Consider the following 72,089-nt stretch of genomic DNA (forward strand, 5'->3'; position numbering starts at 1 on the left):
AAAATGAAATATCATTTTTAAGGTGTGTGTACTTTTTACCACACTGTCTAATACACATAAAAAATTCAGTTTTTTAGTTTTTGGAGCAATTATTATTAATCAACGCAAACAGTCAATTAATGTAGTTTGAATACTGAAATCATTTTAATTAGTCCTTTTTAACAAATATTTAAACAGTTTTATTTATTTTTTAATGAAATAAACAAAGTATATCGAGAATATTAGTATCTGTACTCTTTAAAAATTTGGTACACCTTTAAAAATAATCTAAAATGTCAGTCTTCCATGGATATATTGATAAATGAATTTAAAATTACAAGAAAATGCATTTTCTACGGAAACTTGAAGCTATAGGAAAAAATGTATATAATACAATTTAATAGACAATTAAATTGTGCATCTGATTCTCATAAAATATACAGGGTGTTCCATTTAAATTAAACAAGTTATTGCCGTTTAAAGCTAGTAATTATTTAAAATAAAATTTTAGACACTCTGTATAAGGTAGTATAATTTTTATTATTACAACACAATAACTGATCAATAAATAAACTTCAGTAAATATTTAGTATTAAAAACTGTGATACCCTTGGAGAAATGAAGCCTTAAAATTTTGACTGCAATTTCACAAAATTGAAAATATTTCCCAAACGGTAAGGTTTAAGTGTAATAAACCTTTATCAAATTTACCTTTATTTTAATCGTAGAAACTAAAAATGTAATAATATACATATGTTCCATTTAAAAAAATACAACTTTGATATTTATTATTTATTTGGGACACTCTGCATCTTGTAAAAACATTTTTAAATTGTAACTCTAATAGTCCTTCAACGAACCCAAAACTTACAATTTGTAAAAATTTAATCGTTTAGCTACAATACTCCGTGTCGTATGTGGTGAACAACCCTGTATATAAAGGTATTATTTAATATTTCAAGAACGACAGCTCCGACCGAAAATCTATTTAGGCAACTGAGTTAACGAGGGTGTTTCTCGTTAATAAACGAGAAACACCCTGTATATATAGTTTAAATTAACTTTTAATTACATATACAGGGTGTTCCAGAAATAAGTGCAATTATTTTAAGGGGTGGGAGATCTCGATAAAAGAAACATACTTTCTCTTTATCGTTTTTCAAAGTTACCTTATATTGAAAATTTCCAAAAAATGATTTTTTGCTAAAATTTTGAGAACCACTGGATCTTTTCTAGATTCTCTTTCTTGTAAATTTAATCTAATACCTATGTTGTTGCCATATTATCCAGAAATTAGGGTTTTTAACTAAAAACAAAAAAAAAATTCTTAAACATTTTTCAAAAAATTTCGTATTTTCAAATTTTTTTTTCCGCGAAAAAAACCTCATAGGCGTGTTTCTGAGGTTGAACTACACTACCACTTAATATACTTGCACTTATTTCTGGGACACCCTGTATATCGGCTAAACATCTTTTGATATATTTGGGGGGTCCTAAAACTTACATAAATTTACCGCGTTTTTACAAGAATCAATTCATATAAATATATGATTCATTAAAATTGATTATATATAGTAAACAAACTGGTTATTGTATGAATAATATAGAAAAGAATAAACATAATAGCTAGAATTAATAAATAAATGTAGATATATACGTAGATATAGAGGAGATTGAAAAAATACATGTGGGATGTAATTGCCAACATTGTTATTTAGTCAATTTTTTTTCTTCTACAGTAATTAGATGTGGGTAATTCTAATATATAAATAATATGTATATTAATAATAAATGAAGTATGAGAATTTACATCTCTCTTGGGACTAAAAAAATGAATTAGGTGTTATTTTGAAAGGTTTATGTAGGTATTTTTTTTCAGAATCAAACACTGAAAATATTTGCACTTATTTGAAATGCAACCTGTATATTTTAATTTTAACGGGTAGGTAAATAGGCAATTATAGTTATAGTATATAAAATGAATAACTTTGAATTTTGACCGTTATTTTTTACCAACATGGCAAATATAAAAGCCCTCTATCCAAAAATTTACTGATATTCTTTAAAATGAGTGCCTGAACGAATCAGATAGGTAACTCTTTTTACTTTCGTGAAATAGAAAAGAAAAATAATAAAACAGGTGACAGTTCTTCCTCTTCTTACAAGAATCAACGCAAAATGTCATAATTGACAAAAGTAAAATGTCATCAGCCTTTGACATTTCTAAATATCAGACCAATGCCGTCTCTAATAGAACAGCCTCGGAGCGAGATTTATGACGTCACGCTAATTAGATACCACGGATTAATAAATATCTTGTAGAATTCACGGAAAACATAATTATTCCTCGTATTTTTAGTTTGTATTTTAAAAATGATATAGTTTACATGAAATATACATAATATACAGTTAATAAATACAATATATTTATATACCTATTTATAGTAATAAATAACTTTGGCAAATAACCTATGAACCATACAAATGCATCAAATGTTTTACAATATACAAATAATGAATCGGTACATAAGGTAATAGGTAAAATGTAAAATATATTTTAAATTTTGGGGTTTGAAAATCGATCTAATTTAACAAAAAACTTTCAATATCTACTAATAGTGATGTATTATTATTTGCATTCACAAAATTTATATGTATATTTTGCAAGCATCAATGTTCGAAAAATTATATTTGCAAATAATACAATATCATAGAAAAAAAGGCGTCAGCGATTTTAAATTTTTTGATTTTCTTGGGATTTAGGTTCGGGAAAAACGCTGATTAAGTTTTCATTTGGTTTTTCATTATTTTTTTGGTTTAAAAAAAACGTTATAGTTAACGTTTATAGCCTTCATCAGTGTTGTGTCATATGAAAAAAATAGTGTCGAATATAATCCAAAAAATTACATATACAAGGAATAATTATGTTTTCCATGTATTCTACAACATAATTAATCCGTAGTATCTAACTAGCGTGACGTCATAAATCTCGATCCGAGGCTGTTCTATTAGAGACGGCATTGCATCAGCATGGCCGCAAGTTGCTAACCTAATAAAATTAACACTAGAAAAGCCCGCGGGAACTGTCAAATTCAAAGTTATTCGTTTCACAGACTATAGTAATTTTGTTTATTCATTTTACATGTTTATAAATAGACTTGGTTGATGTGTGGGAGGTAAATGTTTTTCCAGTTACTTTTTTGATTTACTCTCTAAGTATATTTTATTTCAGAAATATCACATATTTTACAATTGATAATGTTTTGCATATGGTATTTTTGTATGTTAATCTGAGCACTGGAAATATTTAAAAGTAGGAATTTAAATATGTTTTAAATTATAATTAAGGAAGACCAGGGAATCACGCTGAGCAAAATCCCAGTTTTCTTAAAGCTTCCTCGATTTCTTTATAAACCGTGGGATCAAGCACAGTTCCAGGAATCTGAAATAATAAAAATGAAAAATTGTATCAAATCAAATTTTGAGAAATCTTTGAGATTGGAATTGAAATATACAGGGCGGTCCGAATTGTATCCCGGAAACTTCAGCAGTATATTCTACAGATAAAAATAAGTAAGTTTGTATAAATGTATGCCCTAAAATGCTTAGTTTCGGAGATACAGGGTGTAGAAGTTTCACTTTTATAATTTATTCAGCTTCTCTATGCATTCTTTGACCAATTTCGAATTGATTGATACTGAGTTGATCGCCTTTAACGCTGCTTGACTATCAGATAAGATTGCTATTTCTTGTTTCCGATAGTTCCTATCTAAGATAAGTTGTACGCATCTCTCGTGTTTTCAAAATGTTCTTAGATATCTCGGTATATGGTTGGATTCAAAATCAACCTTTGCTGCTCATCTACACAAGGCTATTGGAAAAGCAGACAAAACGTTTGCAGCTGTGGATAAACTGATGCCTAGATTGGGCGGTCCAAGAGCATCAAAAAGAAGAGTATTGGCAAGCGTGATACTCTCACAATTGCTTGTACTTAAAACTATCTCTGCTAGAGTAAGCAATAATTATATATGACTTTTCAATGACAGTGATATTACACAGTGTAAACACTATTTTATAACTGTGTTGATGAGGACCCAAAATCAATGCAAACATTGCTGTAGATCGTTACTGTTCTATTTAAAAGCGAACATCTCCAATAAAAATAAAGACAATTGAGATGAATCAGAAAACAAACTATCTGATGATGAGTTTTAAATTCCTTGCATTGCTAACTTACTCCACAGGGTGTTTCAAACGTTTACCAAAATATCAACATTTTGTTTTCCCTCGTATAATTGACGGAAGAAAACATAATTTTTATTTTAGAACCAGTTACTAAAAAGCCACATAATTTAGCTATAAATTTCTTAAAAAATCATCAAAATCGGTCCACTAGAACAAAATATATATAACTTTAAGACAAAAGATGTTATCGTGGGGACTATAATAAAAAAGAAGAATGAAATTATTGAACAAACCTACAGTAAGATTAGCCATGAAACATATCGTAGTCGTATTTTAGCCATGTTTCATGGCTAATCTTACTGTAGGTTAGGTTAGGGTTTAAAAGTTTAAAATACATGAAAATTTTAAGGTGGCCGTTTTTCGTGCCTGTGAGTGTAGTTTCCACAAGGTATATTCTTGTTATTAATCATTATGTAAATAAAAATCGGTTTATTAAAAATCTACCTTCTTTAACTTGTTTCTAGCCAAGTCGGATATCGATTTTCGGCATATTTTTCCAGATCTTGTCGTTGGAAGACCTCTGACTGCTGCAGCCAACCTGAACGATGCCACCGCACCCATGTTTTCCCTGACCATTGCTACTAACTCTTGAGCTATCATATATTCATTTAACGCTGCATCTGGAATTCATATAAAATTACACAGATTGATTGGGTCTTTTGAGTTGCAAAAACATTTACACAAATTGTATTTCAAGACACTATTTCCTTTATTAGTATGAAAGCAGAATGAAATTTATTAAGTGTTGTTATAAAAACCAAAATTTTTTTCTGTTAGAGGCCAAAAAATGAAAATAGATTGATTTACTAACATCAAAGAAAAATAGTTATTTTTTATACAAGACGATAATGCAATTTTATCGTTGTGTATAAAACAATATTTTTTTTCATAGCGAGTTACGTTTAAAAAATATTCAGAAATTATTATTTCAAGGAATTTATTTACGAGTAGAAAAAATATTGTGTTGGGTTGGCGTTGGTTTCTATGTAATTTGACAAATAAATAAAGCTGTCTCTTTAATTGTCAGTTTTGAGCATAGACCATAGACAAACTAACAAAAGCAAGACGCGTCAACGCTGTACTGCAAAACGGTAACAAGTTTGATAAGAGTTTATTACCGCGCTTGCGTCAACTGGCCTTTTAGACGAGGACGGTTTACTTATGGATTGTGTATTTTGTAGTAGCCTTTTAGACAAGGATGTTTAATTAAAAGCGTTTATTAAAATCAAATAAATTTATTTCCATCGGTAAAATAAACAATAATTTCTGGACATAACAGATATAAAAACAAAAGTTAAATAAACGAAAACGTATTCCTCTTATTAAAATAACAAAAAAGATGATAAAAAACAACAGTTATGGTAAACGAAATAAAAGCATTATTCTTCAAAAGGTACAAAAAATAATTATGTATATTATAATATTAATAATAGGAACAACAAGAAACATCTTAAAAATATACAATTTTTTCAAATATAAAACAAAAACATAAACTTCACATTTTCACAAGAATTTGCAAAAATATTAACATTTCGAGTCTATTATAAAATATAAAGCACGAAAATTCAAATCATAAAAGATTAAAAAGATAAAGATTCTTATAACTTACAGTCAATTTGTAGGACCCTTCGTTTTGTCTACGTTAGCGATGTAATCACAATAATATGTATAATCACAGTAATTATTATGTTCTTCATAAATGTAAAATGTATTAAATTATTTGTTTTTCGTTTTGTACGCTAATAAAATAATAGTAATAACCAAACAAAACGCAAAATCGAATTCAACAGTTCGTTCAAGGATGGTTCAAGGAAAAAACGTTTTTTTTTACATTTAGGTTATGGTTTGACGAGAGTCGACTATAAAATGATTTCTGACTCAACTGGCCAGCGCAAAAACAATTAATTCGACTTCCTCAATCCTTTGAAAAGTCTTCCTTTTGTTAGTTTGTCTATGGCATAGACAAACAAATAAAAAGAGACTGGCAAATTAAATGGCAAAGAGAGGGACAACGTTGCCGTAGCGCAACTCAGAACGCAAAATTTCGTTCTATTTATGTTGATCTGCGCATTGCGTCTATTGGGTCCACTATCTCATTCTAATATAACAAGAGAGAAAGAAGCAGCCATATAAAACGTAATTTCTAAATAGAAATTAGAACAATCGCCTTTCGTTTTCGTCATCATGACAACCAAGATGACAACATCATGAGAATTCGTCATGTTTGTTAATTTTTCTTTTCGTGATTTACCTTTTTTTCTAAACTCTCCATTTTGTTGACTTATGAATATGGATAGGGAACAAATTCCTTTGTTTCATATAGGTATTTATATTTTGTTACTTATAATTTTAGGTTAAACTATTTGTTATTTTATTTGCTGCAAGAGCCAGTATCATCTATTTTCTCATGCAATGGTACCGCCTTTCTCTGATAGATGTTAAAGACACCCGGTAAAATAAAAGTAAGTAGTTATATTTATCATCTTATTAAGAAAAAAGTAGAAGTAGTAGTGTCAAAAATATTTCGAACCTATCTTAACATAACAAATTAATACAATTAATTTTTCTCATTTTTTGGGTAAAAACTGGACTTGAAAATGGGTCAGGGTCATGATTCTCGTAAAGTCTTCTTTGCTTGGATATTCACATTGTTATTGCAATTAGGCAGTTTTTTCGAAAATGAGATTTTTAATGCCCTTTAAAAAAATTGGCCGATCGTTTCCTGGAACAGTCAGTTCTGCTGCATTTAAAATTGGTAGGTGGGTGGAATAAACACTGTTATTTTTTGTTATTATATTATAAAAAGTTTATTTATTTTTATGTATAAATAAATATGTTTATAAAACAATACAATTTTTGCTTTTTTTATATTTCCATTTATAATAGTAGTATACTTTCGTTCTGAAAAAAACTGCAAATTTTCACTGAAACTGATTTATTCCCTACACCACGTTCCCTTTACGTGGTATAGGGGATAAATTAGTTTAAGAGAAAATTTTCAGTTTCAGAATCAAAGAATACGATACTATTAATAATGGCTAATTTAAATTTTCGGCCAGCCAGAATGTGCGACAATGTCTTACGATACGTTTTATACCTATCTCTTTCTTTTTCATATAAAGCACACATAATAAAGAAAGATAGCAATAAAGACGTACGTCCTGCCATGGTCCTGCTAATTGGTTTCAAAATTGTTATTCTGAGTTGCGCTCATTGCCTGGAAACTTATATGGTGAAATTTTGATAAAATAATTTAGTACTCACTAAAAACACGGTATGTCGCTAGTGGTAGGAAAAATAATTTTTAGAGGTTACTAGTTTATTTGGTTGCCTGTGATATGCATATACAGGGTTTTTCCTAATTAATCTAAAAAATAAAAAATCGTTAGAAAACGGCCTAAGTATATTTATTTTTTTCTCGGCAACCGTTTGATGAACCAGAAAAACACAAAAGATCAATTTTGTTGAAAAAAGATGGCCAGTCAAGACAAAAATATATTTTCTTTAAAAAATCAGTAGTGTACCATTTATGTTAAGCAAAATATCGATTTTTTTTTAAATTTTTAACACCCTGTAGATCAGAAAGGAAGTACTTTAGACCCAATGGTTATATAAAAATTGTTTTAAGAACACATGAGGAATCACACCACAATTTTTTAGACTAATTAGAAAACACCCTGTATATTGTCAACTTGACAATGATTGTTGATAAATCAAAAAATACCTTTTCTGTGAAAAAACCCGATTTTCGCAGGAAAAATTTTGGTTTTTATTGAATTTGGGCCTGCGTCTGCAAATACCAGTATGTTTTTTAATATTCTATCTGTCTAAATTTTAAATATCATAGTCAGAAATAGTTTTATTATTTATTAACTGTAAAAATGGTATACTTATAAGTTTTATCAAATATTGTGATCTACTTTCTACCTTGTAGTCAAAATTTATATTTAATAAACTGTAAAATATATATATTCTTATGTTTTATTAAAGTTACTCTGATATACTAATATATCAGTGTAACTTTAAAACTAAACCCTTTGAAATCAAATATAAACATAAAAAATATTTACAGCAGAAAAGGTGAAGGCGCTAGGTTAAACGTAGTCTCTACTAAGAACACGGAGGGGCGCTTTGACCCAAAATTTTTCTATTAAGTTTCATATCTATCTTAATAGAAGATTATTTTCTTTTATCTATGGTTGCGCTACGGGAACGCGGTCCCACTCTTTACCACGGGATTTGTCAGTCTCTTTTTATTTGTTTGTCTATGGTTTTGAGTCAATATTTTTTAATTCTCTTTCGTGTCGATTGCTGATTGAATTGGAGCCGGAAATGGCTCAAAACGAAATAAGTAAATTACCAACAGATATTCAGGCTGAGGCGACACACGCCATATCCAAACTACTTCCGTTTAAATCCCGAATAACTTATGAAAAGGAATACAAAAATTTTCAAAAATGGAAGCTATTAAAAAACGTGCGAGAAGAAATAAAGTTTTTAACCTATCCTCGCTGTTAAAGTAACTATTACTAAGTAATTATTTCTGTGATTACCTTCTCTCATGATGAATAAACACAATGGTACTTCGCTCTTAATTCTGTCTGGAACTGATACCACGCATGCGTTACTAATGTCTGGATGAGATAGTACTATATCTTCTATGGCCAAGGTTGATAATCTGTGACCGGCTACGTTGATGATATCGTCTGCCCTTGCTGTTATATAAACTAATCCATTTTCGTCTATATATCCGGCATCCATAGTATCATAAAAACCCTGAAGAAACTATGTTACAAAAGACCATTTATTTAGGGAATATTTTCTCCCTTTTAACCCCCTTTAGCAAAACACGAAACATGATAAATATATTTTTTTTTGGAAACCGAAATTCGAGATGTGAAAAATAAATGTTTTCAGTGGATCACGAGGGGTAAACACCTGTGGATTTCTGGTGTACACCTATATGGATTTCCGTGGATTTCCATGGATGTCTGTGGATTTCTGTGGATTTCCATGGATGTCTATGGATTTCCGTAGATTTCTGTGGATTTCATTGGATTTCGGTGGATTTCTCTGGATTTCCTTGGATTTCTGTGGATTTCTTTAGATTTCTGTAGATTTCCTTGGATATCTGTGGATTTCTTCAGATTTCTTTGGATTTCTGTGGATTTCCTTGGATTTATTTATCAAAAGTGGATTTCTGGTGTACACATTTTGGTCAGGTGTTTACCCCTCGGTGGATCATTATAATGAGGTCGTGATTCATCAAATCAAATTTATTATGTTAAAAAATACCAAGACACCAATTTTCATCCAAATATTTTACGTTATTTCAGAAATTATTTGGAAAAAATCGAAATAAAAATGAAACTTCTACATACTGTATCTCTGAAACTTATTTTTATCAGCGAATGTGCTGCTGAAGTCGGGCCACCCTGTATATTGAACATTAAAATACTTTAAAGGTGTCCGAGTCAGTGTTAAAAAAGTTGATTTACTTATCGTTGTGCTTAATTATAAAGAAGTAACAATATAGATATAGTGTACGTCTTATTAACACAATTTAGTCTTACCGAGTACTTGGTGAAATATGTTTTGACGAACTTTTCGTCTGCCTTGTAGAGTGTGGACATGGCTCCTGGAGGTAAAGGTAGCTTCACAACGATCCGTCCTAGTTCCTTAACATCTGCTAAACTTCCATCTTTCAATAAGACCTGAACTAAAAAAACAGTATGATAATAATTACTACTTTTTATATTACCTTTATATTTATACTAGCGTGTACCCGCGACTTCGTTCGCGTCGAATTAATCGTTTGTAATGGTGATGATAAAGCAAAGCAAGAATTTCCATCAACATACAAACTGGATAAAATTTACTCACATTTATATCAGCATGAGAAAAAAGAATATGGCGATAGGTAATATTTGAGGAGTAGTTTCATCTCGTTGGAATTTGACTTTCGAAAAATCCGTTTACCAAAAATAAGCTTTTTACGTCAATCAGTTTAAGCAGAATCGTGGTTTATCAATTACCCAACTTTTTGAAACACCCTGTATGACTTTAAAAAATTTCAAAATATGTAAAAAAACAAAATAAATTATGTGTGTCCAAGCCTTTTCCCGACTAACCGTTTTTTAAATAACAAATATTGTAATATTCGAGGGGCGTTTTCACCCTCTTGGAATTTGAGGTTAGAACCTCTGCACCCCACAGTCAATCCGTTTGCCAAAAATCAGCTTTAAACGTCAAGCAGTTTAAGCAGAATCGTGATTACTCAATGGTCATGTTTTATGAAACACCCTGTATAAATTTTTAAAAAATCTTAAAATATGTAAAACAGCAAAATAAAACTCACCGGTTTTTAAATAAAAAATATTCTAATATTTGAGGGGTGGTTTCACCCCCTTAGAATTCGAGTTTCGGAAGATCCCTTTTTATCGAACCTCTACACCCTAAAGTCAATCCGCTTTCCAAAAATCAGCTTTTTACATCAAGCGCTTTAAGCAGGATCGTGATGAATGACCAGATTTTTCGAAACACCCTGTATACATTTTTAAAAAATCTTAAAATATGTAAAAAACAAAATAAAATAAACGTGTTTAAGCGTTTTTTCGGAAACTTGACCGTTTTTTAAGTAAAAAATATTGTAATATTTGAGGGGTGGTTTCACCCCCTTGAAACTGGAATATCGAAAAATCCCTTCTTATCGCATCTCTACACCCTAGAATCAACCTGTATGCCAAAATTGAGCTTCTTACGTTGAGTGGTTTGAGCAGGATCCTAATTAATCAGTGAGTCGGTCACGATTAAAAAAGTATCTTTAATGTGCTTATGTGTTTTTTTGGGACACTACTTCGGTCTCCATATATAAAATTACCATTGTATCCTGGAAAAGGCAATCCAGCACTTAATCCTACGTTAGTACAGGGGTTGGTCAATCCAGCGCATATTGCTGATATAGCCGATCCAGTTTCAGTTTGCCACCAGTGATTCAACACGGGGACGTTGAAGATTTTCTCCGCCCACATAGTTGAAGACATGTCCATGTGTTCTCCAGCGATCCACATATGTTTCAAGGAGGATATGTCGTATTCGGCACCGTATTTTGCTTCAGGGTCGACTTCTTTTAGTATTCTTAATACAGTTGGCACAGTGAATACTCCGTTAACTTTATAGGCGTTGATTATTCTGAAAGAACATTTATTTACTGGCATAAGTAGGTTTTTATTTTTATAACAAAAATATTTATTTAAAATTTATTTAAATAAAAATAAGTAAAAAAGCTCCTATAAATGTATGCCTAAAACGCTTAGTTTCGGAAATACAGGGTGTAGAAGTTTCATTTTTATTTCGATTTTTCCAAATAATTTCTGAAGTAACGTCAACATTTTGGATGAAAGTTGGTGTCTGGGAGTTTTTTGACATGAGAAATTTGATTTTGATGTCAATATGACTACCATTTGTAGGGGCGCCACCTACATGTGTTTTAACTGTTTTGAAGACTAATAACTTTTCGTCAGTACCTGTATAAAAGCACTGAGTGAAGACAGGGTGATTCAGATTTTACTAGAATAACTGCAGGTGTCGATAGAACAAACCGAAATAATGATAGTTTGTATTATTAACCATACTCCAAAAACGCCAATTTTCATCCAAATATTTACGTTATTTCATAAATTATTTCGAAAAAATCGAAATAAAAATGAAATTTCTACACCCTGTATCTCCGAAACTACGCATTTTAGATCACCCTTTTATACGAACTTTTTTACTGATTCTTATCTGCAGAATATGCTGCCGAAGTTTCTGGAATACAGTTTGCACCACCCTGTATAATGTTAAAAGATAATATGAATGCATATTGGCACCGTATGATCAAAAAAAGACGGTGTCCAAGACGGCTGGAGAATGAAAATCGATGATAATTTTGGCTAGGTCAATCTCTAGAGATTATTTTCTAAAATGGACATAAAAACTCGTCAAAAATTAACACTAAGATTAAAAAAGAATAAAGTACCTACATAATTTAAAAATCACACAAACTCAATATAAAAATAATTTACAACCTTCTTATTGCAAACAAGGTGTGTAAGTGTCATTAAAAGTTAAATAAGAGTACGGGCCAAGCAATGACGTCTAGGGCTTGACCAAGCCAAAATTATCAACGATTGTCATTTCCCAGCCGTCTTCGACGCCGTTTTTTTTCGATCGTAGGGTATAATATTTTATAAAAAAGAAAACTTCATATGATCTCAATAGATAATTAATATGAATAGGTATTGTAGCTTGTCTATAACATTTTTACCTAAAATAGGAGCTGGGATCAGGCGTATTCGTAGGTTTTCCTTCGTAAATAAGGCTCGTAATTCCGTAAAGCAGTGGTCCGTAACACATGTAAGAATGGCCGACCACCCATCCGAAGTCACTGGTGGCCCACCATACATCGTTTGGACCTAAACCGTATAGCGTCTTCATGGTAAAAATTAGTGTAGCTATGTGGCCACCCGTGGGTCTTTGTACACCTTTTGGTTCACCTGGAAAATGAGATAAAATAAGTAAATAAACAGGGTGTCTAATAATTCGTGAACATAGAACTAATAGGTATTTTTGGATAAAAATTTGGGGGTTGGAACCCTCAGAAAGTGCATAATAAACAGTTCTAGTCACTGACAAGTTAAGCTCTTTAGAAACAGATCTTAATGCAAAACAGGCACAGCTTAATTTTTTCGACAAATCGTCGATATGCATGTCCCATTTTAGAGAATTGTCTACAACAAGCCCTAAGAATTTTACAGATTTTACGACGTCAATGGTGGTGTTGTTAAGTACAAAAGGCTGCAGCGAGTTTTTATACGACAAAGCTTTCGTTTTAGAAATGTTGAGACTCAGGAGGTTCGAATCGCACCAAGATTTAATGGTGATTAAGTCATTTGATATAATCCTATGAAGTGCCGTGACGTCCTTGTTGCTCCAAGTGAAGCTAGTGTCGTCCGCAAAAAGACATATTTTACCACTGATGTTTATGTTAGCAATGTCGTTAATAAAAAGAAGAAACAAAATAGGGCCTAGTACTGAGCCTTGAAATACTCCACATTCTATTGGTTTGCTAGAAGACAACGTGGTATCCACCCTCACAAGTTGATTTCTGTTGCTCAGATACGACTTAAACCAATATACGCATATTTAAAACCGACTTCAAATATGCGCACATAGTGCACACACAATTTTTTTTCTAAATAGTGAACCAATTAATAAAACTAGTACAAATATAAATCATATATCAAACGCTTAGATAATTATCAATGCTAATAATAGTTGTGGCAATCAGAATTTTAAATATCGAAAAAAATCTGTTAATATGGATTACCATTCAAAGTCCATGTACAATTGAAAGAAACCTGATATCATTATTAAATTTGATTCATTATTATCGTGTGTTGCTAGTTTTACTATTTAGAATTGAAAATACCGAATAATTTACAATTTTAATGACAGTGTGACTACTTTAAGTTCAGTTTGAGAATTCAAAGTGTTGTTTATAAGTACGATACTGAGATTTGATTGGAAATTTTAAATAGTAATAGTAATTTTATTAAATCCTGTTTACTAAATATGATTGTTTATTAAACTAAAACAAACCGTATATTTCTTTTTGTTTATACAGGGTGTCCCAGAAATAAGTGCAAGTATTTTGACTGGTAGTATAGTTCAGCCGCAGAAACACGCCTATGAGATGTTTTTCGCGAAAAAAAATTCTTGAAAATTTTTTTGGATTTTTTTAGTTAAAAAACATAGTTTCTTGATAATATGGCAACATAGGTGTTAGATTAAATTTACAAGAAAGAAAATCCGGAAAAGATGCTGTGGTTCTCAAAATTTTAGCAAAAAATCATTTTTTTGGAAATTTTCTCTAAATTTGTAAAATAACTCCGTTATTTTGGACTTATTTGAAAAACGATAAAGAGAAATATGTTTTTCCTTAAAATACTTGCACTTATTTCTGGGACACTCTCTATAACAAATAATACCAGGTTTAAAATCCACTAAGACAAATTGTTCGGTAGTTCTTTACTTACAATGGCTCAAGGCTTAGACAATTATTTTATATATATAAATTTGCTGCATACCTGTTGTTCCTGAAGTGTATAAGATATACAGGGGATCATTACTTTCCACTGGAACACAAGGAACACTCTCCACATTTTTAATTGCTTCTTCCCAATCGATATCTCTTTCTGGATCTAGATCTGCACTGTAGACTGCTTTTCTTTGATAAATGATGCATTTTTGGGGCTTGTGAAGTGACATATCGATAGCTTGGTTCAGTTCTCCCATATAACTATAGAACAAATTGAAACATATTACGTAATGACAGAATAATCCTCTGGGATATTGAATGAAAACTGTTATGTCAAAGTGTTGATTAATAGCTTCGCTATGTAGATGATACTTTATTATTTAGGATGGGAATGACTATAGCTATTAATGATTTTTCATAAACATATTAATTCTGTCCATCCTTCAGTAATATTTACCGTGGAATTCTACCGAATGGTTTAAGTTGTATCTGAGCAACTGAAGGCAACTTGTGAGGGTGGATACCACGTTGTCTTGGCCCTATTTTTTCTTTCTCTTCTTATTAACGACATTGCTAACATAAACATCAGTGGCAAAATATGTCTTTTTGCGGACGACACTAGCTTCACTTGGAGCAACAAGGACGTCGCGGCACTTCATAGGATTATATCAAATGACTTAATCACCATTAAATCTTGGTGCGATTCGAACCTCCTGAGTCTCAACATTTCTAAAACTAAGGCTTTGTCGTATAAAAACTCGTTGCAGCCTTTTGTACTTGACAACACCACCATTGACGTCGTAAAATCCGTAAAATTCTTAGGGCTTGTTGTGGACAATTCTCTGAAATGGGACATACATATCGAAGCTTTGTCGAAAAAATTGAGCTCTGCCTGTTTTGCATTAAGGTCTGTTTCTAAGGAGCTTAACTTGTCAGTGGCTAGAACTGTTTATTATGCACTTTTTGAGTCGCACCTCAGGTATGCCCTTCCATTCTGGGGTACGTGTTGTGCGGCTCAATTTGACCGCATTTTCAAGCTCCAGAAGAGAGCTGTTCGATATTCACTGGGACTAAACAGCAGAACTCATTGCCGGGGCTTTTTTAGAGAATTAAAAATATTGACTCTTCCTTCCTTATTTATATTTGAATCCGTTTGCCTAATACGTAAACATGTATCAGCTTCTCAAGAAAGGCCATCTCACACTTATCCACTCAGGAACGCGGAGCAATATCTTTATCTACCTACCCCACGCTCAGAGTTAGTTAAAAGTTCAATATTATACAACTCGAAAAAAATGCACAATCACCTGTCATTTGAAATCAAATCCATCATAACATCATTTTCTTCATTTCGCAAAGCATTGAACTCTTATTTACTAGACAAGGCTTTCTACGCCGTAAATGAATTATATTTTGATAATCGAATTTGATCTTGTAAACACTGGTCTAATGTAAGCTATTTTTTTTTCTTCCTTGGCATCGATCACCAGGATCATTAGCCATATACAACTCGTATGTTAATAATGCAGTTACAGGGATCTATCTCAGTATCCTCAAAGGGTTCACTCTTACAAAGACAATTCAAAATTTAAAAATCTACATTGACATAAACATTTCAAGTTGAGTGACAAAGTATCAAAAAAACTAAACATAAAAAAAGTAGAGATACAAAAAACAAACAACAAGAAAATAGATAATTATTTACATCACAGTATCACAGTTAGATTAGAGTATCACAGGCGAGTATCACAGTTGGTTGTATATATTAATGTCTTTCATAAAGTTCAAAATATTTTTAATTCTTTCATATTGCATAGTAACATAAACGCACCCTGATACAATGAAAGTAGAACTGGTAGATCCTTTTAAATCAATTATTCTTTAGAGACTGGTTCTCACTTGTCGGTTTCGCTGATGCAGTCCAACTGATTCAGTGATACTGAACAAATAATGAACGTCAGAACACATTTTCATGTTAAATGATCAGTACATTCGTACTTTCAGTTAAAGTGAAAACCAGTTCTACTCTTTTCATTTTTGACTGATCATTATCGAATAATGAATAGAAACTGAAGCGTGAGAACTACATTTTCGTGATTTGTTCAGTTTAAAAGTTTTGAGGTTAGATTAATAATTCGCGTTAACACATCGCACATCGTTATTCAAAATGATTTTCCGATGGCGTGATGAACATGAATGCATTTTTGGATAATTATAGAAAATATGAGTGCCTTTGGAATATCATCAACGACTTATACAAAAATAGGGTAGAACGAGGGAATGCCTATGTCCAACTTTGAAATGACATGCAGATACCAGAGTTAACGGTCGCTGATGTTAAAAACAAGATCAAAACGATAAGAACAAATTACTATTAATTAGTTAAAATGTTTGGACCAACTGAATACTGAATGTAGCAAAACATGAAACGTGTGAATACAATCGTTCTTTTTATTTTTCATTGATAATGAATCAGTCAGATTGCGTCAGCGAACCGACAAGTGAGAACACGCCTTTAGAGACTGGAAATGAAACCGTTCTGCGGATAAAATTTTGTATGGCACTCGCGTATAGATATACAGTGGTGGCCAAAAGTATGGAAACTTTTTACTTTTTAAAATATCACAGAAAATATTGCTATGCTTAAACTCTCAGGAATATAAATGAACAGCTTATCAGCAAATAAAAGTATTCCAAAAATTACACAGCGAAAAAAATCTGTTTAGCAGTTTTTGTAGGAGAACAATAGATTTCTTGTGGCCAAAAGTATGGAAACCATAAATAAATACATTAAAATTATTTAGTTTAAGCTGATAAACGGTACGATTTGCTTCAGATAAGTAAATATTTAAACATTTTAAAAGCACCGTTTCGAAAATAATTCGTAAATTTAATAAAACAGGGAACGTTTCAACAGCTTTTAAGTCAGGAAGACCAAGAAAGTTGTGCAACAGGACAATGAAAGTAATGAAGAGAATATCAATGGGAGATCCAAGAAAAACATCCACAGACATTTCTCGAGAAATGGGTGAAAGGGGAATATCGGTATCTGCACGCACGGTGAGAAGAAGGTTGGATGACATGGGACTTTTTGGAAGAGTTGCGGTGAAGAAACCACTAATATCAAAGAATAATAGGATGGCCCGCTTTAAATTTGCTCAAGATCATCTCACCTGGTCTTATTAGAAATGGAATACTGTACTGTTTAGCGACGAAAGCAAGTTTCAACTGTTTGGTAGTGACGGGAGACGTTATGTTCGAAGACCAAAAGGTACACGGTACAGCCAGATGCCCACAGTAAAACATGGGGGTGGGAGTATAATGGTATGGGGGTGTTTTTCTCGCTCAGGTGTTGGTTCTCTTGTTAAAATTGATGGGATAATGGACCGTTTTTTTGTACAAAGACATATTGGAGAATAATATACTGCCTCATGCTGATGAAGAAATGCCACTCAGATGGTTGTTCGAGCAAGACAATGATCCCAAGCACAAATCTCGGTTTGTTCAAAATTGGTTAAATGAACATAATGTTCCACTAATGGATTGGCCCTCACAGTCTCCGGATCTTAACCCCATAGAAAATTTATGGGATCATTTGGATAGCAAAATTCGAAGCCATTCTATTTCAAATAAAAATGAATTATGGGAAGTGCTAACAACTGAATGGGCGGGCATTTCCAGTAAAGATTGTACGAGATTGATCGATTCGATGCCACGAAGATGTAGAGAAGTAATTAATTCAAAAGGGATATATAAAAAAAGGGATATTCCACTAAATATTAGTAATTTTTATATTATCTTGAATTTTAATAAACATTCTTCTTAAGTTTCCATACTTTTGACCAAGAAAATATTCATAATTTTTTATATATTTTTTGATAGCTGTAATTTTTAATTTAAATGTATTAGATTTGGTAGGTCACGATTATATAAGTCGTTTTATTTCATATTTTAATTTCTCAGCATAAATGACAAATTAAAAAAGTTTCCATACTTTTGGCCACCACTGTAAGTCACTTGAGAATATTAGCCAAACATTTCCCAGCGTGACTTATATGTAAGATAACACACTAGTACCATAAATAACTATTGTTTGTAGTATAGTTAATTGTTAGTGGTAATATTATTCTGTGAACTACTGTAAAAACCTTTTAATAAACATTTAAATAAGAATTTCAATTCGATCGTTGAAAAAATGTTGATGTGTGCAACATGCGCAAAACATATTTGTTGCAATGGGCATCAAATCGAGAAACAAATATGTCCTTTTTGCACTAGTTAACATAAATAACTATTGCACAAAGATAAACAGAAGAGAAGTTCGACATAACAGTTTTCATTCAAATAAAATCTAGTAATATTTCTGGATAATGTATTAAAAAAAAACAAATAAAATTATCTATATACCTTACAAATTTATTGGGCTCGATCCCGCAGCTCGCAGCTATAATAATTTTCGGTTCGGCATGATCTATCCTGGTGCAAAGTTCGGCAGCGGCGAAACCTAAAAGCAACGATATATCTTAATATATCTCGGCTCAAACGGGGGGATAACGGGGACATGGGGGAATACGTTCTCAGTTTGACGCTAATTGAATATTTACTCCCGATGCTATTTACTATATGCTTCTTTTTCTTCCGTTTTTTTTTGAGGGAAAATATTTCACAAAGATTAATGGCTGTCTGTATAATTATTATCAATAATTATGATCTGTGGCAAAATAATTTAGTGTATTTTGAAGCTTTGAAACAAAAGAAACAAAATACAGGTGTCTGATAGAAATCGACATCATTACCTCCTATGTTTGACAGTTTAGATTGACGTTCCAATTGACACAACATGTTAATTTTATTTTTTAATTTTTCGGATTTGTTGTACTTTTTTATGTTATTTATTATTTAATCTACAAGGTGTTTCAAAACAAATGCGAAAAACTTCAGGGGGTGATTCCTTGTTCAAAATAAAGGGTGGTTTGCTTCATAAACGTTGGGTCAAAAGTCAACCATTAGGGAGATATCGCGATACAAAGATGGCGGAAAAATAATGTTTTTATTTTTTATCTTGAAAACGAAAAGAGATAGACTAATGAAATTTTATGGAAGCATTACTGTTATGAAAACACACTTTCTGATAATTTTCTCACTTTTTTAAAATGAGTGGAAGGGGTTGAAATAAACTGCCCCTATCATACTTGTTAACGAAATTTAAAGAAAAATCTTAACAAACACATGCAAAAAAAAATAATTTGGATAGTTTAGTTTGTTTAGAAACTTTTTTATCTCTTGTGTTTTTTTATAAAACTCGCCGATTTGAAATTAAAAAATAAAATGTAAAGCATTACATGTCAGGACAAAAAACATTTTTATTTTTTTAACGATATTATTTTGTACTTTTATGAATTAAAATACAGAATTAAAAATTGTCTTGGTAAATAATTTTTAAGAGGTGATCGTTCAGAAGAAAATGTAACGATATTATTACGAAATAAAAATGTTTCACAGCAGCCCACTAGATTCTTTATCTAAAAATGTTTTTTGTCCTGACATGTAATGTTTTACATTTTATTTTTTAATTTCAAATCGGTCAGTTTTATCAAAAAAAAACACAAGAGATTAAAAAATTTCTAAACAAACTAAACTATCAAAATTATTTTTTTTTGCATGTATTTGATAAGATTTTTCTTTAAATTTCGTTAACAAGAATGATAGGTGTAATTTATTTCAACCCCTTCCACCCATTTTAAAAAAGTGAGAAAATTACCAGAAAGTGTGTTTTCATAACAGTAATGCTTCCATAGAATTTCATTAGTCTATCTCTATTCGTTTTCAAGATAAAAAATTCACAGTCCTTTACAAAGATGCAACCGGGGGGGTATTGAAAATGATGAATAAAAACGTAAAAATATGATTAGTGTTAATATAAGCGTATTACATACATATGTTTAAATAACGAACTTAACAAAAAACAACAGATTTAAAGATTCACTGAAAAAGTAGTAATGTTAAAATTGAATAAAACATTATCAATAATAATTATGCGATCGCACCTATCCGTAAAACAAGCAAGCAAAAAAAAGAATTCTTACGGAAAGTTATACTTTACGATATAATTTTTAACTGTTAAAGGCAAACCCCATTTAAACACAAAACTTTTTAATACCTACTACTGTATCTAAAAGACTTTTTTAAATTACTAAATTCTTAGCCACGCTTCTGTTTTTCTTATTGTTGTGCGTCACGTCACAGATTAACAGGCCCACGTTTGCACCACAAGGCGATGCTGCAGACCACTAGGTAGACCGGTCGTAGAAATTTATGTTATACAACTTGTAGTCAATCTACACAAATATTATCAAAAACTTTTTTTCTTTTAAAATGTGTTATTATTGGCCTTATAATGTAATTTGTTGGAATTATATCTTCTTTAAATATAATTAGACTTTTTAACGACTTTTAAGTTACCTAGGAAAAAATCTGTGCACGTACCTACCAGTATTGTTACAGGTTAATGCGTGAAACAAATGTGTTACATATTATTCGTAGTATTAGTGGTATTATATTGGAATCAGCTTGCCATTAGTGGGGCATTATATGAGAAATTTTGGTATTTAGTTTGAATTTTTGGCATTACTTTGGCATTAGTATACAGACATTTGTCAGCGGTTTACTCCTTGTAGATAATCAAAAAGTTTTTTGATAAAATTTGCTTTTTATGTCAGATCATTTCTATGAAAAATTACATTAGATTTTTATTAAAGACGCTGGGTAATTAAAACATTGAATAATAAAGCTTGTCCACTTTAAATATGGGGTCACGAAATATCCTCCTTGGAGTGTTTGGGTTAAGGGGTGTATAATAAATTAATCGTTGTTTTATAATAAAAACCATAAAACATTTATTTGTGAGTAAAATAATGCAATGGTTGGATATCTCTCCTTTATAATTAGGTGACTAAAAATACACTAAAATAATTAGAAAAAAAATCTTGTACTTATTTAGTAATTACGTCAATATTTTTTTTAACGAATTAACCTGTAACAGACATTTATATGCCCAGTATATTTTTGTTTAACAAACCAATCAGGAAAAATCCAAAACCTACCGTTATAGGAGGTATAAGATGATTAAACTTAACTTATGATTGATTAAACAAATTAATTACTACTGTCAGCTAGTTCAGCTACTGTCTAGGTAGAATATACCTAGAGTACCTACACCTACCTATGATGTAGGTAGATTAAAGCTTATTTTGACGTTACCTCTCACTTCGGTGTCAAGCTGAATTTTTCAGGAATGGAAGTACAGTACATGATATGGGGACCCTTATTCCTATTAAGTAGTACAAAATTATACCGGGTAAAAGGGCACTATCATCAAAAATCGATATATTAATACCACCGTATAGAGAAAACAAATACTTATTTTTTGATCCAGTACACAATAAAGTCTTCATAGGGAGTAATTTTTTATAATTATTTACGAAAAAACATTTCCATTAGCGCTTCTGACCAAAAAAAACTTTAAACATGAGTAATCATTTCAATCATGCGAAATTTGGTTTAAAATAGATTTTTTTAATATAACTTTCATTTAACGAAAAACGAAGGCCTAAATGAAAAAAAAAAACAATTTAAAAGTTTCGCTTATGTCTTGACAAGGTATCAAAGCAAACCCCATATTTTTGCTTTTAAACTAATAAAGATATATCAATAAACAATTAGCGATGTAATGGTTTTTGCGCGCGCTGGCCGACTGCCGCCGCTGCGCCGAGATTTCCTATACCCTTGTATATATGACGTCATGGTGTGGCAAATGTAGCATTTTAATTCGATTTGGGCTCCCTTATATAGGATAACAGAAACATTTTCAATGTTATTATTTTTCCGCCATCTTTGTACCGCGATATCTCCCTAATGGTTGACTTTTGACCCAATGTTTATGAAGTAAACTACCCTTTATTTTGAACAAGGAATCACCCCAGGAAGTTTTTCGCATTTGTTTTGAAACACCCTGTATAATTTGTTTTGTTCAGAAGTAAATCTAGAAAGATATTGTTTCAGAAATTATATTATATACAGGGTGCGTTACAAAAGTGGATCAATCCTATATCCTATAACTTTTTTATTTTTTCAGATAAAAAAACGAGGTTTGATATGTTAGTATATGACCGAAATTAGGATTGATTGACGTATTCGATTGTTTTTGGTCACTTCCTGTTTGACCGGAAATGACTACAACTTTTGATTTGTAAATGGCACCCTCGGTATATTTCTACTTTATTCGATAGAAAATGACTCTCTGGATAGAATGACATATCATATGTCAACTTTTGACGTTTTCTCATATGGTTTATTTGAAATTGTAACATGCAGTTCATAACGACACTTTTTAATTCAATCAATCAAATCTATTTTTCCAAGGCTCCTTGATTAAAAATTAGCGTTTTTAACACAGCCACGGAATTCTAGATTGAAATTTAAAATACGATTTTTTTAAAGCGAAAATGTCAAAAGTTGACATACGATATGTCATTCTATTCAGAATGTCATTTTCTATCAAATAAAGTAAAAAAAATTCGGTTGTGCCATTTAAAAATAAAAGGTTTTAGTCATTTCCGGTGAAATAGGAAGTGACCAAAAACAACTGAATACGTTAATCAATTCTAACTTATGTCATATACTAACATACCAAATCTCGTTTTTTTTATTTGAAAAAAAAGTTATAAGGGTGAGCCACTTTTGAGACGCACCCGGTATATTATTTTTATTTAACCTTTCAAGGGCTGTAACTTCTTCGGCAAGCATTTTAGGGCATATGTTCATAGGAACTTTTTGTTTTATTTTAATTTGTAGAATCATCCATCGAAGTTAGATACACTATTTTCTGACACCCTGTATAGAAAACTCATTGCACAATATTTATTCATTTAGTTAATAAATATATCTACAACTTATTAGTGTGTAAAAATGAGTCATTTTTGAAGATACAGAATAATCTTCAGCTAATAAGCGCATTCTATGTGGCGTAATGCATATTTAAATTCATTGTTATTAAAAATTAACGAACATAGTTTCTTTTTTTAAACATACATTATTCACTCCGGTAATGATTTGTATTACATACGTAAAGCATTTTATTCTGATCCTATTATGTTTTATTCAAGAATATAGAAGTTCAACTCTTTTGATTAATCGGTCTTTGACATTGACATTTAAAAAAATTAAGCCAAATTTCTATATTAATTTTTTAGTTGTCTTCATACAAAGTAGCTTTAATCAAAATATTACGATCACATTGTACCTTGTAAAATACCACTCTTCTTGTATAATCTAAACCGTACTGTGTACTATTAACATTATTTATAGCCAATGGGAATTAAACCAAATAAAAGTAGGTAATTATATTACTAATTTGTATTTTTTATGATTCATTCTTATATTTCCAGCCATAAGAAAGAGTATCATAAAAGATATAAAATATATCAATCTGGTTTCTATATTTTCTGATTCAAATAGTGGATTTACCCATATAAAATCATCTTATAATTAAATTAATGAAAATGGTTTTAAAAGAATAAAAAATGTTAAATTCTTAAAAGTAATTTACTCAATATTTATTATGGACGGAAACTTACCTCCAAAAACTACTGAGTGAACAGCGCCTATTCTAGCTACAGCCAACATAGCGATGACAGTTTGAGGAATAAGCGGCATATAAATTAAAACTTTGTCTCCTCTTTCTACACCATACCTTGCGAGTAGTCCTGCTAGTTTAGATACCTAAACAGAAATTAAAGATCTTTATTGAAGCTCTAACCCAACAAGCAAAATTTATTGCTGGAACATTGCCAAAACTTCGCAAAGCAAGGTGTAACATTGCTTTTTTCATTGTGGGGAGGTTTATGCAAGGTTTCAAGGTAGCTTAATCTTCCGCCTAATAACATTGCAGTGCAAGGTAGCATTGAAACGTTGCTAACGTAACGTTCAAGAAAGTACTAATTTGTGATGTATTAGCAATATCGTTAATTTTACGTCAATACAATATTGGTAAAATTATATTATTAATTATAATTAACTGACTTATTGCTAAAATAATATAGCAAAAAATAGATAATGTTTGCATTAAAAAACCATTTTATTCATCAGAGGCAAAATATAAAAATTGTTTTTTTTATGTTTACTTATCAATTAATGAAACAGTTTCTTCTTGCGAACATTAGCAATTTTATGCAATTTTATGTTAACAATAATACATCAGTAATAGGTTATAATCAACAGAAACATTAATGGGTATTAAATTGTGGACTTTCACATAGGTATAATATACTTTTACTAATATTATACTGACGAAAAACATAAACAATATTTATAAAAATATGTAGGTATATCTCTATAAACATTGACTTAGAAAAATTAAAAATGCTCGGTAAATATACCAATATACCAATACGGCAAATACCCCTACCAAGAACGTCGAATTTGTCAAACAAATTGAAAAAAAAATTATCACTTGCTTGTTTCAAAAATATCAAAAATACTGTCAATTACTGAGAACTTACTGATCTTTTCGGCTGCTCATTAAATAAGGAATTACTCAACTCTGATCTCCGAGTCGAATTTGTAAAAAAAATCTTAAAGTTGAACGTCTGAAATAATACAAAATATATAGGTACAGTATAAACATTATTTTATATTTCTTATTCAAAAATACAAAAGGAAAAGTATAACATTAAATGTATGTAGAAGGAAAAGCAAACTTATATTTAATTGATTTTTTGGATCTTTCATATTTTGTCTTCGCATGTTGAATTGTCTTATTCATGGTTTCAAATTCCTTCTCGGTAAAGTTTTGAAATCTATATCCAATCATTTCTAAAGTAGTAAAAATAAAAACAATCAGTTGTAATAAATAAAAAGCAATGAGAAACTTACCTCTTGTGACAGTAATCTTTGAGGCCCATTATATCCTTATTTTATAAAATTTCAAATGATTATAACATCATTAAAAAATATTATTGAGAATAATTAATATTGAATATTATTTGTGATTTTATCATTAGATTGATATACTAGTATCCTGATTTTATCTACTTCAATCTTCAGTTGGCTAAAATCTAACCTAAAACATAAAATTTAGCTTAAAAACAAACTAAACTAAACAAAATTTGTTATACTTATTCATGGCTAAGTATTATTAAAACACATATAATAATAAAATTATACTTACATTTACATTCATTAAAATCTCATTCGAAAAGCATAAAATGTGATACCAAAAACGTAAATAAACAAGTGCTTTGTGCGTTAACCTAACCTAACTTATACCGTATGATCGAAAAAAAAAGACTTCAGCGATGGCTATGAAAAGAAAATCGCTGTTATTTTATATGGGGAATGTCATCAATATTCATTTCCAAGCCAACTAGACGCCGTTTTTTTCGATCCAATGGTATATTTGTTATATTATTAATTAATATTAACTTGCGCGGATCTTTTATTTGAATCTTTGTTGCAATGTTGCAGAAAAAAACGTTTTAATCACCATTCAAAAACAATGTTTCTGTAGCAAGGTCTCATCAATCACGACACGACGTTTAGAAATCAACATTACAAAGCAAACTGTTTGGGGATTGACTGCAATGTTGCAAATGTAATGTGAGGTTTTTTGCTTGGTGGGAATTTTCAACTTGCATTTTGTTTTTGTTCGCGTCATTTGGTTAGGCCCAAAAGTATTTAGAAATCTTTATAGAAGAAAAGAAAAGTTTAAAGAAGTTACATGCTATAATATAAACTTTAATTCAGATGTTTTCAGAAACAGCATATTATCAGCAGTAATCAAAATGTAGTCCGTCTAGAAAGTATCCGCAAAAAAGAAAGCAAAATTACAAATATCGATATATATATTTTAGGACTTATTACTCATACAGCCTCCATTTAACTCCAACCACTTAACTAAAGGTCCAGGTACACCCGAAACTAGGTCCACACCATAATGTTCAGTGGCAGTAGTCCAGGCCTGTAAAACTGAGCGAATCAAATCTTGTTTATTTCGTGGAGCTGCTCGTTCCACTTCAATCTTTATTAGTCCCCATATGTTTTCAATGGGACTAAAGTCTGGTAAAGCTGCTGGCCTTTGAATTAATGCCAAATGGTATTATTGCATCCAAGCTTGAGTATAGGCAGACGTATGGCATCTTGCATTATCCTGCTGAAAACACCACCCCTCTGGATATAAAACATGAGCCGTTTCAAGAAGAAAACCATTTAAAATATTTCAATATTTTGCACTTCGAAATCTGTTAGCCAATTTGCGCAACACTAGGCGTGGATTCTGTCGTCTTAATGCCACTAAAGCGTTTAAATTATTGTTTTCGCGACTCTTACGCAGTCTTCCTAAAACTGGTCCATGCTTAATATCTGTGCCATTTTTATCCTCTTTACTGTCACATATACTGCACGTTTTCCGTGTTCAGTCAATTGCACTAATTTTTTAACGTTTCGAACACCTTTTTCTATACAAATATTCCACCATTTTTCTCTCTTTTTTTACTTGCGACATTATTTCTCAAATCTTAAACCGGTTTGCAATCAACAATATTTGACAAGATGATGTTGCCATGCGATTTTGGTCATAGCCTACTATCGGCACAACCTACGTGATGGATTACTGTTGTCTTAAGGTGCGTATTCATTATCCGAACGAACGAACGAATGAAAGTGCGGTATATTTAGACGGGGACCGAACGCATGCGGCCGTTCGTTCGGTCGTGCGCTCGACCATCCGCTTCGAGTCGGTACACCAAAGGCGTTCGCCTGCGTGCGCTTTCAGATTTAAGGTGCGTATTCATTATCCGAACGAACGAACAAACGAACGAACGAACGAACGAACGAACGAACGAATGAAAGTGCGGTATATTTAGACGGGGACCGAACGCATGCGGCCGTTCGTTCGTTCGTGCGCTCGACCATCCGCTTCTAGTCGGTACATCAAAGGCGTTTAGACGTCATGGTACAAAGAATACAAGGTACGATCGATAGCGGCTCCAATTTCGTTCAGTTCGCGCATACCACCTGTGACGTCACTAGGAAAATAATGAATAAATAAAAAATAAAGAAAGTTGACAGGAGATCTGCAATTTTTGGGGTTATGGTTAAGAATTGTTTATTTTAAGACTTTTTAGTTCGTTTAATTTAATAATTACTAAAACCAGCAGTTCCAAAAATATATTTAAAAATAATAATTATCTATTAACATGGATTTGGACGATAGGTAAGAATACTGAATTTATTTCTATATTCGGTATAAAATTGTTTATTAGGTTTTTAGTTTGCGATGTTTATGGTAAATAATTTTCATTTTCATTGCCTCTGAATTCACATGAGGACAGAGTTGAGGATATCTATGGAAAAGTAACCACAAGAGGAATTGTTACATCATTTAAAAAATATTGGGAAGTTTATTGTTTCCCATCGAAAAGTAGAAAATGCCAATGCAGATGAACGTATTGTAATTGTGATAGAAGTAATTCTAAGGGTGAAGTTTATTATAATTAGTGGAAGTAATACCAAGGGTGAAGTTTATTATAATTAGTGACCTCTGCTTCTTTTTATATGTAGAAGTTTCTGGTTTTGAGAATAAATCGGTTGAACGACACCCAAAATTTAAAGGAAGTATTTGCATACCCAGAATATGCCCATCAAGGATTATATAGCTCAAATTTCCTTTAATGGTAGGCAATTATTCAATGCAAATTAACTTTTTAAGTGACTAAAATATTAAATAGTTTACAATATGGTATATCACTAAAAATATATTACTTTTAGGTACAATTAGGGCCCGATACATTTCAAAAAGTAGAATATTATTTTATATTAAATGAGGTATTGTACTAACAATCAATTTATATTAATAACGGAGATTAAAAAATAACAGAATAAATAGTTCTTTTTCTTATACTACAAAAATAAACTATAGAATACAACAGTATTTAAAAAAAAATAAAAAGTGATGTTCCGGCCGAGATTCGAGCTCCGGTCTCTCACTTCCTAGCCCGACTCCTTATGCACTGCTCCATAGTAACTTGCTTAGCGATAATTCAATGACGGTATATAAACAAAAAAAAACAGGTTTATAACAATATCTTGACGATTTGAACTGGCGCGCGAATGAAGAAATGCGTGCGGTCTTCTCGTGCGGTTCTATCGTGCGGTCCCCGTCCATACCACTAGCGAACATTCGTTCGTTCGTTCGTTCGTTCGTGCGGATAATGAATACGCACCTTTAGAGTGGTACAGAAAAAAAAATACATTTAAATTAGGAAAAATACAAAATTCCGGATATTTTCTAGACGGACGATCTGTTCTGATTACCGATCAGTGATTCAGTAGTTAAAAACGTGAAAAAGTGTAGCAATGACATCCTTACCTTTTCTAAGAGTTCAGAATAAGTGATATTTTTGACAACCCCTGTTAAGGGGCTGTCATAAATAAGCGCTACTTTCGAACCATTTCCAGCTTCGACGTGTCGGTCCACAGCATTGTAGCAAGCGTTGATTTCACCGCCAACATACCTATATTGATAGTAGCAATATATTAAAATTTTTCTTATTTATAGAGAATATCGATTTTAGTCTTCTAACGTGCAGAAATTAAAGTAGCAAGTTGTTTGGCTTAATTAGGCTATTTTTAATAAGCCTGACCACTTACTTATAACATGAAATATCTATTATGAGCTTTTCAATTAAATTATAATGGGTTTATTAATCCTTACGTTGTATATTATAGCTAAAAAATATTAATGAAAAAAAATGATATAAAAATAATCTGTTAAAAAAACTTCAATAAAGCTTCAGAAATTATTGTGAGCGAGACATTTATGTTATTTTCGTTACACTGTGCACTTATTCAAGTCACCTTTACAGGGTGACACATGCAATAATTTATCTTAGATAGGAACTATTGAAAATAGGAAATAGCCATCTTATTCGATAGTCAAGCAGCACTAAACGCGATCAACTCAGTAACCATCAATTCGAAGTTGGTCAAAGAATGCCTAGAGAAGCTGAACAAATTAGGCAAAGAAAATAAAGTCCTCCTACTCTGGGGCCTGCTCACCAAGGGATAGAAGGCAATGAAAAAGCAAATGATCTAGCTAGAGAAGGAGCGAACATTCCATTAACTGGACCAGAACCGTTCTGTTTTCCAAGCGGAAACCAACTAAAGGCGGAACTGAGGAACCTGGAAGACTCCATCTGTAACCTGGAATGGGAAGTCTACCTTAACCAACGGTCTAAGACACTCGAAAGAGTTCCTTAGAACTTACGACCGAGAAAAATTAAAGATTTTCCTTGGTTTAGGTACGAACAAACTTCTGATTATCATGGGGTTTTTAACAAGTCACTGTCTCCTCAACGAACACCTCAGTAGGCTGCAGCTGAGGAACAACGGCAAATGCAGATTCTGTGGGGGTGTATCTTCTTTACTTGATCTATCCATCTAACAGGTGACCTGCCTCGGTTGTTTACCTTCTACCTTTCCCTGTACTATTAGTTTTTCAAAGTAATTTACATAGCATTCTTCGGCGACATGTTGTGGATAATCTGTCTTTGACCTTCAACTCTTTTAGTATAGATGCATATACATATATTCGTAACATTTTTACCAATACCACGTTTCAAACGCATATATTCTTTGTATGTCTGATGTTTTGATCGTCCGTTCCGTACAGGAAGATTGAGAATATGATGGATATTTTCTATATTTATACTAATCGGTTTAAAATGTTCTACGTCTTCCGATGCCATCTCTCCATGTCTGTCTGTCTCTCCATGCACCGTCTCCCAGAGATCTTTCCTCCATAAACGTGTCAATCCCTTCCTGTCAACTTCTTCTCGGTCTACCCGGTTTTCTTCTTCCTGCAGGTTTCCAGTCCATAATTTGCCTTGGGATTCTTATTTCTGCCACTCTTTGGACATGCCCGTACCATATGAGTTGACTGTTCTTTATCTCGTCCACTATTGTATGTTTAACTTCCATAATCTCTCTTATGCGTTCATTAGTCACTCGTTCGAGTCTTGATTTGCCTGCTGATCTTCTCCAAAAATCCATCTCTGTAGCTTCCAGAATTCGTTTTGTTGTTTCCTTTAATTGGCCACACTTCACAGCTGTACGTGGTTATACTCTTGATGATGGTATTATATATTAGTGTTTTGTTCTTGTTGTTAATACTTCTGTCCCACAGTATCCCATTTAATACCGTGATAGCATTCCTTCCAGGTTGGTTTCATTCTTTTATTGCTGTATCCAAAGGTCCATCATTCGTGATTTGCATACCCAAATATTTGTATTTTGCGCAGCACTTAATTTTCTTCCCTTCTTCTAGTATTAGATCTTGTTGTTCTCCTCCGATACACATATATTCTGTTTTGTTGCTATTGATCTCGAGTCCTCATTTCTGATATTTATAGGATACTTTCTTATTCCAATTTCAGGATATTTTTTTATTTCAATTTTTTCATATTCCTTTGTGCCATTGCCATTTGCCTTTTTGGTTACTTAATATGAATCCCAGATAATAGAGATTCATCTTCATTTTTTATATTTAGAAGTTCAGGTCGTGGAGGGATTTCACCTCGATCGATTACCGTAAGTTTACTCTTGCTGAGATTTATTTCCAGATCCAGACAGCACTTTCCTAGTATAGTACAGGGTGACACAGTCACCACGTCACCAGTAAAAGCGACAGTAGTCAAAAAAGTTTCCTATTTGAGATTTTCACTTGGACTTTGATAAAATATTTGGAAATTACTAGTATATTATTTTAAGATTATTTTCATAGACATACAGATTTAGATGTATTTTAACTAATATTTTAGTCTTTAAATGGCTCAGTTAATTTGTTATAAATTTACCATTCTACAAATACTTTTAAAAATTATCATAATGTAATAATGTAGTAATTTTTAAATTATTTTACATTTTTAGATTTAATGTTTTGCACTTTTAAAGCTACCCTGAAATTAAAAAATGGCCAATTCTTTATCTCTTTAAAGTAGTGCCTGATTAAAACTCATTATACACAAATTTGAGAACTTTTTAATTGTTCCAATTGATTAGATGCACGAACGGAATACAGATACAAAATACCCACTGGATAGTGTCGTTTCTACCAAATGAACTCTGTTTACAAAAACACAGAGAGGTAGCTTGAGTTACCATTTTTACCTTAAGTGACCAGAAAACTCCAAATTGGTACTCATTTTAGAAATTTCAGTTGCAATTTTGTTGAAAAGGATAGAATCTGTGTTTTGTTACGTAGGTATTTTGATAGGTGTGTTTCCAATAAGCCAAAAAAGATATTACCGACATTTTTCATACACTTTGGTATTAGAAAATTCAACGTATTTAGGAACTTTCACCAATATACTTAATTTTTTGACATGAAGAGGCGTATTTTAACAACAAAATCTTTTATAAAAATCTACTTATGATATAGTTAGCAAAAATTAATAATTTTGCATAATTTTGCATTTTAAAAATACAAAAAAAAACAATTACCATTTTGTGAAAGGTTCGTTGCTATTATCCAGAACCTTCTTCCAAGGTTTGGACCACGACAGCAATCCTCCAACTTTGGCCCAAAACGACTCTGGATTTTCTATCGATTCCTTGTAGATTCTTTCGTAATTTGAACTAAATAAAGCTGTAGTTTGTTGCTTATCTATAAAAAAAAAACAAAAATAAAAAAAATAGAAAGGTTAAATATATGCAGATAACTTTGAACTTTTTTTTTCATTCGTTGCTATTGTTCTTATCCTCTAATAGAATATTTGTTACCTTCAACATTATTGTTTGAGTCTACGGGATCCATTAATGCGAAATCTAAATTAAAATTTCTATAATTTTTTGTTATACATTGATAGCAGCAGTATGCTTAGAATACTTTTTACAATTTTTTTCTCTGCGTCATATTAATATAACACACGGCCTAATTATTTTTAAATGCATTTTTTTTAATTTTGAAATTATAATTGTTCTAAATTTGACAGTAAGGTTTTTTGTCTTCGTATTTTTTTATTAAAATTAACCAAAATGTTATTCAGAATAGTTCTTACGTTTGATTGTATAGCATAAATGTTTTAGGAAGATACAATGTATAAATAAAATATCTAAATAAGAAGAGTTGAATGGGTGACTAAAACACAAAACGAAGAATGAATGTATTACATAAAATTTGTTAAATATTTGTGAAAAGGAAGAAGTTTACAGGGTCCGGCAACAGTGCGTCGGGCATATGTAGGGCTTAGAATAAAAAAGTTGAAAAGTTTGTTTAAGTACAAACCAGGATAAAATGGTAAATATTGTAATCATACCTAAATTATACAAGATTTTCAAAATTCTACACCAGACTTTCTAAAATTGTTTTTTTAAATGGAACATCTTGTATATTATTTTTTTATTAGATGGAGAGTTAAAAAATGAACAATTTTTGTATTTAAAGTATTTCAAAATTTTTAATAGTTTCAATGCAATTCTTTCCCCATTTAACTGACTCTCTATCTCCAGTAGTTTCCGAGATACCCATAGAGAACATCGTAGGAAACTCACCCTGTATATATTAGTATAGGTAGATAACTGGTCTGCTCTGCATTTTCATTATACAGGGTGTCCGAAAAATAAGTGCAAGTGTTTTAACTGGTAGTATATTTCGTTCTCAGAAACACGCACTGCGAAAATTTTTTTTGAAAATTTGGAATTTTTTTTTAGTTTTAAGTTAAAAAACATAATTTCTTCATAATTTGTCAACATGGGTAGTAGATTAAATTTACATGAAAGAAAATCCAGAAAAGATCCAGTGGTTCTCAAAATTTAAGCAAAAAAGCATGTTTTGTTTAAATTTTCATAATAAAATAACTTGGTTATTTTGGACTTATTTAAAAAAATGGTATAAAGAGAAAAAGTGTTTCTTTTGACCAGATCTACCACCCTTAAAATACTTGCACTTATTTCTGGGACACCCTGTATAAAAAAGCAGAAAAATCTCTTTGCGATAATTACAGGAGTATAGCTGTCATCAGCACATTGTATAAAGTATCTGGCAAGATATTGATAAATAAAATAGAGGCCGAATACAGAGACTTAAAAGCTGAGTAACAAGCAGGATTTCGGGCAGGAAGACCAACTATAGACTACATAAATTATGTCTCTTAAGTTATTAAAAATAATAGTGTCTACCAGAGGTGTCTACAATCATGAAACCCACCGAGTAGTCATAGATTTAAAAAAAGCCTACGACAGCGTACCCCATAACAAGCTATGGAAAGCCCTAGAAAAACTCATTAATTTGTCACAGCTTTGTTACCTTATTTTTCTTTAAAAATATTTGGACATGAAAGTATTAGATAATATGGAACTGTATGTATGTAATAAATCCAATAATTATAAACATTCTAAATAATTGAAATACTATCTACATTGGCGAAAGAATAGGAAAAAAGATCGAATTGACATTTAGTGAGTTTATTGACTTGTTTTGTTTACGCCAATATGTTCATTTACACTCTTAAATCAATGTATCGAAATATACAGTACACGTTTATTTAAAAAGAATTATATAATTTTCTGAAAATATTATGATCAAAACTAAAAAACAAACTCAGTATCTATTACATTCATGAAAGTTAAATACTAGCTATACTTTCGAGATTTCATATGAACATTTTCATACCTTTTTTCTTACTTTCTGATTTCCTTCTCTTAACAACTCCCAAACTTGCACCCGCGCCGTACATTTTTCTCGTATCTAATTAAATAAATTAGTTTGGCGTTATAATTTAACGAAATCGCACGTTTTTTAACGAAACGAATTCATACTGTTAGGTAAAAAATCAATTCGAGAAATGATTCGATTTGCATCAAATTATTTGTACTCGAAATTTAAATACAAAGGGGTTAGAGTAGTTGCCTTTTGGATTATAAGCCGATTGGAGGAATATATTTAAAGAAAGCACCACGCCATTGATTGTTAGTATAATTTTTGTCATAGATATGAAATAGAAATATTTCAATTATTGGAAAATGGCAACGAAATTATATTCGGAGAAACCCCCAACAAGGTTGAACCGTAAATATAATACACCCAGATGCAAAAAATGTCTATACTAGTGAATGCAATCCCGAACCAAAATCTCAATCCCGCAAACCCGCGGGATTAAAGCAATCAATCCCGCGGATCCGCAAAGTTGCGGGACTGTAAACAATATAGTCATCCATTTGGTCCTAAATGGTACAAAAGGCATTGTACATTTTGCATAGACCCATAATATATTGATATAGCGTGTATCTTAAATTAGTTGTACAGAAATTATAATATACTTAAATTATAATACCGATTTATACAGAGTGTTATAAAAAAATATATTTAATATTAAATAAACTTAAATTTTATTATAATTTATCTACTTATTTTATAAATAAGAATATTATTCTGATGTTGAAGTTTCTTTTAACTTGTGTTAAGGCTTATTATAATACGCCTAGGCTGGGCTATATTATTTATTGGCGGGTTGGAAGCTCTATATAAATGTTCTGTTTGTGTGTAGTTTAAAAGAGATTTTAAGGTAAGCACAAGTTTTTAATCACCTTGTTACACCTTCCTAAGTGTATTATTAATATGATAGTAGCGACTCTTTCCGTATTCGATACCCAATTTACCAAATTTTGACTCCAATGAATGAAAACTCCAAATATTCTTGTATAATGATAAGGAGATTAGCTCTGCAATATATTTTTTTTTAATTTGGAAATAATAAAAATCTAAATGGACCAGAGAAAGAAAGATTTAAACACTTCAAAGAACTTCTTACACTGATATTCGGTAAGTTATTGATGGGTCAATATAAAGATATGTTCAATATTCAATAATCAGTTTCATATAAAATTTAAGGGTGAGATTGTTAATCTGGAAATAAAATACAACAAAGTCCAACAGAGTGCTTGTTGAATGAGTATGCTAACAAACCAACTGCTTGGAGGGAAAAGAGGAGAAAAAAATGACTAAACGAGGTCCACCAAATCGTGGCGATATACCAGTGTTTACCATTTTAGTATGTTGTTATACTAGGTACTTATATTTTTAATACGTTTTGATACAAATTCTGTTCTTTTACAGTGTTTTCTTTTGGAAAATACAAAGTTTTGCCTTTCTAATTTTTGTTCTAAAAAGATATAATTGGGATCATTGAATAAATAATTCTTAAAAAGAACGAAAAAAGGCATCAAAACTTGTATTATTTCCTAAATTCGTTCATAAGAAGTCGTTTTATTTAGCACAAGATGTATATACGAAGCAAAATACATACGTATACACGCGGTAGTCACAACTGCAATGTGTAAACAGAGTTTAAACGTAATACACAAGCACTGTGTATCCTACGGCACACTGTGTATCCCTTACTTTGTGTATACGTAAATGCTATACTGTGGCTACATTGTGAGGCGGACGTTTAACCTGTGTGCATACGTGTTGAGCTACAATGTATAAACGTAGCATATTTACATCGGGGGAATTGTGTCACCCTTTGTCTGCATCTAATAATGTATACACATCGTAAATGTGATTTGATGTGCTGTATGGGATATGCCTTGGTGAATAATAATAATAATAACATGATAATGCTAACATTGTTAGCGAAACGCGCGTCCAGTGCAAAAGCAAAGTGTTTTGGTGTACTCTCGTAAATTAGTGTATTATTTTGCTGTTGTAACATCAAAGGTTCCAACCCTCAACTGTAATCATCTCTGCTATTGCCAACAAATAATAATAAGAAAAATATAGCTTAAAATTAAACACTATTTTATAGATGTGCTGACTAGGACCAAAAGCAAAGGCATTCTTGGGTGCTAAAATTGCTGTAAATCGCTACTGTGCTCTAAAAAAACAAATATCTCCAATAAAAGTAAAGCTATTGAGGCCAATGAACGAAAAAGAATGCATCTTGATGATAAAGTGGGTTTTAAATTTCTTTCTTTGTTAAACCACTCCATTGGGTGTTTCAAACTTTTATGAAAATAACAATTTTTTGTTTTTACTCGTTTAATAAAAAGATCTAAAATTTAAAGACATTTTTTTTCTAGTATGGAGTATGGGCTAACATGCCATAAGCTACTGTTTACATTTTTGTAAAAAAATACAAAAGCAGAATAGTTTTTTCCTTGTTAAAAAAAAACGGAAATTAAAAGAATGGAATTTTTTTAAATATTTTGCAGTAATGTCTTAATTGTTTAATTATTAAAACATTAAATTTAAATATGCAAGTTGGTGACGTTATTACGTTATTGCTAAAATATAAATGTATGCTTCCGGTACGAATTAATTCTTTATTTTGAAATTAATTTAGAATTTTTCAAGATTCCTTCACCATATTGTCAAGACTAAATAAATGGGAAACCATTTAAATTAAAATAAATTATTGCAGTTAAACAAAAGGTGTAATTTTGCTTTGTGTTAAGTCGTTTTTAATAAAATATAGTAATTTAAATAATTATGAAACAATTTATAATTATTTAAAATTAATGTTTATTGAAATTTAACTTATGTTTATTATTTCTTTTATTATATTTAACTAATATATATTTCGTACTTAATTTTGTTAGTTTTTGACATTTTCAATGCTTTTAGTTAATATAAACAGTTTTTATTTGAAAAATACGATATTAAAAATGCTCAATTCGAATTTAGTATTAGTTTTCTTCCTTGTTTAGATTTGGATTGAACCACTGCAAATTATAATTACTATATTTATCTATATAATTTTTGCTTTGTGTTAAGCCGTTGTTAAGAACATATATTAATTTAAATAATTATGAAACAATTTATAATTATTTAAAATTAATGTTTATTGAAATTTAACTTATGTTTATTATTTCTTTTATTATATTTAACTAATATATATTTCGTACTTAATTTTGTTAGTTTTTGACATTTTCAATGTTTTTAATTAATATAAACAGTTTTTATTTGAAAAATACGACATTAAAAATGCTCAATTCGAATTTAGTATTAGTTTTCTTCCTTGTTTAGATTTGGATTGAACCACTGCAAATTATAATTACTATATTTATCTATATATGCGTGTGGCGTCAGGTGAAATATTTTATTTATTTTATTTTTGTTTCTTTAGGTTAGGTTATTAATTTTTTTAGCAAATTTAATTTAAACTCTTTATACAGGGTGAGTCTTAAGTAAGTGCAAATATTTTAGGGCTTGCAGATCTCGATAAAAGAAACATATTTTCTCTTTAATGTTTTTGAAATAAGTCCATAATTACCGAGTTATTTTACTTTGAAAATTTCCAAAAAAAATATGCTTAGAATTTGAGAACCACTGGATCTTTTCTCGGTTTTCTTTCTTGAAAATTTAATCTACTACCTATGTTACTCGAAATATACTGCCTCTAAAAATGTTTGCACTTATTTAAGGCTCACCCTGTATATTAAAACAGAGATTTTAGTTTGTTTAAAATAACATTTTATATACACACACCGGAAAAATCTAGGGATATCATTTTATTAAAGTTAAAAATAAATGTTTTGAATAAACAACCACATATTTGTAGGCCGATTCTTTCTACTTCGATTGAAACGAAGTAGTCACACTAGTTATTTCTAAATTTGGGATATTTGCAGAAGTGTTTGTGCATTTTTTGTCAAAGCACCTAGCATCAATTGTTCAAATTTAACCTGTACTGGCTATGTTTTTATGATGTTTGCCAGAATTCATTCAAATAACTCTGTTTAGTATTAAACGACATTATGGGAGCGTAGACATCTTAACGAAATGCTAAGGGCTATGGGTATGCTCGAAGCTGGAATGCGCCAAATCTACGTAGCTAGAGCATTAAATACAACGCAAAGTATAATATCGCGATTAAGTGCATGCTACCGTGAAAGTGGTGATGTTGCTGAAAGGCACACAGGGCGACATCGCATTACTACCCCTCAGCAAGATCATTTTTTACAATTAAATGCTCGACGCCGATCGACTCTTACAGCACCAGAGCTTAGTTTAATTCTCCAGGAAACACATAATGTAACCGTTAGTCCTGACACTGTTCGCAATAGATTAAGAGAGGTCAACTTAAGAAGCAGACGCCCCTGGAGAGCTCAACCCTTAACGAGAGGAAATCGAGAGGTACGAAATTTGTGGGCTCAAGATCATGTTCAGTGGTCGAATGAACAATGGGCCAATGTTCTCTTCACGGATGAGTCACGCTTTGGAATTCATCCGGATTCGAGAAGGCTTGGGGTATGGAGAGAACCGGGAAATCTTATTCGGTTGGATCATGTTCAGGAAGTGCACCCTTATCAAGGTGGAACAGTTATGGTCTGGGGAGGAGTCCAGTTAGGCCGATAAACCGATCTCGTTTTTCTTGAAAGGTTTCTAATAGGAATCACATATCGCGATTTAATTCTTGACCCTGTCGTGTTACTATATGCCAATGATTTTGGAAGAAACTTCATTCTCATGCATGACAATGCACGGCCTCATACAGCCAGAGTGGTAAGTGAGTGTATCAATGATCATCAATTAAACATCTTACCCTGGCCGGCACAATTTCCTGACCTCAACGCCATCGAGCACGTATGGGACGCGGTTCAAAGAAGAATTTTGAGAATGCGTATGCCTCGTGAAACTCGTAGGGATCTGGTTCGGGCCGTGAATGCAGCGTGGCAGGCTGTACCTCAAGAAGAGATCGAAAACCTGATCAGGAGCATGGAGAGACGATGTAGTGCTGTAATGAACAGTAGAGGAGGCCATATCCTTTATTAAGTTAAAATGGTTTTATCTTTTTTTTTAATTCACAGTTTAGAATAAAACAAAATGTGTGTATTTTTTTGAATTCAATAAAAATCAAGGTAAATTTGAAAAATTCGGTAAATTTCGCATTTTTATTTCCAATACGTCCTGTAAACTATTTGTTTATTTTAATTTTATTATATCAGAAATGCAAATAATAAAATTACTGACGATGGCTGGATAAAATTGTAATATCCCTAGACTTTTCCGGTGTGTGTAGTTCACTTTGATTGATATTGTATAGACCAGTCTGATTTTGTGTTATTACAGTGTAGTTTGACACTTTGTTAGATAATCCTTTTTCATGATATAAATAAACTCTATGGAACTTTTTGAGGAGTATATTGTTAAGGAATGATACTTAATATTACTTAAGAAACTTTCTATCGATCTTCTCCATCTTACCCTATCTCGTACTCGTATTTATTAAGCCGAATTATTTAGTTTTGGACAACGACCCTTTCGAGTGCGGACCGATAGTTTTTGCCCTGCCGAGAAGAGCTGCAAAACAAAGCCCAACGGTTAAAGCACTCGAAGTACTCGACTTTTTCATTTGGTTGGTTCGACTGAAGGGCCAGCAGTCTATCGAATAGTATTTTCCCAGTTTGGGAGAAGTTTTTGTATACAGGAGATAACAGAGAAGTATCTACATTTTAAATTTGTTTTGTTTGTTTCAAGCCTTGATAAGGCTGCAGCCTTGATAAGGCTGCAACTACTATGCATAATTACTGACAGAAAACCGACCAGAATTCCAAGCAGTAGAAGATGAGAACAACCTTGCAGGCACTTTAATGATAAGCGAAAGAGAAGTACATCAAAGTCTCAAAAGAATGAAAAATGGACGGTCACCAGGTCCTGGTAATATTGTAGCGGAATTGTTAAAGTGTGGAACCCAAAGACTGCTCTGGCGTCTGGCAGAGCTATTTAACCAGTGCTGCCTGCAAAGTAAACTACCCCGAGAATGGCGAGTGGCTCACATAGTGTCCATCTTTAAAAAGGGAAATCGTAACGACCCCACTTGTTATAGAGCATTAACAGTTCGGTCAGCAGACTTTTTGGAAAGGTGCTACAGGGTAGGCTCAGGGACAGTATTGGTGACAAATCTCGGAAGACCAAAGCGGATTCACACCGGGGAAATCTTTCACAGATAACCTTTTTGTCCTGCAGCAGGTGATGGAAAAAAAGATAGCAGTAGATCAAGAAGTCCATCTAGCATTTATTGATTTGGAGAAAGCGTACGACTCTATTCCCCGCAGCAAGATATGGGAAGTATTGAATATCTTAGAAGTAGATAGACCTTTGCTTAAGATAATAAAATAGCTATATAAAGAAAATGAATCGTACGTTAAGATAGGACACAGGCTATCTAATCCAATTAACACCACAAAAGGGTTGCGACAAGGATGCAGCTTATCTCCTCTGATCTTCAACGCTTACGTCGAATTAGCCCTTAGGGAATGGAAGACGAAATATCAAGGTATGGGAATACCCATTGGGGACAACACACTATTTACCCTGAGCTTTGCAGACGATCAGGTCGTGATTGCGCAGGACTCATACGATCTAGAGTTCATGACTAAGAGGCTTTATCAAGTATACAACAAATGGGGACTTCAGGTTAGTCTAAAGAAGACCGAATACTTAGCTGTCAATTCCAACACTTGTTTTGAAGTCTTCATTAATGATAACGTCCAGATTCAACAAGTAGACAAATTTAAATACCTGGGTGCTACTATCAACAACGAGGATTTGGGCAAAGAAGAAATACAAACCCGATTTCAGAAGAGCAAACAAGTTATTGGATGTCTTAACAGCCTCTGGTGGGACCGAAACTTATCTGCAACAACTAAAAAGAGACTTGGAAGAACATTGGTGGAGTCAGTTCTTTGCTATGGTTCAGAGCTATGGAGTCTGAGTGCAGACGCGAAGCGCAAAATCCAAGTTGTTGAAATGGACTACCTTAGAAGAAGTGCAAGTATATCTAGGATGGAAAAAAAGACAAACATCGAGGTCAGGCGTATCATGAATGCATCGGAGGAGACAGTACTGGATCGAATCGAAAAATCCAGCTTAAAATGGTTTGGACATGTTCTGCGTATGCCGGAGAACAGGTGGCCAAAAAAGAGTTTTTCAATGGGCTCTCAGGGCAGAAGAAAGAGAGGTAGACCTAGAAAATCCTGGAACGGAACGGTTACGGAAGCAATGGAAGCTCGTAACCTAGAAGCTGATGACGCTCTAAATCGAGATGTGTGGCGTAGGGTAACGGGAAGGCAGCAATAGGCTGTAGTTGGAAATGAGTATTAAATACTTAAACCAAATCCCGTTTATATATATATTGTTTCAAACAAAGAGCAAATAAGTTAAAATATTTCATTTTTTTATGTATGGGGTACTTTAAAAACAATTTAGATAACAGATACTACGATTCGAGGGGTGTGACACTGTTGGAATTAAAGTACGTCTACTGGATCTGTGTCTATGAAGTTCTGTTAGTTAGTTCTACTGTTCAGTCCCAATAAATATCGAACTGCTCTCTTTTGAAGTTTGAAAATACGATCTGAAAATTGCTGATAATAAAATTAAGCTTAATGAAGATGCGACTCAAAAAGGGCATAATAGACTATTCTAGAGGTTGATAGGTTAAGTTCCTTAGAAACTAATCTTAGCAAAAGAAGTAGCTCTTAGTTTCTTTGATAAAGCTTCGATGTGCAAGTCCCATTTTAACGAGTCTACAACAAGTCCTAAGAATTTCACAGAGTCCATGACGTCAATAGTGGTGCTATTGAGTACAAAAGGTTGTATAGTACTTTTATATGACAATACTTAATTTTTTGATGGGTTGAGGCATAGGAGATTGGAGTCGCACCAAGATTTAATGGTGCGTAAGTCACTGGATATAGTAGTATATAGTGCCGTAACATCTGGGCCGCTCCAAGTGAAACTAGTATCGTCCGCAAAGAAGCAGATTTTACCGCTAATGTCTAGATTTGCAACGTTGTTGATAAACACCAGAAACAAAATAGGGTCAAGTACTGAACCTTGAGGGACATCACATTCTATAGGCTTACAAGAAGACATAGACGTATCAATTTTCACCAGCTGTCTTCTGTTGCCAAGATATGACTTAAGCAATTCGAGCGGCACTCCCCTGAATCCATAGTATTGCAATTTGTTAATTATGATATTGTGATTTACACAGTTGAAAGCCTTAGAGAAATCATAGAAAATTGTAGCTGCAGAGTGATGGTTATTCAGGCTAGAGTCAACATTATTAATATTATAGTGCAACTGTTACTTACAAATCCAAATTGATGGGTAGTAAGTACTTTATATTTATGGAGAAAAGATAGAAGATAGAAGATAGAAGATAGAAGAATTTTTTTAACCAATCTTTCAATGATCTTAGATTATGTGGACAGGAGTGCAATTGGGCGATAGTTCGAAGCTTGGTCTTTATCTCCTCCTTTATGCAGAGGAATAATTATTCCTATTTTAAGGCAGTTTGGAAAAACTCCTTTTTGGAATGACTCGTTTAATTAAAGTAGTAGGTAAGATGGATTAATGTGCATTCTGGAAGTTCAGAGAACATTCTGAGAGGACATATAATTCGATGTTCTGATACTTTGGTTCAAGTATTATAATATACTATATTAAATGTTTTTATGACTTTGATTTTACACGTCTAAAATTGATAAATATAAATAAAAATATATGTATTTTTCTATCGCCCCTGGTAGAACAGCTAAACTTTAAAAGACACAGTGGAATTCCTTTCAAGCCGTGGTAGAAACCAACGAAGAAAACTCTGGAAATCAAGAGAGGAAAACTGGAAAGTCTAATTAGCCGCTTTGGATTTTTCATGGTTTTTTCCTTTAATTGGTCCAAGAGCCGGTTTTTATAATTTGCCTCGTTCGGAAATAAATTGGAAAGAAGGGAACGACGTTTATCAAACAAGATTTCCGCGTCCTTTGGCAGCGTTATCGCTCCAGTTGTTGTTGCTTGACATTGATTGGTCCCAGGAAAATTTCAAGTGGTACGATTTAGCCAATTTTTCCTTGTTTTTTTCCTGTATTCACCTCGTTAAGTAATCGACAGAAAATTTTTAAAGTATAATGATCAATTTTAATGGTAGAATAATTTCCTACCAAACGTATATTTTGAGTGTTTCTCAATTGTATCAAATTTAGAGAAAAAAATGTTTTTTTTGGAAATAGTTGTTTGTCTGGAAACGTTCTATCCTTTTTTAAACTTTCTATAATTAGTGTTATAATTTTTGACAAATTTTAGGTCAATTTCATCAAAATTATCATAGAATGTCATTCTCCAGTCATCTTTAACCGTGTTTTTTCGATCATACATTATACTTAATGTTAGGAGGTAGCTGGAGGTAGCAGAAAGCAGAAAATAATATATGTAAAAAATAACGCTTTGGAAAATCAAAGGTCAACAAGCACACATTCATTGACAGAGACTGGAAAATATCTATTTTAGGCCGGCGAAATTAAATTTATTGTCAGAATTGAACGAGCTTTGGACATTGATAGATACGCATAGCAATTCTGTCGAATAATTACGCGATGGCATATTTACAAATGTTATTGTCATTCAAAATCCCCTTTCATTATAAACCACTATTTGATCAAAAAGTATTATAATTTTAATTAGCGTTAAAATTGACAATAATAGTTTAATTAAAACGTATTTTATTTAAATTCGAGAATTACAGTAAGTAAATAAATAAAACAAATAATATAAACGACCTTCGAAAGTCAAATAACAGTATCATAATTGATTTGAAACTTTATATCGTAATAAAGTTACCACTTGATAAAATATGCCTTAAATTGGTTTAAAATAGGGTAATTTGTTAACAAACATTGAAATAGCTCTAGATACTAGATATTTGGAAATAGCACACCTATAGTTTCTTCTTCTTCTTCTTTCTTAGCCTGGTTCTATCCAGTGTTGGATATAGGCTTCTTCTAGGTTTTTCCATGCTTCGCGATCTCTAGCCAATCTTATCCATTGTCTTCCCGCCACTGCCCTGACGTCATCGACCCATCTCTTTTTTGGTCGGCCCACACTTCTTGTTGTTCCCTTAGGTCTCCATAGGATTGCTTTTTGGGGCCATCGGTCTGGATCCTGTCTTGCCACATGTCCTATCCATTGCCACTTCAGACTTGCCACTCTTTTAACGACATCTATTAATTTTGTTTTTTGACGTATGTTGGTATTCCGTATTTTTTCCCTAATGGTGACTCCCAAAATGATTCTTTCCATGGCTCTTTGTGCTACTCGTAGTTGTTCTGCTGTTTTTCGGGTAATTGCCATAGTATCTAAGCCATACGTAAGCACAGGTAGAATGCAGCTGTCGTAAGCTTTTTTCTTTAGGTTCATGGGCATCTTTTTATCCTTGAAAATATCGCTCATATTTCCAAATGCTACCCATGCCAAATGGATCCTGCGTTTGATCTCCGTATTTTGGTTTTCCTTGCCCAGCTTGATTTTATGACCTAAATATATATAATGGTCTACGTTTTCAGTAATAACGTTGTCTACGGTAATGTTATGGATATTGTTGCTCATTATCTTGGTCTTCTTCAAGTTCATTTTAAGGCCAATTTTCTGGGATTGGTCATTTAGCTCATTTAGCATGGTGTTCAGTTCTTGAATGTCGGTGCTCAGCAAGACAATATCGTCTGCGAACCTCAGATGGCTAAGGTGTACCCCATCGATGTTTAGACCTCTATTTTCCCATTCTAATTTCTTGAAGACATTTTCCAGTGTCAGTGTAAATAACTTGGGAGAGATGGTATCTCCTTGTCTCACGCCCTTGCCGAGTGGTATTTTTTCTGTTTTGAGGTCATCATCTAATTTAACTTGGAAGGTTGCACTATCATAGATATTTTTAATAATGGAATAGTATCTGGAATCAATTCTCGCGTCCTTCATTGCAGCTAGAAATAACCAGGTTTCGATGCTGTCAAAGGCTTTTTGGTAGTCTATAAAGACCAAATGTAGAGGTATATTGTATTCTATTGTTTTTTCAATGACTGTTTTAATTGTTTGTAGATGATCGATGGTACTAAAACCTTTTCGAAAGCCTGCCTGTTCTATGGGCTGATAGGAATCTAGTTTCGTAGACAGTCGGTTGTTGATAATCCTAGTGAAGAGCTTGTATAGATGCGAGAGAAGGCTTATTGGTCTATAATTCTCTATATTTGTAAAATCCTCCTTTTTTGTATAATAGCACAACTTCTGCGTTTTACCATGCGTCCGGGATTCTACCCTCCATCAGACATTTATTTAACAATACTTCCACGGCATCCACTAATGGTTTTTCGCCCATCTTCAGCATTTCAGGTGTAATACTATCTTCTCCTGGGCTTTTGCTATTTTTTATTTGTTGAAGTGCGTATTTAATTTCTGTGGTTGATATTTCTGGCATATCTTCTGATCCTACGTTTGTGATGTGTTTTTGTACTCTATCGTTGTTTGGTATAACAGACTGTATAGTGTATACAGTGTATTTCATTTCTAATTTCATGTTTGTCTGTTGTTATAATGCCATGTGTGTTTCTTATCTTTATATTTTTTGTTTTCCGCGCGGTTGCTTGCGTCTTAACACTTTCATGCTTCTATTGTTTTCAACTGTTTCCAAAATCTGGTTTTAATTTAGTTTCCGAAGGGTGTTTCATTTTACTACTAATTTTCTTTGTTGCTATAGTTATGCCCTGCTTTAGATTATTGAGAATGTCGTTTGGGTCTTGATCTCTGAGTGTCTGTGGCTTTAGTCTCTTTAGTTACCTACAGTTTATATCAAATAAACTTTTAGTCACGTGATTAAGCTTGGCCGGTACAGCGTTGCCGACTTTTACATATTTTCTTTTAATCAAAATATTTTAGGAAACAAAAATAAATGGCAACTGGACTGGACCAACAAAGGATTAGACATAGATGGAGAATATTTTAACCACCTAAGATTCGCTGATGACCTAGTTCTAATTGCCAATAGTCCTGAAGAACTACTAGCACAAATTAATGGAACTAAATACAGCCAGCAATAAAGTGGATCGAAAAATGAATTTAGCAAAAACTAAAATAATATACAACGAATTAGTGGAAAGATTTCATTCTAATAAATAACACAACAATGGAAATAGTAGAAGAATATATATATATTTGGGACAGCTAATACACAGCTCGGGATCACTATACTAGCAGAAATCAACAGAAGAATTAAGTTACCATGGAGTAGGTACTTACGGAATAACCAAAAGAGATCGTAAAGGAAAAAAGTGGATACGACAAAAGATCCAGGCAATAGATGTCATCCACAGAGTCAATCAATCCCTCAAATGGCAATGGACAGGACTCCTGGCAAGAAGAAAGGACAACAGATGGACCACAAAAAATTACAGCATGGTACCCACGAGGAAGTATCCATGAAGTGCGATGGACCTAGAGTTTTTTCTCTTTTTAGAACTTTGTGACTCTTGTGAATTTTTTTTTCTGCTAGATTGCTAACTGCTATATTCAGTTTCAGTTACATATACATCCTCGGTAGTAATAACGTAATATTTTCAGTGTAAAAAATACTTCCTGCGGCGAACTTTTTATTTGAAAAAACTTTTCCAAAATTACTTACTCTATTTCGGCTTAGTCGAAAGCATATCCGCAAACTCGCCGTTAGCGAGTTTTCCACTGGCCAAATGAAATTAGCTTAATTTTTCCTGCCGCTACATACACACGCACGCACACAAAGGCACCAGTTCGCCATTCATTAGGAAAAAGAGTTGGTATAAATTAGTGCCCATCCATTTATTTTATTTTACACGGCGTTTGTTTTTCCATCGGCTCGGAAAGAAACAAATCGAGTTTTGGAGGAGGGGGTTAAGGTAAATAGGGTCTGTTACAAGCCGCCGACCCTGCAGTCCACTACAATTATCCATTCAGGCCGAAAAGGGTTGTTTCATTAATAAAATTAAATTAATTTGTCCAGCGAACGAAAAAAAGAAGTAAAAAAATGGCATCGATTTTGTTTTCCTAGTTTTAATTGTCTGAATCCCTGAAAAATAAATACTAGTTGAACGGATTTATAGTAAATCATGCTGGGTTGCTAAAAAATGTCCTTGGACCATAATTTTGTTGAGGTTGTAGATTTTCCCAATCAGCTTGATATGTTGATAATGTTACCAGTATTACTACTCTTATATAAATCAATTAACCGTAAACAAACATATCATATACAATTTTATATACTAATTCATTATTATAAAAATAAATCATAAAAATATTGTAATTATATTCCTGCAGTTTAAGTGAAAAGTTGTTTATAAATATCTACTATAAATATTAATAAACGTGTGTTAAAATGTTAATTTTGTTTAATATACAGGGTGGTCCGAATTGTATTCCGGAAACTTTGGCAGCATATTCTTCACATAAAAATAAGTGAAAAAGTTCGTATAAATGTATGTTCTAAAATGGTCAGTTTCGGAGATACAGGGTGTAGAAGTTTCACTTTTATTTCGGGTTTTTCCAAATAATTTCTGAATTAATGTCAATATTTGGATGAAAATTGGTGTCTGGGAGTTTTTTAACATGAGAAATTTGAGTTTGATGTCAATATGACTCCTACTTGTAGAGGGCGCCACCTACATATTTTTTAACTGGTTTGAAGAGTAATAACTTTTCGTCCGTACCTGTATAAAACTACTGAGTAAAAAATATACATTTACGACGCTTTTTACGTAAAAAAATTCTCTTGGTAAAACTCGCTACGAGTAATGGTTTTCGAGATATTTGGAATCGAAATTATCAATACCTCTCATCACTGACATAAATTAAACATGATGACTAATAGTTATTAGACTAAAACCATAAATTTGAAATGTTTTTGTACCAAAAGTTCAACAAAAACTGTTTTATCATCATTTTTTTGCAGAAAAAATATGATTAATTTAAAAAAAATTAAAATTTCCCAAATTTATTATTTCAGTGAAATAACTATCTACTAAACCAGTAGGAGTCATATTGACATCAAAATCAAATTTCTCATGTCAAAAAACTTCCAGACACCAATTTTCATCTAAATATTGACGTTACTTCAGAAATTATTTGGAAAAAATCGAAAAAAAAATGAAATTTCTACACCCTGTATCTCCGAAACTAAGCATTTTAGGACGTACATTTTTTCGAACTTTTTTACCTATTTTTATCTGCAGAATATGCTGCCGAAGTTTCCGGAATACAATTCGGACCACCCTGTATATCAACATAAAACGAGTTGTAATTAATGAAATATCATCGTAACGACAGCTATTTCAGAAATGTCTAGGTTTACTTATTTCACTAAGATTTATGAAAAAAAGTCCTTTGCCTTGAGTACAGATACCGCCACGTTTTGGAAATACATAGCTCAAAACGAAACAAAATTGAACGAGGCAACAAAAAATTCCCACTCAATCCTCACGAGTAGTTTTCAGGCGCTTTGAAGAATCAAGTAAGTCGAGGCAAACCGAGGTGAGTCAAGACAACTGGAAATAAACAAAGTGATTCAGTTCATTCATTTCACTTCTCAGCGCCAGGTGTCCCGAAACTGTACCTTTACTTTTTAACACTAAAATGCAATCGATATTGAAAATATGAGTCTTCAGAAAACTCTTGAATGTTTTTGCACCCGACTCTTGGACTATATTGGACTATACATATTATGCAGAACTAATTAATAGACCATGATGCTGAGCATTAAAGTCAAGCGATAAAAATGCATCGTTTTTTTCTAGTACCTATTACTACGATAATAAAAAAAGAAAAAAAGGTGTTAAATTTAAATGCCTACACAATATACTACAAAATACATTTTCTCTTATACAGAGAAATAGGTCAACTGAATATAATTTCCAATTTCGTTTAAACTCTTGTTTAGCTGTTGTGCTTTAGCGCGATATAGGTAAAATGGTTTATTTGACTTTGTCAATTAAACAATTAGTGATAAAAAAACTAATCTAATTTAAATGACGTGTCAAAAAATTTGACCTTTTCAAGGGTTAAAAATTTGTTAATGCGAATTAGGGAATTATTTTGGTCTGTTACCTTGTATGATTAAATATTTATAACACGCTTATACATGATTTATATACTAAGCACAGATATAGAGCATTTGCTTAATTATTATGATGTAGGTAAGGTTGTGTGAGCCCCATTTAAAATGGATTGGGATTTCTGGGTTTAATCGAATTTTACTGTTATTTGAGTTAATTTGTTTCCTGCAAATGCAAGTAGGATTCAAACCATATTAAATTTACGATTCTGCATTGGCGCATAAATTTTATTAACGTATACAGGTGCGAAATACAACTAACGTGTAATAAAATTGTCTGTACTTCCCATAACTTAAACCAGTTTAAAATTTAATATTTTTCTACGAATTTAGATAGATCCTTTACATTTTTTAAGATGTTAGATTAAAAAAAACGAAAAAAATTGTGAGTGCAACTTGTGTGATACTTACTAATTGTGAGTGAAACTTCTTACTAACAGCTATTAAACTGAAAGATTTGAAGGATGTAACGTTTTTAGTTCGTTACATGTCTTTTTTATATATAATATATGATGTCTGGCCTATCATCACCGGATTCCCTCTCGTTCAGGCCGGATAGATTATTTGACGCGTAATTTTTACGTTCCCTGGTCGCCAACCCTGTGATCGTTCGACACAACCCTGTTACTATTCTGTGAAGGCGCGCGCTGTCAACATCGCTTCTGTCAACTCTCCGTGCTTAACCTCACTTTGTTTTGACGCTCTGTTTTATCCCAGCTTTTAGAAATGGTGATTATTTAAATCTTGCTGTATAATCTGAATCAGCTGCTATTTCAAAGCAACAGGTAAAGATGAGATATTATCCTTTTAGATTCGATATTATTATTGAATATTTTTAGGGTAGAGTTACGGATGTCCCAACTTGTATTTGTGTTTTGCTGACACGTTGGCGTCCCTTTTCTTTTGTCCTCCAGAATGTCACATGGAAGAAACGACATGTTGTTTATTATTTATTGAGCCCTCGGAAGTATTTCGAGGTAGGTTTATTTTGTTTATTAGACCTTGTTTGGTTTTAAACAAGAGTTTCATATTTTTAGGGTCCAAGTACGGACTGTGTCCAAGGTACGGACTATTTCCAAGGTACGGACTGCGTCCAAGTACGGACTGTGTCCAAGGTACGGACTATTTCCAAGGTACGGACTGCGTCCAAGGAACGGACTGCGTCCAAGGTACGGACTATTTCCAAGGTACGGACTGTGTCCAAGGTACGGACTATTTCCAAGGTACGGACTATTTCCAAGGTACGGACATTATCTTATGTACGGATGTCCTGTGGACGAGTGTCCCCAGTAAGAACGATTTTTTCTTACATATAAGTGCCACAGCGTGGATGTAGCTTGAGTCCCATGCTGCTTCGTTCCCAGCTGTAAGCTGGTTAGTTACGGCTGTACCAATTTATGGTGTCTCATTCTGGCCCCTTTGGTTGTGTTGGATGGCTGAGTACAGAGATGCGAGACCACCTCACGCTGCTACTGTTTGAAGCAAGATTACATAAAGAACAGCTAAGTGTAGATTTACGTTCTAGTTTTTATGTTTTAGATTTTCTATATTTTCAGTCTTAAACAGTAACGTACATTTTAAATAATATCGTACAGACTATACTTAGTGGTTAGATTATTAAGAACATTTATGTCGATGCAGTAGTTACAATGTGATTTAGATTTTAGGTTTCATTATATTACGCCTTGTAATAGTATTACTTTCTATAGATATTATTATTGCGCTATATTAACAGATGAATAACGAGACATAGATTCTAGAATCTACAGGTTGCAACACATCAGATTTAACACCGCATAAAATTTAACAATTTAAATAAAGTAATGCTACTTTTCTTATATTTTCTATAACGTTACACGCATTGTATTTTTTCATAGTCTTTTCATAGAACATATTTAATATTATTTACATACATAGTTTTACTCAACAAATAACCACTATAATAATTATTAAAATTATACAATGCTATTTACCATCAGAATTCATCATGAATAAATATTGTCATTAGTTTTAAGTATTATACAACTGTGTTTTCTTTCTCTGTACATGCCTGGCGCCCAATATCTATTTTTTTGTTTATTGTTCTTAATTAGTTTTCTTTCCAGTGAAATACCTTATCCACGACTGCTCTCCGATGAAAAGCTGCCGTTCGCAGTGGTAGTTGTTTAAAAAACGCTACAAGGATATATGAATGTTTTTTATAGACTTCAAAAAAATTAGAGTTAATAAAAAACCGTATTCTATATTCTAGCTTTATAATTTTATAATGTTTTTTTTTAATTTTTATTAAAAAACGATAATTCTATTACCCGGCCGCGCAGCTCTGGCCATTAAACCAAAATACTACTATATCTATGACTACTACTAATCTCTGACTACTACCTTTGAATAAGAAGACTAAGGAAGGAGCATAATGCTATCCATGTATTCATGCATGGTGGGCGGAAAAAGCACCATAAAAGCACTCTAGGGTGGGGATCCTTGACAGTTCTGTTTGACGATTCATTTGACACATTTGAATTTGATTTGAAATTTTGTGGATTTGTCAGTCTTTTTCTACTACTGATAGTTGTAAAGTACAGTTGTAAAAGTAGTAAATCTAGATGGAAATTGTGGCAGAACTTAAATTAACAGTAACACTATCGCGATTTATCGAAAAAAGCTCTAAAATAGTTGGTTGTGTAGCGTGCGGTAGATCTCGGCAAAAATCGAGTGAAATAATGGAACAACTTTTCGCTAGTAAGTGACTATATAATATACATACGTGTAGTAAACCGATCATGTATGAAATTCACTTAAATTAACTAATTCTATATTTTTTCTTGCATTTTTGCTTTTATTTACTACTTGTCAAAGATTAGATGTCAAAGAATTTAGATCAAAGATTTAGGTACGTCAATTTGACTTATCTGCTTCAGTAGCGTATCGGATGTTTGTGTTAATAAATAATTATTAAAACTTATCTATTTTTATTATAATAATATGTTTTTATAACAATTTTTAATAACTACCAACATTTATTCACAACGTAAAATAAAAAAAAATATTGAGTCTACCCCACGTCTACTCTACATCATAGTTTTACATTTTTTAAATAAAATTAGAACGGCACTGATAAACCGGAATTTAAGTCGGCCATATTTGAGTCCCATCGTGGTGGACCTAAGATTTTTGATATGCTCCTTCCTTAGTCTTCTTATTCAAAAACACAGATCGTTACCCAGTGTTGCCACAAGCATAATCTAATATTAATTCTGGATTTGCTGAATCTGTCTAAGGTTTGATCGTTACCCAGTGTTGCCACAAGCATAATCTAATATTAATTCTGGATTTGCTGAATCTGTCTAAGGTTGTCATTTTCCTTAAGAACTAAATCGCTAGCACGCGTCCGCTCATTAATTTTCGTTAACTTTTTCTCCAAAATTGTGCTAGAGAGAAAAACTGACGGATTTTGATAAAACAACCTGTTGGTCATGGATAGAACGTCTTAAACTAATATATATCCTTTTAACTGTTAGAAGATCACTTTTTTTGAGGAGGACTATCAAAATCTCTTTCTTTATTGCAGCAGCTGTCAATCTACTGTCAGCATCCTTTATTAACAGGCAGTCATTTTGTTTTGGAATGGATTTTTAACGATCCTAGCCGCGTATTATATTACAAGAAAAATATGCATAAATATATTAGATACCAATTAAACTTTTAGTTACGTAATCTATGCCGTAACGGTCTTTCTGCCGAGGAGCAAGGGGAAAGACACCATTATGATTAGACTCTCTCTATGGTTACAATTGACTACCGCAAGCTGTTGCTAGTAGTGATGGGCAAAACTGTTATTTTTAGATAACAGTTGAAACTGTTATAGTTATTTATAAAAAACAGCTTAAAATAACAGCTTAAAAATAACAGGTTTCTTTATTTTATTGCTAAATATCTGAAAGAATATGAGGCGGTCACCGCCAGGCGTATTAACGCAGTTGCAACAATGACGTGCTCGGTGGTAGTATTTCCAGGGTGTCATAACATTTCTAAATATCGATTGTTATCTAAAATACCTCTCTAAAAACGGGGGTTGTTTACAAATAAGCGCTGTTTACAAATTGCGATATAAAAAAGCCAAAATGCCGCCACTCGTCTATATCTATAAATTCCGATCTACCTACGCCCTACCCCTCGATCCGCGTAGATTCTGAATTGCGTAGCAGTGTCTCAGCATCTCACTCGACAGGCGAGAAGCTCTTCGTTATGATTTTACCATTTGCGGTCAAAAAATAGCAATATAAGAAAATGTGTAGTATATTCTTCATAAGTAAACCAACTACACACTAGAGTTCGAATTAATTTTACACTTAAACTAGCATGTACAGTTTGACAAATATAGAAAGAGACTTGGGGATCTCTATCGCGCACACGATAGAGAGAGAACGCATTCGGCGGAAGAGAGATGCAGTTACGCTACGAAAAATCTGATTGAAGCAAATTTGTGGGATGTCCACTGCGCATCGGGGGGCGTCTCTTATTTTATATTTCTCACGTCTCTAGCTATACTTGTTAAGTTGTACCCGCGACTTCGTTCGCATCGAATTATTAATTTGTAATGGTGATGATAAAGCAAAGCAAGAATTTCCATTAACATACAAACTGGATAAAATTTTCTCACATTTGCCAAAATATGCTTTAAACGTCGAGCAGTTTAAGCAGAATCGTGGTTAATCAATTACTCAACTTTTGGAACACCCTGTATTATTTTTTAAAAAATCAAAAATATGTAAAAAACAAAATAAATTATGCGTGTCCAATCGTTTTCCCGAAAGACTAACCGTTTTTAAATAATAAATATTGTAATATTTGAGGGGCGTTTTCACCCTCTTGGAATTTGAGATTCGAGAAACCCCTCCTTATCGCACCTCTACACCCCACAGTCAATCCGTTTACCAAAAATCAGCTTTAAACGTCAAGCAGTTTAAGCAGAATAGTGATTACTCAGTGGTCATATTTTATGAAACACCCTGTATATATTTTGTAAAAATCTCAAAATATGTAAAACAACAAAATAAAATATACGTGTTTAAGAGTTTTTTCGAAAAAACTCACCAGTTTTTAAATAAAAATATTCTAATATTTGAGGGTGGTTTCACCCCCTTAGAATTTGACTTTCGAAAAATCCCTTCTTATCGCACCTCTACACCCTAAAGTCAATCCGTTTTCCAAAAATCAGCTTTTTACGTCAAGGGCTTTAAGCAGGATCGTGATTAATCAATGACCAGCTTTTTCAAAACACCCTGTATACATTTTTAAAAATCTTAAAATATTATTCTGAAAATTTTTCAGAATAAATAAATACTTAAATATTGAAACTTAATAACAAAGTATTGAAACATACAGCGCCATAATATCTCGACCTCCGCCCGTTATGCTCGTAACAGGTTGAAAAACAATATGTATCTAAAACAACTGATGCGTTATTCTCCAACCTGTTTCAAACCTCCGATTATCTCGAACGCCGTTCTGTTATGCTCGTAACAGGTAAAAAAACAACATAGCTAAAACAACTGATGCGTTATTCTCCAACCAGTTGCGAGCCTCCATCGACAATCGACCGATGCAGCAGCGCTCCTTTCCCACTCCTGTTATCTCGACAGCCAGGCGTTATGCCCGCTGTCTATATATGTCGTATAACTGTTTCAAAAAAGCTGCTTCTTTTATATCCTATTATTTTTAAGCTGTTGTCAGCCCAACACGACGCGCCGCGCCGTAGCGCATACCCCACTCCGTTGTCCGTTGTATCTCGCCGCCTGTATCGATGGTTGTCGAAATAATAGGTTTTCCATCCATACTAGTTATTTTTTGGAATTGCTTCGAGCAGCATCGAATTTCGTGGCGGTGCAGAGTGCCGACTTCGTTTCACGAATACTCGATCTCTGCGTGTCGTTATTTTATATCTGTTATTTTTTAAAAGCAGTAACGGTTGCGTTATGTTATTTCTAAATAATTGTTATAAAATAACAGATAGTTAAATAACAACCCATCACTAGTTGCTAGGATATTCCGTTAATTGTATAACTGTGTTTTTTAGACATCGTGAATGATCGTAAACTAAAAACCATAAAGTGTAATTGAAACAACCAATTTATTCCAGTAATTGCGAGGTTCTGAATGAAGCTTTAGCAAGTTAAATTAAAACCGCAGATTATGTTAGTTGCCCGTGGTGATACGCCACTGATATCAATGTCAACACGAAACTGCATATTTAATATATCCGCGCATGATTATGCATGGCTTTTAAAAGTTGCAATACCGACGCTCACGATATATTTCATAGTTAGCCGCAAAATAGTTTGCTGAAATTTCGCGGCTTGATATTATGCAGCCGTTTTTTTTGTATGCCGTAATTCAAATAGCAAATAGCTTTTTGACGGCTTGCATTGGGGATAAACTGTATTTTTTATTAGTTCTAAAAATTAGTTTTGTACTAGATAACGCCAGTTAACAGAAACTTAAATGAAAATTAATGAAACTAGGTATGATTAAGTGTGTAATTAGATAATTCAGTGCGTCGCTTTTAATTTAGCGACATTTTTGGCATTAGTATAGTTTCTGTATTTGTGAGTGTTAAAATTATTGAAAAAATATACTAATTTTGAGTTTATATATTAGAGAAAAATCACAGGAAAGCTTTCCATAAAATAAATAAAATGAAAAATATACGAAATAATATACATATACTGATTTCTTTCGAAATTCGACAACTATGAAATTATGATCCCTTCCCCGACACGAACGGTACATTGTGAGACAGGAAATTGTAGAGAGAAACAAGCCCTATAACACAGGATACGACATTTTAATGAAGAGTGCTTTCCATAAATTCAATAAAATGAAAAATATACGAAATAATATACATGTACTGATTTCTTTCGAAAATCGACAACTATGAAACTATGATCCCTTCCCCGACACGAACGGTACATTGTGAGACAGGAAATTGTAGAGAGAAACAAGCCCTATAACATAGGATACAACATTTTAATGAACAGTGCTTTCCATAAATTCAATAAAATGAAAAATATACGAAATAATATACATGTACTGATTTCTTTCGAAAATCGACAACTATGAAACTATGATCCCTTCCCCGACACGAACGGTACATTGTGAGACAGGAAATTGTAGAGAGAAACAAGCCCTATAACATAGGATACGACATTTTAATGAACAGTGCTTGAGACAGGAAATTGTAGAGAGAAACAAGCCCTATAACGTAGGATACAACATTTTAATGAACAGTGCTTTCCATAAATTCAATAAAATGAAAAATATACGAAATAATATACATGTACTGATTTCTTTCGAAAATCGACAACTATGAAACTATGATCCCTTCCCCGACACGAACGGTACATTGTGAGACAGGAAATTGTAGAGAGAAACAAGCCCTATAACATAGGATACGACATTTTAATGAACAGTGCTTTCCATAAATTCAATAAAATGAAAAATATACGAAATAATGTACATGTACTGATTTCTTTCGAAAATCGACAACTATGAAACTATGATCCCTTCCCCGACACGAACGGTACATTGTGAGACAGGAAATTGTAGAGAGAAACAAGCCCTGTAACATAGGATACGACATTTTAATGAACAGTGCTTGAGACAGGAAATTGTAGAGAGAAACAAGCCCTATAACGTAGGATACAACATTTTAATGAACAGTGCTTTCCATAAATTCAATAAAATGAAAAATATACGAAATAATATACATGTACTGATTTCTTTCGAAAATCGACAACTATGAAACTATGATCCCTTCCCCGACACGAACGGTACATTGTGAGACAGGAAATTGTAGAGAGAAACAAGCCCTATAACATAGGATACGACATTTTAATGAACAGTGCTTTCCATAAATTCAATAAAATGAAAAATATACGAAATAATATACATCTACTGATTTCTTTCGAAAATCGACAACTATGAAACTATGATCCCTTCCCCGACACGAACGGTACATTGTGAGACAGGAAATTGTAGAGAGGAACAAGCCCTATAACATAGGATACAACATTTTAATGAACAGTGCTTTCTATAAAATCAATAAAATGAAAAATATACGAGATAATATACATGTACTGATTTCTTTCGAAAATCGACAACTATGAAACTATGATCCCTTCCCCGACACAAACGGTACATTGTGAGACAGGAAATTGTAGAGAGAAACAAGCCCTATAACATAGGATACAACATTTTAAAGAACAGTGCTTTCTATAAAATCAATAAAATGTTCTGTGTGTGGTTATCAAAAATAAGTTTTAATGAAAATTCACACTATCATAATTTGTGTTTATAATTTATACGCTAATAAAGAATTTTTTTGACAGTGGTTTGGACTTTGTTTTTGATTTTAACATTCAGTTTTTTACCCTTATATTAATTCTTAATATAAAGGTAACGCTTTCTTAAATAAATGTTTAAACAAAACACAAAAACCCTTAGTTTCATTTTTATTTTTTAATAACTGCCATTAACAACCTATCAAGTTTTCTCCAACCCCAAAATATCAACTCCCCCAAATACTCTAAACGGACTTTTTTCAATTCTCCCCAATTTAAGAGCCCGTCACTAAACTTAAAGGTTATGCAATGGGGAGATCGCTGCAATTCGAAGTCCCTGCTGCCCTGTTCCTTTCATCCCTTGTATCGGACTTGCAAAAAGGGAAAATTGAAGGGTAACCGAAACGACTTTAGCGGCTTCTCAAATTTCAGCCCTTTATAGTCCGGTAGAATTTGCGTCGTTATATTATGTGAAAATGTGTAAATGATACTTAATAGGGGGGTGGAGGGCGGGGGTTATTGTGTGAATAATTTTTGAAGTGAAATGTCAAAAGAAAAAATATTTTTGAAGTGAAAAAAATACGTGCGTTAGGAGTAAAAATTCATCGTAGAGAGAAACAAGCCCTATAACATAGGATACAACATTTTAATGAACAGTGCTTTCCGTAAAATCAATAAAATATGCGAAATATTATACATGTACTGATTTCTTTCGAAAATCAACAACTATGAAACTATGGTCCCTTCCCCGACACAAACGGTACATTGTGAGACAGGAAATTGTAAAGAAAAACGAGCCTTATAACATAGGATACAACATTTTAATGAACAGTGCTTTTCATAAAATCAATAAAATAAAAAATATACGAAATAATATACATCTACTGATTTCTTTCGAAAATCGACAACTATGAAACTATGAATCTTTCCTGGACACAAACGGTACATTGTGAGACAGTAAATTGTAGAGAGAAACAAGCCCTATAACATAGGATACAACATTTTAAACAAGCCCTATAACATAGGATACAACATTTTAATGAACAGTGCTTTCCATAAAATCAATAAAATGAAAAATATGCGAAATAATATATTTGTACTGATTTCTTTCAAAAATCGACAACTATGAAACTATGAATCCTTCCCGGACACAAACGGACATTATGAGACAGGAAATTGTAGAGAGAAAAAATCCCTATAACATAGGATACAACATTTTAATGAACAGGGCTTTCCGTAAAATCAATAAAATGAAAAATATGCGAAATATTATACATGTACTGATTTCTTTCGAAAATCGACAACTATGAAAATATGAATCCTTCCCGGACCCAAACGGTACATTGTGAGACAGGAAATTGTAGAGAGAAACAAGCCCTATAACATAGGATACAACATTTTAATGAACAGTGCTTTCCATAAAATCGATAAAATGAAAAATATGCGAAATAATATATATGTAGTGATTTTTTTCAAAAATCGACAACTATGAAGCTATGATCCCTTCCCCGACACAAACGGTACATTGTGAGACAGGAAATTGTAGCGAGAAACAAGCCCTATAACATAGGATACAACATTTTAATGAACAGTGCTTTCCATAAAATCAATAAAATGAAAAATATGCGAAATAATATACATTGTATTGATTTCTTTCGAAAATCGACAACTATGAAACTATGAATCCTTCCCGGACCCAAACGGTACATTGTGAGACAGGAAATTGTAGAGAGAAACAAGCCCTATAACATAGGATACAACATTTTAATGAACAGTGCTTTCCATAAAATCGATAAAATGAAAAATATGCGAAATAATATATATATGTAGTGATTTTTTTCAAAAATCGACAACTATGAAACTATGATCCCTTCCCCGACACAAACGGTACATTGTGAGACAGGAAATTGTAGCGAGAAATAAGCCCTATAACATAGGATACAACATTTTAATGAACAGTGCTTTCCATAAAATCAATAAAATGAAAAATATGCGAAATAATATACATTGTATTGATTTCTTTCGAAAATCGACAACTATGAAACTATGAATCCTTCCCGGACCCAAACGGTACATTGTGAGACAGGAAATTGTAGAGAGAAACAAGCCCTATAACATAGGATACAACATTTTAATGAACAGTGCTTTCCATAAAATCGATAAAATGAAAAATATGCGAAATAATATATATGTAGTGATTTTTTTCAAAAATCGACAACTATGAAACTATGATCCCTTCCCGACACAAACGGTACATTGTGAGACAGGAAATTGTACAGAGAAACAAGCCCTATAACAAAGGATCAACATTTTAATGAACAGTGCTTTCCATAAAATCGATAAAATGAAAAATATGCGAAATAATATATATGTAGTGATTTTTTTCAAAAATCGACAACTATGAAGCTATGATCCCTTCCCCGACACAAACGGTACATTGTGAGACAGGAAATTGTAGCGAGAAACAAGCCCTATAACATAGGATACAACATTTTAATGAACAGTGCTTTCCATAAAATCAATAAAATGAAAAATATGCGAAATAATATACATTGTATTGATTTCTTTCGAAAATCGACAACTATGAAACTATGAATCCTTCCCGGACCCAAACGGTACATTGTGAGACAGGAAATTGTAGAGAGAAACAAGCCCTATAACATAGGATACAACATTTTAATGAACAGTGCTTTCCATAAAATCGATAAAATGAAAAATATGCGAAATAATATATATATGTAGTGATTTTTTTCAAAAATCGACAACTATGAAACTATGATCCCTTCCCCGACACAAACGGTACATTGTGAGACAGAAAATTGTAGCGAGAAACAAGCCCTATAACATAGGATACAACATTTTAATGAACAGTGCTTTCCATAAAATCAATAAAATGAAAAATATGCGAAATAATATACATTGTATTGATTTCTTTCGAAAATCGACAACTATGAAACTATGAATCCTTCCCGGACCCAAACGGTACATTGTGAGACAGGAAATTGTAGAGAGAAACAAGCCCTATAACATAGGATACAACATTTTAATGAACAGTGCTTTCCATAAAATCGATAAAATGAAAAATATGCGAAATAATATATATGTAGTGATTTTTTTCAAAAATCGACAACTATGAAACTATGATCCCTTCCCCGACACAAACGGTACATTGTGAGACAGGAAATTGTAGCGAGAAATAAGCCCTATAACATAGGATACAACATTTTAATGAACAGTGCTTTCCATAAAATCAATAAAATGAAAAATATGCGAAATAATATACATTGTATTGATTTCTTTTCGAAAATCGACAACTATGAAACTATGAATCCTTCCCGGACCCAAACGGTACATTGTGAGACAGGAAATTGTAGAGAGAAACAAGCCCTATAACATAGGATACAACATTTTAATGAACAGTGCTTTCCATAAAATCGATAAAATGAAAAATATGCGAAATAATATATATGTAGTGATTTTTTTCAAAAATCGACAACTATGAAACTATGATCCCTTCCCCGACACAAACGGTACATTGTGAGACAGGAAATTGTACAGAGAAACAAGCCCTATAACAAAGGATCAACATTTTAATGAACAGTGCTTTCCATAAAATCGATAAAATGAAAAATATGCGAAATAATATATATGTAGTGATTTTTTTCAAAAATCGACAACTATGAAACTATGATCCCTTCCCCGACACAAACGGTACATTGTGAGACAGGAAATTGTACAGAGAAACAAGCCCTATAACAAAGGATCAACATTTTAATGAACAGTGCTTTCCGTAAAATCAATAAAATGAAAAATTTGCGAAATAATATACATGTAGGTACTGATTTCTTTCGAAAATCGACAACTATGAAACTATATGAATTCTTGCCGGACACAAACGGTACATTGTGAGACAGGAAATTGTAGAGAGAAACAAGCCCTATAACATAGGATACAACATTTTAATAAACAGTGCTTTCCATAAAATCATTAAAATGAAAAATATACGAAATAATACTTGTACTGATTTGTACTGATAAAGAATTGAAGATGACAAATGAACTACTTAGTTCTTAGACGATAGATATACATATAAGTCAAAAAATGTTTTTGTTAACTGCACTATTCAGCATCAATATTATATTGAATAAAACATACAACTAAACGAAATCAAAAATTCAGCCGTTTCATGTTGTTCAACGATTTGGAAATGACTCGGTTACGTGGATGTGTGTGTGGGTATACTGAGTGGTTCGTTTTACCCCCGCTTTACGGCAATAAAGAGGGTCGCAACTAAAAAGGAACTTTTGTGCATAATCTTGTTAGTCCAACCTTTGAGACTGTATTTGTCGTATGTTCGACCAGGCTTCATTACACCTTGGGGATAACTTATTTGTGCCAATACTTTTTTGCAGTTTGTTATATTTTCTTTGATGTATTTTTAGAAAAATATAAGAAAAACGTACCTATAATTACTACACACATGGCCAAAATTATTGCATATATTGTTTAATTAATTAATTTTATACGGAAAGTTTTATATAGAAACATGATTTCACAGTTTATATAATAGAGTCAGAATAGTAACACTGTCTCAACAGGGCTACCGGCAAGTTGCAATAGCTGAAATTCTAGGAGATAACCAAAGCGATGTTTCGCAAATATTAAAAAAAATCAGGGAGACAAACGAGGTTACAGACCGGCCTGGAAGAGGTAGAAAGAGAGTTACTACTGCTGTGCAAGACCGTCAAATATCCCTAATTGCACGACGCAATTCCCTGCTTTCTAGTACTGCTATTAAAAATGAGTTAGCTCGCCTTGAAGAAGGAAATGTTTCAAGAAAGACCATAGCAAGAAGACTCCATGACAGAGGATTACATTTAAGGAGGCCTCTACGGGTTCGTAAGCTTAACTTACAGCACAAAATTACGCGACTACAATGGGCTGAGGAGATGAGAGCAAATGGACTTAATTGGAATTTCGTCCTGTTTAGTGATGAAAAAAGAATAGGCCTAGTGTCAGACTCGCGACGAACTTTGGTCTGGAGAGCATCTGGAAGACGAGCATGCTTTAATGCAGCTCAACCCCGTGTCCCGTTTCAAGGGGAAAGCATTATGGTATGGGCAGGTATTCAAGAATGACTCAAAGAATGCATAGAGAAGCTGAATAAATTAGGCAAAGAAAACAAAGTCCTCGTACACTGGGTGCCTGCTCACCAAGGGATAGAAGGCAATGAAAAAGCAAATAATCTAGCTAGGAAAGGAGCGAACACTCCACTAACTGGACCAGAACCGTTCTGCTTTCCAAGTGGTAACCATCTCAAGGCGGAACTCAAGAACTTTGAAGATTCCATCCGCAACCTGGAATGGAAATCTTGCAATGGTCTAAGACACTCGAAGAAGTTTCTGAGGGCTTATGATCAAGAAAAATCACAGATCTTCCTGGGTCTGAGTAAGAACAATCTTCGGATTGTCACGGGGTTTTTAACAGGACACTGTCTCCTCAATGAACACCTCAGTAGATTGAAACTAAGAAGACACGGCGAATGCAGATTCTGTGGGGAAGATGGTGAAACACCAGTACACCTCATCACTGAGTGCGCCGAGACGACAACCATTCGTGCCGTGAATTTTGGTACGACTGATATTGGAGATGGAGAACTACCCTCTATAAAACCGTCCCAGATACTGGCTTTTGTCAAAGCCCTGGGACTGTATGATGAGTTATGATTCAAGAAAGGGGGACACAATGGATCTGTAAGGTCGAAGTGATTAACCCCCCCTCCCACTCATTCTAAAATTCTAATGGGCAGGTATAATGCTCGGAGCTGGTACTCCTCTTGTTTTTATTGATGGCACAATGACAGGTGCCTCAATTCTTAGAGACGTTTTAGAGCCTATTGTGCGTCCATTTCGAGGGGCAGTGAGGGATGAATTTGTTTAAATGGGCGAAAATGCTCCTCCCCATCGCACTTTAGCGGTTCGCGAATTTTGTGAGGAAGAGGGTATAATAAATCTCCCAAACCAAACTAACCTAACTGAAATAGTGAAACTAAATAAAGAAAAAAAAATATTAACAATTTTATCAACTAGAACATTGATATTCATGAAAATATAAATCGATAAACCCAATTTCCACTCACACCATACGTTTGGACTTGTACAAATCCGCCAACACTCAGTTACATTAATTATTGCGCGTATACTAAATTAAAAAGCGACACAAAAAACTCGTAATTTCAAAACAAATCTCAGCATACCGTAGTACACTACTCCTTTTTTTCCACTCCGTATTCGCCGTTTTTTTCTCCTGTTCTCTTCCCTTCGCTATCTCAAATTGAATAGTGGACAAAACCGCACACAACCCCTGCGCATCTGGTTGAAAAGAGACCGCTTAGGTTTAGTGATGTTCTATATCGATTCATGTTTCGAGAATATATCGATATTCTAAATACGATACTTAGTTATGTTAGCCAGAGGTCGGAAAGAGCTGAAATCGGTGACCAAAAGACTAGAAGATACGCTTAATGTTTAATGAGAAGAAAACGAAATTTATGGAATGGTCAGATAGGGATTTTGAGAAAGGATGAAAAAGATGTCTACAAATCATAGACTTAAAATAAAATATAGACTGAGCATCTCATTCATAAATAGCTGGAACATGCGGTCAGACACTGTCTTGTTATTGTTGTGTTATTGTTTTAGGTTATAACGAGTGCGACACGAGCGATAGATAGGTTGTCTCTGTCGTAACGGTCGTTCCCTGACGACTTTGCCGAGAAACACAACACTGTCTTTCGTTTCTCAAGTACACCTGAACTCTCCGTATCATAGCCGGGTAATTTTTTTATTTTAATGAAGCTATAATTAAATTAAAAATATATCGTATTTAAACTTTTTATATTTTATTAAGATTTAGGACAAGTTTTTTAAATAAAAGTTTAGAAAAACAATTTAGAGTCCAAAAGGATAACAATAATAAAATACACGTTATAGAAGAAATTTTATAATCGAAATTAGGTAATTTTTGAAATTAATAATAAATTATTAATTTTAGTCAAACATTTACAACCCCTAATATTAATCAAAACAGGATCTATTCCACAGATATAATAGAATCGGCGACAGGGAGAGAAAAAAAAATATGATTGTTGTAATTTTTTTTCTGGTTAAGTGATGTCTTATTATGTAAATTATAGAAAACATAAATCTGTTCCATTAAAGCGAGGAAGGTGATAGGAAGTGAATAAAATAAAAACTACATTTATTTAACTCGGTACTGTGTTTATTATACCGGGTGCGGTCTCAAAAGTGGCTCGTCCCCCCATATTTTTTTATATTTTCAAATAAAAAACAAGATTTAGTATGTTAGTATATGAAATAAATTAGGATTGATTGACGCATTCAATTGTTTTTGGTCACTTCCTGTTTCACCGGAAATGACTATAACTTTTAATTTTTAAACGGCACCCTCGGTATATTTCTACTTTATTCGATAGAAAATGACACTCTGAATAGAATGACATATCATATGTCAACTTCTGACATTTTCGCATATGGTTTAATTGTAATTGTAACACGCGGTTCATAACGACAATTTGACTCGAAATACCAAGTGTGTGGTATCAATATATTCATAAAAAAATGCTTTTTCCAAATATGCTCATGAGTCACCCTTGTTCCATTTGAAAAAATTGACATATGTATGATTAAAAATACGATTTGTACATCTTTTAACCGGCCTAGACAAGACACGAAACCTATTAGACGATCAAAACTATTTTTCCAAGGCTCCTTGATTAAAACTTAGTGGATTGAAAAAAACTGGATTGAAATTTAAAATAGGATATGTTTTAAGCGACAATGTCAAAAGTTGACATATGATATGTCATTCTATTCAGAGTGTCATTTTTTATCGAATAAAGTAGCAATATACCGAGGGTGCCTTTAAAAATAAAAAGATGTAATCATTTCGGTAAAACAGGAAGAGACCAAAAACAATTGAATACGTCAATAGATCCTAATTTATGTCATATACCTACTAACATACAAATCTGTTTTTTTATCTGAAAAAATAAAAAAAGTTATAGGGCCTATATATATAAATAAAAAATATTGTTTCATAATGTAATATCATTTTAAAATTCTTGTATGTTATTTTAGATTCTGAAGATAATTTTAGAATAAACCGGAATATATTTTTAATAAAAACATTATTAATTATTAACAGAGTTATAATTATGATTTTGTTACAATGTAAGTAAGTAAATAATGTAATGTAAAAGAAAAAATTCAGATTTTACATTTACTAAAATATTATCTAAATAAGCGCCTTTCTACAACAACGCCACTGACTCCCAATGGGTAAATTGAGAGTTGCCTACCGGTCAAAAGTCGTTTCAAGACTTAAATGGATTATTTAAGTCAAATTTCTTGCAAATTTGGCACTGGCGAACCAGATTTTATAGTTTTTGCACAGAAAAAGTCAGTAAAATAAACACTTAAGGACTACAAGCTAAGAAAATGCGTTAATACAGCCGGGGAGATAGCGGCAACAAAGCTTTACCGCACACGTGCGACACGTACTACAAGGCAATAAATGAATGAATAGGCTCCCTCGCGTCTAATCGGTGTTGTCATATTGTAAAGAACTTATCCTTATTAAACAGTATCCGACTTATAATTTAGTAGTATAAGGACTATTTAATACATCTATGAAATATTAAAACCTACTTTATTAAACAGTAGTATTAATATCTCAATATATGTGTATAACAAGAAAAAAAATATTGATAATATTAAAGACGTGACAACATAGGCTGGATGAGGAAGGCTCGGTCGACTGTACCCAGAAGTAAACATGTGTACAAAAAAGGTTGTTTGTCCGCGTTGAGATGTAAATAGTGTAGTCTATATTTTATTTTAAGTCTATGCTACAAATAGATTCTGCGAGAGGGAAACGATACAAGTTTGAGGAAGAAGATACATTAAGATATCTATAGGAGCCGTATTTCTAAGGAAACAAATGTAACTCAAGAAATTGTGGCAAGAATAATGGAAAGAAACAGAAAATTATTAAGAGTAACAACACCTCTTGAAGTTTAAAAATCAGAATGTACCAAACAATGATACGACCAATAGTGCTGTATGCATGTGAAACGTGGACGGACGTTCAATACAACGAAAAGTTTAAGGCTAGAGATTTGAGAAAGAAAAATACTGTGGAAGATTTTTGGAGGAAAGAAGGTAGGCAACATATGGACCAGAAGAACAAATTAAGAATTAAAGCAACACAATTAATTATTTATCAAATTGTATTATACCATTTTTTACCTATCTCTTCAAGTTTCCGTAGAAAATGCATTTTCTTGTAATTTAGAACTCATTTATCAATATACCCATGGAATACTGACATTTTAGATTATTTTTGATTTTTGAAAGATATACCAAATTTTTAAAGAGTACAGGTATTAATATTGTTGATATAGTTTGTTTATTTCATTAAAAAATAAAATAAAAACTGTTTAAATATTTGTTAAAGAGGACCAATTAATATGATTCCAGTATTCAAACTACATTAAATTGACTGTTTGCGCTGATTAATAATAATTGCTCCAAATACTACAAAACTGAATTTTGTATGTGTATTAGACAGTGGGGTAAAAACTAACACCTTAAAAATGATATTTCATTTTTTGACAAATGCTTATTTATAACAACAGAGACATTCATTTTCATAACTTATCATTATATTGACTTCTGATTCAAATCCAGATTTATTAAGAATAATTTATTAACGAACATAATTAAGTATGTAATTAATTAGTATTTGGGCGGAAATAATGGTGGTATATTTAATTAATGGTATACTCTTTTATAAAGATTTTAATAATTTTCTTTGTGCATACAAATGGGCTAGTAATATTATCATTTTGCTAAAAACGATAATATTACTAGCCTGTACATTTTGTAGATTTGTTGCTTTAAAAACAATCTAAAATGTCAATATTCCATGTATAATATATATTCCATAAATAAATGAGGTCAAAATTATAAGAAAATGAATTTTCTACGAAAACTTGAAGGGATAGATAAAAAGTGGTATAATACAATTTGATAGACAATTAAATTTTGCATCTGATTCTTCTAAAATATACAGGGCGTTCCATTTAAATTAAACAAGTTATTGCCGTTTAAAGCTAGAAATAATTTAAAATAAATTTTTAGACACTCTGTATGAGGTAGTATTATTTTTATTATTGCAACAAAATATCTGATCAATAAATAGACTTCAGTAAATATTTAGTATTAAAAACTTTAATACCCTTGGAGAAATGAAGCCTTAAAATTTTGACTGCAATTTCACAAAATTTAAAATATTTCAAAAACGGTAAGGTTTAACTGTAATAAACCTTAATCAAATTTACCTTTATTTTAATCGTAGAAACTAAAAATGTAATAATATACAGGGTGTTCCATTTAAAAAAAAACAACTTTGGTATTTTTTACTTATTTGGGACACTCTGTATCTTGTAAAATTATTTTTAAATTGTACTTCTAATAGTCCTTCATCGAACCCAAAACTTACAATTTGTAAAAATCTCATCGTTTAGCTACAATACTCCGTGTCGTATGTGGTGAACAACCCTGTATAATACACTTAATAGTCGAATTCGGGCAATGCCCGAGAAAAATCCGCAAATCTAGTTTTGAGCAAGGAATATTTCCCAAACCCGAAAAATTAATTTTATTTGATTATTTTTTTTTGCTTATAGCGTGATTTGATTGCATTGGTTTCACTCTTTTTGGTTGGATTGGTTTAGTTATTTGGCGAGTTGTTTAGCGTGGTTTTTTGGAGGATGTTAATTCTTAGGTTAGTTGGTTTTTCGGGTTTGGGAAATATTCCTTGCTCAAAACTAGATTTGCGTATTTTTTTCGGGCATTGCCCGAATTCGACCATTGAGCGTAACATATATATAAATACGATACAAAATTCTTACAGTGTATCGAAGTAGTTTTGATGTTTTTCGATGAAACAATATATCATTTCAATTCACGTATCAATATTTTCCTATGGCTATTATTATGATCATCATCATGATAATAATGATCGTCATAATGGTCATCATAATGATCATAATAATCATAATCAGAAACCACTGTGTAATTTTGGCAGTACATTCTTTGTCGATCCTTCTATGTATAGGTGATCTTTCCATTGTAGTATTGATGATGGTTTTAAATTTGTTCACCATATCTAAAAAAATAATATAATGTAGTTATGTGTTACTTGGAGCCTTTTTTATCGTATGGATAGACCCATGTACCAGACCTTAGAAGATTACTTCAAAAAAATAAATATATTGCAATTATACAGGGTGTGTTTTAAGTAAGTGCAAATATTTCCAGGGCTGGTAGATCTCGATAAAACAAACATATTTTCTCTTTACCGTTTTTCAAATAAGTCCAAAATAACGAGTTATTTTATTTTGAAAATTTCCAAAAAAAAATGATTTTTTACTTAAATTTCAGGAACCACTGGATTTTTTGGGGGTTTTCTTTCTTGTAAATTTAATCTATATTACCTATGTTGCCATATTATCAAGAAATTATATTTTTTAACTAAAAATTCCAATTTTTTTTTCGCGAAAAAAAGACTCATAATCGTGTATCCGGGGTCAGTAAAAATATACTACTCTTAAAAATATTTGCACATATTTAAGACTCACCCTGTATAGGGTCCGGCAATAATGCGTCGGGCATCTCTAGCTCCTAGAATAAAAAACTTGAGAATTTTGTCCAATTGCCAACCTAAGGTATGAACGAGGATGTTTTTGAGGTAAGTATTTTAATTTCTATAAAGTGGCTCAAGAAAGTGTGAGTGGATCGGGATTATTTTTTTAAATGGATCACCCTGTATATTATTGCATTTTTGGCTTCCTTTTAGATCACTTTCCATAGTCATAAGATATGAGTAAATATATTTCGATAATTTCAGAGATATTAACAAATAAATAAAAAAAATATTACAAATACAAGAACTGTCCTGAAAGCAAAATAAAAACACTAAATCACCACCATACACCAAAACACTTTTACTTTTACACTGGACGCGCGTTTCGCTAACCATGTTAGCATCATCAGCAGATGATTATAAACTAAAGTACAATTTACAAGTTGAGCGTTTATATACTCGCTCAGTGGGCACCGAGTGGGCGTGGCAAAATCTAGCCAACCGAGTCAGAGCCTACTGAGCGTAACAGTTAGATTTCCGCCACTAGAGTAGTAGGAACAGAGAACTTGAAGGAATTGGACCGTTGTCTCTGTTTATACTATCTTTACATTTATTAATTCTGATGCTTTCATATGCATTTAATTGCCTGTAATTTGAGACTTGTTTAATTAATTTTAAATTATTACTTTGCTTTAAATATCGTAATCTTAAAATACACAGGGTGTTCAAAATTCTACGCAAAATCATTCTAAAATATAAAATAATTTTTCTTCGTTTTTTGCACGCAATACCCTGTATATTATTTTTTATTGGATGGACAATTAAAATAGAGTATTTTAAAACTTTTAACGGTTATGTTCTCTTGTTATGTGGCTCTTTCAAGGGTAAAATACGAGAGAAAAATCAATGGGTGGCATTGATAAAAATTTATTGTGGAAAATGCCAAATGAAATATATAACCGCGAGTATCTGCGAAACCGTTAAAAAGCTGTTCGTAATTTTAGTAACGATTAATATGATTTAAAATATCGATGTTACACAGGGTGGCCCATCGAAAACCTTCCGCAAGGCGTAACGGCCAGGGTAATTTTTTTTTCAGAAAATTCAAAAACACTTCAATTTTGTTCGTGAGGGGGACAATTTTTGCCTCAAAAATGATCGCAAAATCTTCAACCCTCTAAGCGGGGGTGTCATCTCCCAATTTTTTTCGAATGGGAAGGGGGGTCAAGTGGTACCCCAAAAAGGGCTTTCTATTTTTTATACTTTCCCGCTTCGTTTTTGAAAATCGGTCGAGTCATTGAGAAAATAGGAAGGATTGAAATTTGAAAAGTTTATTTAAACATTTATCAGAGTAAATGATAAGGATAAATTCCTTCGACCAATTTGCTATTTTTTCTTATTATTTTTAGGTGTTTACGCATTTTTTCACTTGCCACAATGTTGAACGATCAGGTTAGGTAGAGTGTACTTTCTTTTTGAACGGTGTAGTTACTCGGAGCAACTGTCGGTACTGGGCTGAGGACAACCCCAGGGTTTTTCAAGAGGTGCACACACAAAACTCTCAGATATTGAACGTGTGGGCTGGTATTTTTAGAAATTCTATTGTGGGTCCTTTTTTTCTTCCTGGAAATCTAACAGGTGATATATGTACTTGGATTTACTGGAAAATACCATCGACCCAGCTCTAACTGACATCATAGAGAACAATCCTGGATACGTTGAAGCGGAACTAATATTTCAACAAGACGGTGCACCTCCACATTACTCTCAAAATGTGCGTAATTATTTAAACAATAACTTTCCCGGTCGGTGGATAGGACGAAGGGGTGCAATTGAGTAGCCTCCCCGGTCACCCGATTTGACCCCTTTAGAGACTTTTTTCTATGGGGACACATAAAAAGTAAAGTGTATAGCACTCCACTCGCCTCATTAGAAGACCTGCGAAGACGAATTATTGATGTTTGTCGCGAAGCGACCCCGCAAGTTCTTCAGAATGTTCTAGAACGGGTTGAAAATAATTTGTATTACTGTATGGAGGTTGACGGGCAACATTTTCAGCATATCCCAAGTAGCATTCTCACGACTTGCGACCACATGTTTACTAAACACAACGTTGGATTAGTTACAAAAAATAGTTAGCTCCCTACCTTGGGTATTAAAATAAATTTAAACGTTTTTATAACGTTGTGCCGACGTTGGACTAGTACTACAGCAAAGTAGAAGCTTCTGTGACGTCGAATAAACGTTGTCTTGTAACCTTTTTTGCTTAAGTGATCTTTAGGTGATTTGGACAACGTAGTTACAACGTTGGACAATATAGAGTTTTCCGACGTCAGTTTCAGGACCTATTCCAACGTTATGCAAACGTCGTCTGTTTTACTAATTCCAACGTTGTTTAGATTTCCTTATTCTTACGTTGGTAGGACGTCGAGTCACTACCTTTTTGCAAGTGTATTGAACCATAACCTTAAATCTTAAATTTTCACTTCATTGTTCTGTTCAGTTAGACAGTTCAGTGCTGTTTTTGTTTTTATAAAAAAAACTTAATTAAAATGGGACATAAAATTAAAATGGGACATAAGAAAGGTACATATAAAACTAAATTTAAAAATACATCGACATATATTAGCGATAGTTTATCCACTCCCTCGTTTATTTAGATTATAGAGGGCGGCACAAGCTAGACTCTAGGATGACTAAATTAGGCAATCTTGCGACTAGTATACTACCTGTTACGGCCGAACTGCGACTATA

The 72,089-nt window shown here is 32.6% G+C and overlaps 1 protein-coding gene and 1 long non-coding RNA gene across 4 annotated transcripts; both read right to left on the minus strand.

Annotated features, from left to right (window-relative positions):
- Positions 1-3,174: 3,174 nt before the first annotated feature.
- LOC115882787 (acyl-CoA synthetase short-chain family member 3, mitochondrial) lies at positions 3,175-34,185 on the minus strand. 3 transcript variants are annotated; one of them, XM_030901030.1, is made up of 12 exons: positions 34,032-34,185; positions 31,862-32,024; positions 28,731-28,875; positions 23,941-24,085; positions 18,713-18,809; positions 14,355-14,566; positions 12,533-12,761; positions 11,105-11,415; positions 9,798-9,943; positions 8,778-9,000; positions 4,669-4,844; positions 3,175-3,421 (listed from the first exon to the last, which is right to left on the minus strand). In XM_030901030.1, exons 1-12 carry the CDS (start codon positions 34,093-34,095, stop codon positions 3,341-3,343), a joined length of 1,992 nt encoding a protein of 663 aa, XP_030756890.1. In that variant the 5' UTR covers positions 34,096-34,185; the 3' UTR covers positions 3,175-3,340. The 3 variants fall into 3 exon arrangements, with proteins under 3 accessions (XP_030756890.1, XP_030756891.1, XP_030756892.1); XM_030901031.1 differs by having other exon boundaries at positions 34,044-34,183; XM_030901032.1 differs by lacking the exon at positions 34,032-34,185 and adding an exon at positions 32,141-32,260.
- On the minus strand, positions 24,972-25,291 carry LOC115882788. Its single transcript, XR_004050251.1, has 2 exons — positions 25,238-25,291; positions 24,972-25,177 (listed from the first exon to the last, which is right to left on the minus strand). It is a non-coding gene; the product is annotated as an uncharacterized LOC115882788 (long non-coding RNA).
- Positions 34,186-72,089: the final 37,904 nt, after the last annotated feature.

Source organism: Sitophilus oryzae, unplaced genomic scaffold (genome assembly GCF_002938485.1).
Source record: "Sitophilus oryzae breed Bouriz unplaced genomic scaffold, Soryzae_2.0 scaffold_179_pilon_pilon, whole genome shotgun sequence".
Classification (NCBI taxonomy): Eukaryota; Metazoa; Arthropoda; class Insecta; order Coleoptera; family Curculionidae; genus Sitophilus; species Sitophilus oryzae.

Bases quoted from the DNA above. Each gene is read 5' to 3' on its own strand.
- LOC115882787 (XM_030901030.1), bottom strand. From the start codon at position 34,095: ATGTACGGCGCGGGTGCAAGTTTGGGAGTTGTTAAGAGAAGGAAATCA. The intron at 32,025-34,031 runs GTATGAAAATGT...TTTTTTTTATAG, and splicing joins ATCAGAAAGTAAGAAAAAAG to ATAAGCAACAAACTACAGCT. The intron at 4,845-8,777 runs GTAATCACAGAA...TATGAATTCCAG, and splicing joins TTTATTCATCATGAGAGAAG to ATGCAGCGTTAAATGAATAT.